Source organism: Danio rerio, chromosome 22 (genome assembly GCF_052040795.2).
Source record: "Danio rerio strain M-AB ecotype USA chromosome 22, GRCz13ab, whole genome shotgun sequence".
Classification (NCBI taxonomy): domain Eukaryota; kingdom Metazoa; phylum Chordata; class Actinopteri; order Cypriniformes; family Danionidae; genus Danio; species Danio rerio.
The window spans coordinates 37,017,243-37,089,331 of record NC_141042.1 but is presented as its reverse complement, the minus strand read 5'-3'; the positions used below and the strand labels follow the sequence as shown (position 1 = coordinate 37,089,331).

At 39.1% G+C, this 72,089-nt stretch overlaps 4 long non-coding RNA genes across 4 annotated transcripts; all 4 read right to left on the bottom strand.

Annotated features, from left to right (window-relative positions):
* Nucleotides 1–13,281: 13,281 nt before the first annotated feature.
* On the bottom strand, nt 13,282–16,081 carry LOC147838624 (uncharacterized). Its single transcript, XR_015522427.1, has 6 exons — nt 16,032–16,081; nt 15,602–15,714; nt 14,503–14,629; nt 14,241–14,326; nt 13,896–13,938; nt 13,282–13,799 (listed from the first exon to the last, which is right to left on the bottom strand). It is a non-coding gene; the product is annotated as an uncharacterized LOC147838624 (long non-coding RNA).
* A 5,924-nt stretch (nt 16,082–22,005) lies between these two features.
* On the bottom strand, nt 22,006–24,714 carry LOC147838623 (uncharacterized). The gene is made up of 2 exons (XR_015522492.1): nt 22,827–24,714; nt 22,006–22,356 (listed from the first exon to the last, which is right to left on the bottom strand). It is a non-coding gene; the product is annotated as an uncharacterized LOC147838623 (long non-coding RNA).
* A 19,835-nt stretch (nt 24,715–44,549) lies between these two features.
* Nucleotides 44,550–47,349, bottom strand: LOC147838622 (uncharacterized). Its single transcript, XR_015522430.1, has 2 exons — nt 47,226–47,349; nt 44,550–45,903 (listed from the first exon to the last, which is right to left on the bottom strand). It is a non-coding gene; the product is annotated as an uncharacterized LOC147838622 (long non-coding RNA).
* A 64-nt stretch (nt 47,350–47,413) lies between these two features.
* Nucleotides 47,414–52,495, bottom strand: LOC147838621 (uncharacterized). The gene is made up of 5 exons (XR_015522429.1): nt 50,687–52,495; nt 50,379–50,515; nt 49,074–49,107; nt 47,654–47,709; nt 47,414–47,560 (listed from the first exon to the last, which is right to left on the bottom strand). It is a non-coding gene; the product is annotated as an uncharacterized LOC147838621 (long non-coding RNA).
* Between the last annotated feature and the right edge of the window lie 19,594 nt (nt 52,496–72,089).

Below are 72,089 nucleotides of genomic sequence, written 5' to 3'. Positions count from 1 at the left end.
AAATGCCTAGAACTGTCTGAGTCCCCTGAACTTCCTGAGTTTTCTCAACCATCAGAGTCCCATGCAATGCCTAAATGCCCAGAACTACCTGAGTCCCCTGAACTGTCTGTGTCTCCTGAGCTGTCTGAGTCCCCTGAACTGTTTGTGTCTCCTCAACCATCAGTCTCATGCAATGCCTAAATGCCCAGAACTACCTGAGTCCCCTGAACTGTGTGTGTATATATATATATATATATATATATATATATATATATATATATATATATATATATGTATATATATATATATATATATATATATGTATATATATGTATATATATATATATATATATATATATGTGTGTGTGTGTGTGTATATATATATATATATATATATATATATATATATATATATATATATATATATATATATATATATATATATATATATATATATACACACATACATATATATATATATATATATATATATATATATATATATATATATATATATATATATATAGATGTATATATGTATGTATATATGTATGTATGTATATTTATATATATATATATATATATATATATATATATATATATATATATATATATATATATATATATATATATATATTGTATTAATTTAAATAAAATTAGGAACTATAATATAATAATAAAAAATTAATTGAAACAATATCATTAAGGAATTATTTATAAGACAGACTAGTTTTACAGTTACCTAATAGTTTTCCTACAGTTGCCCTGTCACAGAAAGAGTGCATCTCATGTGCTGGCAAGTTTCCTGCATCAGTGTCAAGAAACAGGCACCTCTGCTGCAAAACTAATTAGGCACAGCAACACATGACGGCCTCTGTAAGGAAGATAAGCCCTTAATTAAGTGAACTTGGCCCAGCCACTAAATCATCTAAAAAAGCTGTTAAACAGAGCAGCTGCTCCGCCTGCAATTGTTGCAGAGTTCATTGACTCAACTCCCTCCACTGATTTTGTGAACGCTAGCTTTTTCATGCAGGTTTATATTGTATTTGCATAATGAAATACCACTGGATATCTTACACTTCTGCTCTCAACTGGTAACAATCACAATATTCAGAGTTAAAAATAAACAAATATATCATGTTATGCAGTTCTTTTCAGCGTAATTGGAAAGTTCTGTTCATTCAGTGACCATTTTTGCATGAGTTTTTGAGCTATACGTCTTTGCCAGCGATGGATAAATAGAAGCAATATACTTGCCAAAATGGCAATGAAGCTCTCAAGCTACAGCCTGGCAACAATTCAGAGCACCCTAGCAACTGATCATATAGACTGTCATTACATTAAATCCATATCTTTGCATAGCAGTGTCAAAGAGACACAGAGAGGAACTTATTTGACTCATACAACCAAACACACTCATTGCATTCCTTTGATACCTTTTTAGCAGTGCCCGAGCAACAAACTCTTAACAATTCCAGCAAAAAAGACATATCTTCACATTAAAACATCATAGAGACATTGGCTTGTTTCAGTTCCCTGCTGAAAAATCCAGCTTAAACCAGCCTAGGCTGGTTGGCTGGTTTTAGCTGGTCAACCAGGCTGGTTTTAGAGGGGTTTTGGCTGCCATTTCCAGGCTGGTTTCCAGCTATTTCCAGCATGGTCTTAGCTGGTCAGGCTGGAAAATGACCAGCCAGATCCACCTAAAACCAGCCTGGCCAGCCTGGTTTAAGCTGGATATAGCTGATTTTGACTGGACTCCCTGCTTGGCTAGGCTGGTCAAGCTGGTTTTAGCTGGTCATCTCCCAGCCTGACCAGCTAAAACCAGCCTGGAAGTGGCCAAAACCCCTCTAAAACCAGCCTGGCCGACCAGCTAAAACCAGCTGACAAGCCTAGGCTGGTTTAAGTTGGATTTTTCAGCAGGGACAACTTTAGATTTTATTAGTAAATCAGTAAATTATTGAATTATGATTAGTAAATGCTGTTTAACCATAGTTTGACTTAGTAGCTAAACATAATACTTCATTCATGACATCAAGCATGCACAAAACCCACAAACATGAAGTACGCATGATGTTGTGTATCCAATAGCTGCTGCGCAACATCTGCAAGCAGTAATAATTAGCTTCATCTCATTAGAAACATGATTACATTTGCATACAAAAGAGCCGTGTGTAACTATCTTTGACAATTAGTGTAGCACAAGTGTTTTTCACACCCTCACATTAACAGCTCTGCATTAATATTACAGATCTGTTTCAGACAGGATGATATTCAGGCACTATGTTGTTTCTCTGGGACTCAAACTTTAGGAAATCCAAAATCCTCCGAGATGTGAAATCAGCTGTCGGCAGAAGAGGCATCAGGTGCTCCCATTCATTTCAGCATGCAAATTGATCCTTGAGTTTTTTTTTTTTTTACTAAGAGCTCTTCATGTTGAAGATCTCTCTGGCATCCGTTCATATATTTATTTTCTAATGTACATTCTGTGTCTTGAATATTCATCAACTAATTAAAAATTGAAAACCTTATTTCAGTACAGTGGCACAAAGTATGACAGTAAAGCTCCTGAATAACACTATACTGGTTGTTGTAGTAGTAGTAGTAGTAGTAGATGTTGCAACAGTAGTTGTACAAGTAATAGTAGCAGCAGTAGTTGTAGTAGCAGAAGTAGTTGTAGCAATTGTTGTTGTAGTAGTTGTTGTGGCAGTTGTAGTAGTAGTAGAAGCAGCAGTAGTTGTTGTAGTAGTATTAGTAGTAGTAGCAGCAGCAGCAGCAGCAGCAGCAGTTGTAGTATTTGAAGTAGTAGTAGTAGCAGCAGTAGTAGTAGTAGCAGCAGCAATAGTTGTAGTAGTAGTAGTAGTAGTAGTAGTAGCAGCAGTTGTAGTAGTAGTAGTTGTAGTAGCAATAGTAGTGGTGGTGGTAGTAGTAGTTGTTGTTGTTGTAGTAGCAGCAGTTGCTGTAGTTGTAGTAGTAGTAGTAGTAGCAGCAGTAGTTGTTAATTTAGTAGTTGTAGTAACAGCAGCAGTAGTATTAGTAATTAGTAGCAGCAGCAGTAGCTGTAGTTTTAGTAGTGGTTGTAGTTGTTGTAGTAGTAGTAGCAGCAGTAGTAGTAGTTGTAGTAGCAGCAGTTGTAGTAGTAGTAGCAGCAGCAGTAGTTGTAGTTGATGTAGTAGAGGTAGCAGCAGCAGTTGCAGTTGTTGTAGTAGCAGTAGTGGTTGCAGGAGTAGTCGCAGCAGTAGTTGTTAATTGAGTAGTTGTAGTAACAGCAGCAGTAGTAGTAGTAGTGGTTGTAGTTGTTGTAGTAGTAGCAGCAGTAGTAGTAGTTGTTGTAGTAGCAGCAGTTGTAGTAGTAGTAGTAGCAGCAGCAGCAGTAGTTGTAGTTGATGTAATAGTAGTAGCAGCAGCAGTTGTTGTAGTAGCAGTAGTGGTTGTAGTTGTAGAAATAGAAGCAGCAGTAGTTACAGTTGTTGTAGTAGTAGTGTTGGTTTTAGTAGTAGTAGTAGCAGCAGCAGCAGTAGTTGTAGTTGATGTAAGAGTAGTAGCAGCAGCAGTAGTAACAGTTGTTGTAGTAGTAGTGTTGGTTTTAGTAGTAGTAGCAGCAGCAGCGGTAGTTGTAGCAGTAGTAACAGCAGTAGTTGTTGTAGTAGTAGAAGTATTAGTAGGAGCAGTAGTTGTTGTTGTAGTATTAGCAGCAGGCCCGTGCAGAGACCTTCCAAGGGGCATGTGCAGGTTAAAAATTTTCGGTGTTGGAGTCCCGCGCGAACTGTAGAACGGGGCGTGGGGGGTGTAGGTGAGGGTTGTCGCGCTTGAACTGAAGAGCGGGGGGTGGTCGTGCGCGAACTGAAGGTGAGGGGGGGAGGGGGGGGGGGGGAGGTTAATGAGTGCAGGGTCGCTGGGCCACTTCAGATCATTAGGGAAGGGCACTTTCTATCCAAGACTAAAAAGGGCATGTGCACTACACAGGTTGAGCCCTATGTGGGCACGTGCCTGATTAGCAGGAGTAGCAGCAGCAGTAGTTGTTGTAGTTATTGTAGTTGTAGTAGTAGTAGCAGCAGTTGTAGTAGCAGCAGCAGCAGCAGTAGTTGTAGTAGCAGGAGTAGTTGTAGTAGTTATTGTAGTTGTAGTAGCAGCAGTAGTTGTAGTAGTTATTGTAGTTGTAGTAGCAGCAGTAGTTTTTGTAGTTATTGTAGTTGTAGTAGTAGCAGCAGCAGCAGCAGCAGTAGTTGTAGTAGCAGCAGTAGTTGTAGTAGTTATTGTAGTTGTAGTAGCAGCAGTAGTTGTTGTAGTTATTGTAGTTGTAGTAGTAGTAGTAGCAGCAGCAGCAGCAGCAGTAGTTGTAGTAGTTATTGTAGTTGTAGTAGCAGCAGTAGTTGTTGTAGTTATTGTAGTTGTAGTAGTAGTAGTAGCAGCAGCAGCAGCAGCAGCAGTAGTTGTAGTAGCAGCAGTAGTTGTAGTAGCAGCGCTAGTAGTAGTAGTAGTAGTAGCAGCAGTATCTGTAGTAGTAGTAGCAGCAGTAGTAGTGTGTGTGTGTGTGTGTGTGTGTGTGTGTGTGTGTGTGTTTGTGTGTTTGGACTATCCTGTCGCAAAATGCTGCGAGAAGTCCTACATGACGTTAATAATTTGAATAAAGTGTTTACATGTCTGTAATGCACTTTGTAATCCGACTAAAATCGGCATACTCCACGCGTCTTAATTCGATTTCTCTTTAGTTCGATTATGAGCTTAATCTGATTAAATTAATCAAAAATCGCTCTTTACATGGTTAACTTTTAATCAGAGTATTGTCTTAGTCACATTAAAATCCAATTATTGGTGTCCATGTAAACGTTGTCATTTACAAAATGCTGTGAACGTGAGTAGTTTGCTTTACATGTTAATATGTGATAACATTTTGTATTTAACACCTTTATCAAAAGCACATGTGATGAAATCAAAAACAAATATCTCCAGCTTGTCTTAAGACCAAAACCCAATTAGGAAAAAAACTTCTTGACTTTTAGAAAACGAGAGAATTTTGTAAACACTAAACCTGCATCACTCCAAAGTTGCTTTACTAGCACATTTCCAGCATACGAAAAAAAAAGATCTTTAATTACAACAGATGGACACAAAACTAAATGAAAGTCCTTTCTAAGGCATCATTTTATTGTCCATTGTCTTTTCTTATTTGTTTGGAAGCCATCTGGTGCAATATAATGTTATTTGTCTCTCCGCAGAATTTGACCGAACTAACAAGCTAAGATCAGCCGATGCAAATGCGAAGCTACATCGTCCTGTTTCATGCCCAATTATCCTTGTTTGCGATTGAAAGTGAAACTGTTTGTCCGCCGTTCGCGCCTTTTGTTCGAGCAGGCATTTATGTGCATTCACATTAGCCGGAGTTCATCGCTCACAGGCCTTTCAAGACTCTCTGCTGAGCTCAGATCTGTTTTGTTTGCAATGTGCCTGTGGTTCACTGCCTTCTCCGTTCCCAGTAGGAAGTCAGTGAAGCGCTGGGTTTTTGACGGTCGTTATATATCACTGTCAGCTCGGTCCGGGATTGAGCCAAAGAGGTGTTTTGTTCCAGTGATCAGAGGGATTCAGCGCTTGAGTTCAGTGCTAATGTGACAGCTTTCACGAGTCATTTCCTATTTTCATCTCCTACTTCCAGCCTTACAGAGACCTCAAGAGACTCAAAAATGTATAATTCTGTTATCATTTACTTATCCTTATGAGCAATAAGTGCACACCAATATGAGGCACACTAATAACCTGGTAACTAACTTCCAACAAATGAAGACCATCGATACAAGTAAACCACATTTGCAAGTCTTTTTTTAAAATAAATCTGTCATGTTTCAGGAAAGGGAAGAACAAGGACTCGGGTACAATACAAAAGATGGGTTTAATGATTGTAAAATAAAAGAAAAAGGCAACAAAACAACACTGAGGGGTAAACATTAACTAAAACAAGCTTGGCTGGGCCGGCAAGGATCAGAGCTGAGTCAGGCCCCGTTTACACTGTCAGGTCTTGATGTCCAATTCCGATTTGTTGCCTATACCTGATTTGTTTGCCTGTCTGGTTACACGTTGTTTTAATTGTGGCCCAAATCCAATTCATGCGTTTACACTTGCCATACAATTTACGATGTCGTGCATGCGTAAAGGCGGGTTCTAGCATCTGTGCCATGATGATATGTATAATCCATTTATAAATAATGTTGTTTTGTTTGCGTCTAAACATTGCGAACATCCACACAAAATATTCTTCCTATTTTGTTGCTGTCATACCATGGATATTTTCTCAAATTGCCATTAAACATGGAGCTAACAAATTACTAAATAAAATAAGAATTTAATCAGTTGTCATCAGTTAAACAAGCCGAGTCCTTGCCAGAAGCGGCCCGGACTCTACAAACAGACTCGGGTCTGATATGGTTAACAGGTATCGAGGCAGTGCTTTACAGCCATATCACAAACGCATGTGCACGAGTGAGCTGCGGGCCATACTCGGCCCAGATAACACTCGCCGATGCCGAGTCGGAGCCAGAAGACTGATTTATACTTCTGCGTCAAACGCCGGCGTATGCTACGGCGCTGACGCATAGCCCTTCGCCGTCGCACCTCTCAAAAAATGTAACTACACATCACAACGACATGTAACGTAAGCTCTGTGATTGGTCGGCTTGGTAGCGCTGACAAGTCTGGGCGGGACCGAGAGCCGCGTGAATGGTGCGAGCCTGATGGAGTGATGGTTTACAAGTGTGGAGTCCCGTGAAGGAGCTCCGGATGGAAAGTTTTGTTTTGCGTTTACCTCATAGTTAAAGTTGCTGCACGTCCGCCAGTTACTGCCTCAAAATGAGCGAGTTTGAGCCACTTGTACATCCCGGAAGTGTTCAGCAAAAGCAAAACAGCAGTGAAGAAACTCGACACAGAGGAACATTTACACCTCACTGCCAACTACCCTGCTGAAAAATCCAGCTTAAACCAGCCTAGGCTGGTTGGCTGGTTTTAGCTGGTTGACCAGCCTGGTTTTAGAGAGGTTTTGGCCACTTCCAGGCTTCCTGGTTTAAGCTGGATAAAGCTGGTTTTGGCTGGACTCCCAGCTTGGCTAGGCTAGTCAAGCTGGTTTTAGCTGGTCATCTCCCAGATGACAAACCTAAAGTGGATTTCGAAGGCTAAAGATGCCCAGGCCTGCAGGAGGATGACTCAGTGATAGCAGGATTCTCATTTTGAGTTGAATTATCTTGTAACGTCTATTTATTTTTTTCACCACTAGAATCGGTTGATTTGTTGAAAGCAATTTTATTGCAAATGGAGGTGAGATTGAAAGTATTTTCTTATTTGTTTGTTAGGTTGATTTATAACTTGTGTAATTCCCATCCTCTCAGTTACCCGTCCACTATTCATTTGTCTTCTCTCAGGCCTGGAGCGATCGTTGCTGTGTTGCCAGTGTTTTATTGGTCCCAATTATCGCTAAGGGTCATTGTTCTCTCTGGACTTGTGACCCTACAGGATCTTTACCGGCCTGTAGGCTTTAGTGAGAGGGTTGGGCTGATAGTCATGGGAGCAGGGGTCTCTGGGTGGATAATAGACAATGTGACGACCGTGAAAGATAAAGGAGGACCAGGCTTGGGACATTTAGGGAGGCAGATAAAAGTGTAAACATTTTATAGTGAAAATGATCAGACAAATGCAAGTTCAGTTGCTATCCTTTCTTAAAGTGCTTTGTTGTAATATATATGATCCAGGTCTTATAAGAAGAAGGCATGACAAAGCCCTCGGTGTGGACGAGGGATTTTCAAGAGATGGCGACAGAGGCAAATCTTAAAAAAAACTGTGGCTTTAAGTGCTCAAAGTTTGTCACAAGAGAATGTGCTTATTTCTGATTAAGTGGTCATGTATATAATCTATAGATACATGACCAAAACATAATCCATAATAACAAAAGACAGGTTTAACTTTACCTGATATAAAATGTTTGCTGCAAATGCTACATTTTTAACGATCATTTCTGTCCAGTCTACTCGTTTTATTGCGTTCATCCACAGCTGTTGTCATTTTTGCTTGTGTTGTCTGATGTGCAATGCAATTCAAATTTGAGCCTTTATCTTGTCAATTCTGGCACCCAAAAACACATCAAGAAGGTATTTTATGGAGCCGGCTGTGTGCTGGTTTGTATTGGCCACCTCCATATTTCTGTTTGTTCATCCACCAGCTAACTTCGACCAAGTAGTTGTGACATCAGCACTTAAGGGGTCATTTTGAAAAATTTTTGCTCCCCAGAATCTCCACCCTCTAACGATCTCATTTGGTCTCATCTCTTGCCTAGCCCCAAGTCCACTTCATTGACAGTTGTTCAATCTTTATGTAAGATCTCTCTTAGCTACCTTCTCCTCTACTCTGCAGGCTTACTTTTACCCCACCAACCTCTCCCCCTGTGGTTACTTGGTTTGGCATTGGGCTTCTGATCTCCAGCTTCACTCAGTGACTCTCTGTCCACATTGTGACCTGTCAGCCCTCAGGCTCCACTGGGCTCCCAATTGCTTCTGGCTCTACATCGCTCTAGCTTCACCTTGGACTTCTAGGTCTCCATCTTTGCCTTGACCCTCAACCCCTCTGGCTCCATTGGGCTTCTATTTCCTTTTGGCTTCACCTTGGACCTCACTCATTTTTGCTCTGCCGTAATCATGTCCTGTTCATTGTTTCATTGTCCATTGTACTGTTTCCTTTCTAAGGTCAGTTTCTGGTTGTCATTCCCTGATAGCACACATACTTCACAGGGACCTCTATTTGATGTTTTTATATCTAGAAGACATTTATTACAGCATTTGCACATTCGTAAAATACTAGAAGACACTTGATGTTTAATATATGTTTAGAACATGTCTTAAAAATGTTTTCAAATGTATTAATTCATTCACTTGACCTTTTAGAGACACCATGTCACCTGGTCTTTTAGCTCACCTGACCTTTGATAGACGTTTATTGCCTAGCATATTAAAGACCTAGCAGTTCTCACTGAAAATCTTTCAAATTAATCTTACAGATGGATGTGTGCTATTACAAAGTGGTCGAACCGCACAAGAGTTTCTGTTCACACTTTTCTTTTTTAGTGGGGTTCATTTGAGAAGGTGAATTTGTGGCAATTGAGCTCATGTGCAAATGTTGATCCATTTGTTGAATTAAGTTACATTGAGTCTAAATTCATTCATTCATTCATTTTCTTGTCGGCTTAGTCCCTTTATTAATCCGGGGTCGCCACAGCAGAATGAACCGACAACTTATCCAGCAAGTTTTTATGCAGCGGAAGCCCTTCCAGCCGCAACCCATCTCTGGGAAACATCCACACACACACTAAAGGCAAATTTGCCTACCCAATTCATCTGTACCGCATGTCTTTGGACTGTGGGGGAAACCGGAGCACCCGGAGGAAACCCACACGAAGGCAGGGAGAACAACTCCACACAGAAACGCCAACTGAGCCGAGGTTCGAACCAGTGACCCAGCGACCTTCTTGCTATGAGGCGACAGCACTACCTACTGCGCCACTGCCTCGCCCTACATTGAGTCTACATGCCTACATTATTATGTCTACATTATACTTTCAATCAGAGCGGAGTTGACTGTGACAACAAGGTTTGAGTCTGGTGAAGAATGATTCCAGAAACCAGGTAAGGAACATGTGATTCATAAAAAAGAGTTTACACAGCTGCCTCTGGTGGATTGCAAAAACAAAAATTGCGAGCAGACATACTTAGGTTTACAAATTTTGCTGCCCTCGGAAATGTAGACCTCGGTACATATCCACAATAAACCTGGGTTGCTAAAATCAGTGGCATGACTGCAACTTGCTTTAAATAGAAAGGGGGAACTCTGTTTGGTTTAATGCACATTATGCCAATACCCATAACTCCATACCATAAAGATATCCCTTTTAGACCATGAACCAGGTGTCCTTCCCTAAAATAGTGGATTTAGATCTGCTCTAAGTGTGCACATCCACCTTGCTCTTTAGACCATGTGCTTAGATCATTAAAATAAAGCCCCGGATGTGAAAGCACCATTAAACTGTAACACACAGCGGGATTAAGGGTGCTTTCCCATCTGTAGTTCGCTTCATTTGGTCCAGACTAAGCGCAATAAATGATACATTGTTGCATCTTCTGCCGTCTTTGGGTCGTTTTCACACCACACTGCTGGCTTTGGTCTGAACTAGTTGAAACGAACCAAAATGCAGTCATCTGACAAAATCCACATCTCTCATTGGCCAGATGTCGTTGAACATATTTCCTAAACTGCTTATTGATTGGTCAGAATTCACGTGCGGGTAAATGCCAGTGAACTCCCGCAGGTGAACAAAACCTTTTACTCTGGAGGGACGACTGCGCTGGCTGATTGTATCCCTGCTTTAGGCAAACTATACATTACGAAAATGAAGCACGGCCGCGGCTGGAAAACAGTGTTTAATGCATCGCTCGTCACTTCAGGAGGAGGCATGAATTAATTTAGCTAAACTGCAACATGGTCATCTTGCGGAAATATTACCAACGATCCATCAGGTAATGTTTTCCCCTCTCTCTCTCTCTGTTGGTAAAGCGCTGTCAACAAATATTTTTCCTCCATATCCCATAATGCACAGCGCATCGGCCTACGGCAGCTGTATTAGTCCAAAATGCGCAGTACTTTTTGCAGTTGGACCTGTTTTAGTACGGATCATATTCTCACCACAAACGAACCGCTCAAGGGTTCGTTTGAAAGCGTACCGAGACCACCTCTTCAAGCAGGTCTCGCTATGCTTATTTGGTCCGCTTTTGGTGCGCACTCGAGTACGATTGCTGCATTCTCACCAGTCCAAACAAACCGTACCAAAAGGGGAAACGAACTTTAGTGCGATTCAATCGTACTAAATAGGGCAGGTGAGAAAGCACCCTAAAATGTATTTAACAAAAATAACTTTGTGGTTGATATGTTGGGGCTGTAAGTTCATGTCAACTAACAAAACCTTATCATAAAGTGTCACTGGTTGTTCTTTATCGCTGACACCCCTAAATGTCATTGACCCAAATCACTATTGGATATGTACCATTCTCAATCCGCCAGGCTGCAGATTGTTGGCTGTGTGTTTCTATCTCTGGCACTCACAATCTCTGGCCAGACTCGCTTGACCTTGCAAAAGGTGGCGAAGCCTCTGAGACCCCAGCTGTCAGCACTGGCTCCGTCCGGCATTGTCCAGGCCTCCGTGCCCTTTAAAACGAAACCTTTGAAAGAACCGGGTCTCACTGTGGGCACTCAGCAGAAAATGAGGCCCGGTTATCACTCTGTGCTGACATAAGGCCACTTATGGTCTTTTTTTTATGGTCAATGGTTCCAGTTTAAAGATAAAACCCTCAGTTTCGTCTTTTATATTAGCCTAGTCATGTTCAGTAACTGTGTTAGAGAGTACGCCTCCCTTTCATCCAAAGTTCCAGTCGACGCCTTAGAAAACTTTTGGACCTGGGATTGTGAAAAATAGCTTGTTATTTACTTTAATAACCCTAGCTTTGCACAGAAAACTCTGGCGCTACTCACCATGAGGTTTGCCTTTGGGCACTTCTGAGGAACTCCAGAAGAAATGCTTTATTATTTGTAAGTAAGAGTCAGTTTGTGCCTCTGTTTTCAATGGCCTCGCACAATATGTTTGGAATATTAAGATGAAAAAACTGCTGACATGTCCGCTTGAAAATATATGTGGAATGACTCAGATGTGTTTTTTGTCTGGAATCTGCAGTGAGGAGAAGCCATTGAACCGGTTGAAGGGTTTTCTGAGGTTGAATGGAGCAGAAATCTCATGCGCGCAGGTGAATGCATCAATGGGTTATTGTAATTCACCAATTCATCAGCTGGCTAATCAGTGTTGCGGGCTAACAAGCATGTCATTAGCTGGCAAACATTGACATTTTTGGTTAGTGATTTCATCTTTTAAGCCAACAAATCATTATGATTTTTGGGCCATGTACTCATAAGGTCCTCCTATTAACTAATGCTTATGGCATGCTTCTCAGAGAAGTTGGATATCCAAAATATATATGGTAGAAAGTTCTGAAAAATTTGTAAATTCTTGTTTTTTGGATTGATTGGGTATGGGTTTGAGTAAAAGGTTAATATTTGTTAATATGTAACATCATACTAGCAAATTTGCAGTGAGTAAGCACACAGAATCTGCCAAAATCAACAGATTTTTAAAGCCCATTGAGTCTTTTTTTAACTTCCGCAAATGTGTGTCAGTATATATTTATATCCATTTCAGTAATATTATTGAATAATATGCAAATGTTTCTGCGATTTATTTACAATGCAGTTTGTAATGTAATATTCTCTGTCTTTTATATTTTAGATATATAAAATAAGAGACTTGCTTTCTTTACCAATGTTGATCTAATTGCATTTGCATTGTAAACCTTGAATGAAAGTTTAAAAAGTTATTATATTTTATGTTTTTAGCTAGTATTTTTAACTACTACTATCTGGACTATTTCCACAGATTCTATTCCGAGCTAGTGCTGTTCCCATACTGATAAACGTCCGGTTACCTGTTATTGTTAGTTTTTTCCATTTTAAACGATACCTTTTACAGCATCGATGTTGTAATGTAGTTAAAATACAATCAGTTAAATAGACTCTGGCATTCATTTAGTTTCTCAAGTGTAAAATGAGAAAAAAGGCCGTTTACTCGCATGCATACGCCTGTCATAATCGGCAGGCTAGCGCAGAAGCTCCATTGAATATGCTGGAGTAAAATAAATGCTCATATTTTAAAGACATGTTTGGGGTAAATGTAATGTATGATGCGTTTACTATAATGGTCACATTAAAAGTGTTCAAGAGTTTACACTTTGCTGATGATTGATTATAAAGCTTGTTTGGCATGTTGTCCCAGGAGAGAGCTCTGAGCCTATAAGATCCTCGAGCCCGGGGTTCACTACCGTTTGCAAGGCGAGAGGGGAGTTTGAGCTCGGGTAGATCTCAAAACTCTCCTGCTGTAGTAGCAGATGAACAGATAGAGATTGCTCTACTCACTACACAGCAAAATATGGGGACCCAAAACAACTCTATGGGTGTTAATTTCAACACTTTGAAAGTGTCTCATGGGGTCCACTCAAAACAGACTTAAATCAACACTTTCAAAAGGGTTGGCACATTGACACCGAAGTAAGGGTTAATTTTAACTCTGGGCAGAGTTAAAAAATGTAACTATATTTAACACCACCTGGTGTAATATATTGTTATTTTATTCAACTCTCTTGAGTGTAAATATGGTAAAAAGGTCAAATAGACTGTAAATTACAAAATAAAAAACATTTTATTTGAAAACATTCACAACTTCAACAATTCATTCAGTTTTTAAAATGCAACAATGTCAAATATGCTTTAAATGTTATATTAGTACAGACAGTATCAACAAAATATGATGTCCAAACTTGATGTTTCATCAGAGCAATTTGAAAGTTCAATATAGCGTCACGCATAGTTTTCTTCTGAACGCATAGTTTTCTTCTGAAATTACATTTTAAACAACTTGGCGTGCAAATCTTTCACTTCTGGTGTTTCCTTGGTCCTCCATATCAAACACAGCAGTTTAAATGAAGGTATAAATGCTGTAAACTTGTGTGAAAACAAACTGGAGCTAGGAAATCTCATCAAGCATGTCCTGTGAAAGATGTGCTTCCCAGCCACAGGATGACCTTTTTATCCATGACGATGTACAGTAGTAGCTGCTGATCGCTCGTCTGGTGGTTCCTGATGCACGGATATACTGTAGGGTGATGCTCATCTAAGAACTCTTCAAGACTCCAGCATGACTAAGAAAAATGTTTGAAAACAAATTGCAATCAAATTCTATGATATATTTAAAAGAACATTTAAGTAAATAAAACATTCAAGAAATCTAAACTCACCTTTTGAAAATCTTCATGATGATCCACAACTTGACTCTCCCAGCTGGTTGAGGTGACAGGATATGGAAAAGTAGAAAAAACACATATATCACTGTTGGATCTCCAAAAACAATTAGGTTAACCACTATGACTAGAACTGGAAAAACAGGCAGCTGTCTGTCCAGAATCCTCAATTTAACACAACACTTGGAGCAAAATTTAGAGGAGCTTAAAATCTTTTATATCATTTAGTGATGCTGACGTCCCCAAAATATTGGCCACAGTGTAAAAAATATTCATAAACTTACAGTTTTCTGTAAGCGTGTGCGTGCGTGTGTGTGTGTGTGTGTGTGCGTGTTTCTTTACCAGATTCAACTTGTTAGGCCCTTTCAGGTCCAGTATTGACGCCACCTTTCCTGGAGTCTAGCAGATGTTTCAGGTCCAAATATAATCTAAAATATTAGGATAAGCAGAAGAGGAAAAGTGCAAAGCAAAGAGCAAAACATTATTTAAGTAACAGTTCACCCACAATACAAAACTTATCACCTTCATGTCATTTGTTATTCTCTAATGCTCTAATACCCTCTCAGCTTATTGTGAAACAAATACAGAACTTTATCAAACATACCTTCATTATTATCACCACATATGACCAAGAAGGTGTGCTTGGTCATTTCACCAACTCTGGAAATACACCATCCGTCTCTAATCAGCCACCGTCACAGGGTCTTGTGTTTTTGTATAGAGAACTGTGGCTGTTAAAACAACAACACATTAGTATCTAACACATATGCATAACCTTCAGATAAAAAAAGAGAGATGAACATCACAAAGTATGCCTCACATTTTCACATATCTTTTGATTCAGATGTTGATTATTGATAATAAATCTACAAATCAAACCGGTATCATCATTAGGCTGCTCAAATATGAATCAGTTGATTAATTTTACAGACAGGTGGCTGTTTACAACGCACTAAATTGTCTTTAATAAAACGGTAATGTTGTGTACAGTACATGCTAAGTTTAGCCTATAGTTTTAAGCACAATATCATGCGGGAGAAAAAGCTTGACTAAGATGTTCCTGACAACAGAAATAGCCTAACTTACTAACGTCAGACATCCCGAGTTGGGAAAAGTAATTTTCGGGGGATACAGAGTTGATTTGCGGGAGGTAGCGGGAGAGATGAGTACCTAAAGAGCAATGGGAAGAGTTGCGCGCGACGTACCTAAAGAGCGGTGGGGGTGACTTGCGCGCGCGACGTACCTGAAGAGCTGGGAGGGATGCGGTGGAGAGGGGCGTGCAAAGTGTTTAATGACCGGGCGGGAGACGCGCGATTTCCGGGAGATTATCATTCATTTGCGGGCATCTACTTGGGCATCTGGGAGTCTCTGTGCATTTGCGGGATAACGTTAACGTTAGTCCCGCAACTTCCGGGAGACTTCTGTAACGTTAAATGTCTGATAAAGTGCAAACGCGGCCATTTAAAGACATTAATGTTAACATTCCGACTTTAATGGTTGTCAACACTTAATATAATTCAAGCGTACGTTATCACACGAGTCTAAGTTATGGACTAACGGTATATGGACGGCCACGAATGAACCAGTTTAAAAGGGCCGCGGTGTTTAAAATAACCAATTAACGTAACGTTACACGAATAACAAACAATCATTTGTTTCAGTCAGGAAGCCTTTTACAAGTAAGCATATGTTCATTTACTCACCAGATATGTTTTAGAAACTCTCCAGAGCTCATGGAAACCGTCCTGTGTTGCCGTTAGCATCCGGGCAGAGTAGGCTAACGTTAGGCGGCTCCAGGGATTCCCTCGCTAGTTTGCTCGGAATTAAAGAAGTGTCGATTTTATTTTACAAATGGGTAACAACGCACAAAATGGCATTGAGCGTGACAGAAATGTGTTGAACATGTACATTTGATGTTTTTATGCACCATGTATGCGTGAGCATATATAAAAACATTCTTGAAAAGAAGTCAATAGTAATGCAGTTAAGCTAGATACACAAACGACCATGAATGAACCGCAGAAGTTTAAAATTGTCACTCCATTCTAAAGTTATTAACTTAACAACATGTTTACAACTGTATTTCCTTAAAGAAAGTCAGTAAAATACCAACATTTAGGTGGTTTGACTCACCAGTTGCTGTTCTAAACCTCAGATGGAAAATGGCGTCTGGAAAATTCTTCAGTGACTGGGGCTGCATGAATTCCCGGATGTTGGAAATAACACCACCAAGTGTTAAAAAGATAACTCCTTGATTTCGCACTGAATAAAATCAATTCTAACTCTTATTATATTCATTTATCAAAATCTAACTCTTTAACGTCAACACTTTACTCTCAAATGCTTCAACACCGAGAATTTAACTCTGATGAATTTGCTGTGTAGGAGCATGTGCATGGTGCCGATGTGGATTACTCAGTTAACTTAAGTTGCATGTTTTTGGATGGTGGGAGGAAACTCGGGATCCCGGGGGAAACCTACGTGAGTACGGGAAGAATGTGTAAACTCCGCCAAGCCAGCATTGGCTGGCTTGGTAAGGACTAGATCCAGTGACGTTCTTGCTGTGAGGCAGTGCTAACCACTGGGCAACCGTCTAGGAAAGGAGGAGTTGGGGTGGAAGGGGGGGGGGGGGGGTTGATATGAAGATGGCTGTATATGGAACTTAAGGTATTTATAGTGGCCTAGAAATTGTCTGATTGGTGAATCATAAATTGGATAATGCTGGACCAGCTGCAAGCAATCATAAGCATGTGATCCTCTCGAAATTAGTTTCTAAATAAACTTCCCTTAAACTGTGTCAGTATAGTGTGCTATCAGATCATAAAAGCAGTCCATTTCAATTTAATTTCAAGTGAAAATCCTATCTAATTTCTTTACACAGCAATAAACTTCTTCGAAACACAATGCGTCATTTGGGACGTGCCGTTTATGCTTTTGTATGCTAACAAGTTTACATGATACTCTCCTATTGAGGCGATTGACTGAATTAATGGCCTCACAGAGTTTGTTCATAATTGCCTACTTCATTATTGTAGAACAAAGGTGAAAAACATGGCTTTGCAGGCTTGTTACTGCGCCTTTTTTCTCTTTTTTTTTCCCTGCACTGCGTCGTGGAGTCAGTGCATTTCTCAGCACACGCCTCATTAGATCCACTTAGAGCGGATTTCTCTCTCAGACCACTTATTTATCTGTGACGCATGGCTGAATCTCATCCTCAGGCCGCTGTTTGTAGTGAAAAATGCAGCGAGCAATGGCTGATTCATGGTGGAGTTTGCTGTAGTTTTGCTCAGATGTGGTTTTTTTGGGTTCCTCGGGGGGATTATCGAGGAATATTCTCTCAAATGAGACGATTGTTGTCTGTAAAATAAATGTGTGCTTAGATTGCTTGGGAGAAATTCTGAGGGTTTGTGTTCATAAATGTGAGTATCTTGGCAGATCTGGGCAGAGTTTGGGATGTTGAATAAAGTGTGTTTTGGGTACTTTGTTGATTTCAAGGAGAAATAAATGAGATGCTTAAAAGTGGTTTCTTTTCTGTTCGTGATGTTCGCAGGAAATACATTGGGAATGCTTATTTCGTTCTATATATATATAAAAAAGAGGTGCAATATAATATTTTCTTTTTTTTAATTAATAAGATGATTGTATTTTCTTGTAATAATTATTAGACTGAATGATTACCTGGGTGACACAGTGGTGCAGTGGTTAACATGAGCACCTTACAGCAAGAAGGTTGCTGGTTTAAGCCTCGGCTGGGTCAGTTGACATTTCTGTGTGAAGTTTGCATGTTGCAGGTTAATTGGGTAAGCTAAATTGTCCGTAGTGTATATATATATATATATATATATATATATATATATATATATATATATATATATATATATATATATATATATATATATATACTGTTTTGTATCATGTATTTGATAAAAATAATAATAATATTACTTATATTAAGAATATTAAAATGATTATTAGTTCAATTTCAAGTAATTTAAATGTAATTTATTTGTATTAATTCATTTTTTAATAAATTGTTTAATGTGGAATTTTTGATTTAATTCGATTTTATATTATTATTATTATTATTATTATTATTATTATTATTATTATTAAACATTTTTATTTAATTTAATTTTGGATTTATTCATAGTATTTATTTAGAATAAAACATTTTATTCAAATTAAGTTTAATTTATTTCACTTTGCTATTTAATAATAGTAAAACATTTATTAATCAGTCAATTGTAAAGACTAATAAATATAAACAATCATGTAATTGGTATTTTAATGTATATGTATTGTTTTATTTTTTATAAGTAAACATTAATTAGATAAAATGCATGTATTAGATGATAATAATAATAATAACAACAACAATAATAATAATAATAATAATAATAATAATAATAATAATAGTGATCCGGTTTCCCCCACCGTCCAAAGACATGTAGTACAGGTGAATTGGGTAGGGACTGTGTATGGATGTTTTCTAGAGATGGGTTGCACCTGGAAGGGCATCCGCTGCGTAAAACATATGCTGGAAAAGTTGGCGGTTCATTACGCTGTGGCAACCCAGGATTAATAAAGGGACAAAGCCGAAAAGAGAATGAATGAATGAATGAATGAATAATAATAATAATAATAATTTAATTGTTATTTCAATTTTAAGTAATTTAAATTTAATTAATTTTAATCATCCATTGATTCCTTCATTCATTTTTAATGTGGAATTTTAGATTTAATGGGTTTAATTATTATTAAAAATATTTATATTTATTTTGTTCAATTATTTGAAGCTATTGTATTTATTTAAAATAAAACATTTTATTTTAATTAAGCTTTATTTATTCACTTTATTATTTATTAATAATAATACACTTATTAAACTGTTAATTGTAAAGACTAATAAATATAATTAATCATGTAATTGAGATTTTAGTATATGTATTGTTTTAAGATTTATGCATTGTTTTATTATATATATATATATATATATATATATATATATATATATATATATATATATATATATATATATATATATATTTATTTATTTATGTGTGTGTATATATATATATATATATATATATATATATATATATATATATATATATAAATTTTTTATGATTTTTTGTTTAATTTCAGATCATTTAAATGTCATTTTTTGATTGTTCATTCATTTATTTTATCATTTATTTATTTTATCATTAATTTTTTAATATGCAATTAGTTTTTTTAAAATAAAACATTTTATTTTAATTAAGTATTTAATACAAATCTTATTATTAATAATAAACACCTGATAATCACTTTATCATTTAATAATTAATTATTTAGAAAATGTATTAAAGATAAGGAATACAATTCTATACCCAATAAAACAGAGAGGCTTTGCAGAGCAATTTTAAAATTAAACTAATTACATTTATTTATTAGAAATTAACACATTATTGCAATTATCAAATTGAATTTACAACGACATACTACAAAGCACTAAATCCCTCACCTCTGATGACCCCAGACTCAGTATGGAGTCGGGTTAACAGATATTTCAGTGCTGCAGCAGAGCCGTGTGCGGTAATCTCTCATGTTCATATCTTCATTCATATTTCAGCCTTTGCTTCTTCAGTGTGATGTTCACTGCGGGTGACTTTCACAATCAACCGTCTCCCCGGTCCATTCGGTTGCCATGGCGATCAGCAGCACTTTGATGTTTAAGTAATGCTATTATATTCAATATAGATTAATGCTATTATAATCAGCCAAAATACGCTCAGAATGGAGCCTATTTTTGGATGGCGGTTTCACATGAAATACTTTTTTTATGGCTGAGGCACAAATCACAGACTCTATCATTTATTCATTCGGCGTTACAATGGCTGAAGTTAAAAAAACAATATTGGATTGACTCCAGGTTAGGTTTTGGTCAATGACTGTGGTAGATTTTCACAGTGTTATCAATATTAAAAGCTTGTGGAACTGTTTATAGGATTTTAAATGTCCTTTCTTTTGTGAAACACAAATGGGGAAGTTTTGAAGACCCTCCAGGTGGATTGTTTCCATATACACAGTTTATCAGGCAAAGAAGTTTAATATCGGCAAATATCTAATCTGCTGAACATACGAAAGCATTTCAAAGTTTTTAGGCATGTCGATGTGGTTAAAAAGTTGTACTTGAAGGCAGAGCCGTGCACAGGGGGTGGCCCGGTGGCTAGAGCCACTGCTCCTCTGCCCTCATTGTTTCTCCTGTATATTACGGGGTGGTGTAGTCAGGTAATATTTTTAGTGAAGAAAAGTTTCCTCTTATTTTTTTGCCCTGACACACTGTCAATATGAAATATTTTTTGCTAGACCTTATAGTAAAGGTGCCCAATCCTGCTCCTGGAGATCTACCTTCCTACAGATTTCAGCTCCAACCCTAATCAAACACAACTAAACCAACTAAGTAGGATCTGGAGGAGCGCTTGGTAATTACCGACAGGTGTTTTTGATCAAGGTTTCAGCAGAACTTTGCAGGTAGATAGATCACCAGGAACAGGATTGGGCACCCCTGCCTTATAGCATGTTCTTTACATACATCGACTAATGGATGTCTTCAGTTTGCGCTCGTGCATGTTGCGATCAGTTTCACGTTGAGTCGGATGTACAAAGAGAATATGCGTGGGATTCTGTGTACGCAGTGTTTCATACATCTGAATTTTTACTGTGCACGCACATTTCCAGCTTTGTCCGTACACAATGATTTAGTATGAGTTCAACACAAGTCTTCGTACATGAGGCCCCAGATGTGCTCCAACATTAGACACATTCAAATCAAGACTGAAAACACTTCAGTTTAGCTGTGCCTTTACTAAATAAGCACTGTGTTACTTGCACTATTATGGGCCCTATCATACACCCGGCGCAATGTGGAGCAAGGCACAACGCAATACTTGTTTGCTAGTTTCAGCTTGGCGCAAGAGTCGTTTTCAGGCGTTGCGCCACGCTCTTTAAATAGCAAATGCATTAGCGCTTATATGTGCGCCCATAGGCGTTCTGGTCTAAAAAGGAAAGCGTTCTGATGCGCACTGCTGGCATTTTGCTATTTTGAGAAACTAAAATAGATTTTTCATTGTTGCGCCTCGCTTACACACTGCTTAATAGCCTACACACAAAATGTAGACCAATAAGCAAATATTTTTACATATGAAAAATTTAAATATTAAGGATAGGCCTATATATAGGATATAATAAGAATATATACAGGATATAAATATAAAGGATTAAAATATTACAAAACATATTATTTTCTAGCCTACAAAAATATGAAAAATCACTGCTTTTATGTCTTCATCTCGGGAGGCTTTTGCAGTTCATTCATAACAATTTGCTTTTGTATAATGTTATTATTATTAGCAGTATTATTTATTATATCCATATTTATATCTGTTTTATTAAAAACAAGCTTAGATTTGTCCACCTTTCAGATTTTAGACCATATGGGGCACAGCATGTGTTTTAGGATACAACTCATTTATTCGTTTGCTGGAAATTAGAACTGAATTTAGAAACAGTTTTGAAACAAATCTTTGCGTTTAACAAACTAAATTAATTATTTATAGGCTAATTGATGTCTGTGCGTACAAGGTTTCCCTATCCAAGAGTAAAAGTGAAAGTAAATAGATTATCTCTCATTCTTGTGCGGTAGATGCTCTGTTTAACTGTTTTCTGTAATAAAAAAACCCTGTTAACTGTTACCTTGTGAAATGCTCAGTTTTTCTACTTCCACTTATTTTACGTCCTGTAAATAGCAAATGCGCTTATGGCGCGACGCAGCTGGCTCTTAAAGGGAATGGGAGATGAGACTCTAATTGGTTTATTCTCAAAACACACCTATAACCCATTAAGAAAATAAGCTCAACCCTTTTAGACCATGCGCCACGGCGCAAAGCGGATTTTCCCGTCCTTAAATTAACAAATATGGATTCTGACACGCCCTAAAAGCGGTTTTTTTTTTTTCATTTTGCGCATGGACCGTCAAAATAGAGCCCTATATCTTTCTTTTCTTTTTCTTTCTTTTATAACATGTTTAACACATTTTAATCTGCTTTTAATCACTTTTATCTTCTTGTTTCTTTTTTTTTGTTTGTTTATGGAGCACATTTGGAATTACCATTGTGTATGAAATGTGCAACCCAGGCTCATACTGAAAACGTAGTCCAGTGGACGTTTCTGTAGGCCGTGAAATGCGTCCCGGAAGGTACGTATTTGTGCAGTTTTTGTTTTCGCGAATACGCGAAATCTCGCGAGCGCCGTTCACGCCTGCGCCGTTCTCGCGTAAACCCACAAGATGCCGTTGTCGAACGCCGTCCATCCGACTGGCTGAATGATTGACTGGGCGACCAGCCAATTGGCTGACCCACCCTCCTACTCCTTTCCTAAACTCAAGCAGTTTTACCGATTGACCCGCCTCTGCTTACTAAGATTTACATTTACATTTAGTCATTTAGCAGACGCTTTTATCCAAAGCGACTTACAAATGAGGACAAGGAAGCAATTTACACAACTAAGAGCAACAATGAATAAGTGCTATAGGCAAGTTTCAGGTCTGTAAAGTCTAAGAAGGTAAGTATTAGTAGTATTAGTATTTATTTTATTTTTTTTTGGTACAGTTAGTGTGATATTCAGCGAGGCAATTGCAGATTAGGAAGTGTAGTGGAGAGTAAATAGTTGAGTTTTTAGTCGTTTCTTGAAAGTAGCGAGTGACTCTGCTGTTCTGATGCAGTTAGGGAGTTCATTCCACCAACTGGGCAGATTGAGCGTGAGCGAAAGTGATTTCTTCCCTCTTTGGGATGGAACCACGAGGCGACGTTCAATCACAGAACGCAAGTTTCTGGAGGGCACATAAGCCCTATATCTGGCCCTATATCTGGAGGGCACCCTAAGTACTTCCCTAAACCCAACCAACAATTTACAAAAAAAAAAAATCTGTCCAGAAAAAAAATAAAACCTTCATCTGATTTTTACCACGGTTTTGGATTTGACAACATTCTCAGCCTGTTATTCACTTGTTCACTTTATTTTTTGGAATCTGTTTTTGTCATACCTGATTTTTGGAACAGCTCTTCCCCGGACTCAAACAAGGTCGTCGTCGCGGTCAGCTCCTCTCTGCGTCTCAAAACCGCTGACGTAAACGACGAGCTAACCGGACAAACTGGTTGCAGTGGGAAAGCCCTCAACACGGAGGTAAGCGGTCAGCCGGCAAGCGCGAAAGGAAACGCCGTCACACCGCCTCATAGCGTTCGCTTAAAAAAATGTACCTCCGGCTACATATTTCACGATCTCCAGAAACGTCTGCAGGACTACGGTTTCAGAATATGCCTGGGTTGGAAATATAAATGCCATATAAATAATCTTCCCTTGCCTTCCCTAAGTAAGGCAATCACAATGGAACAGCTGATTGGTCAAGACTTCGCTACTTCGAAGTTTATTCAGCAAATTCCTTTCCATCTTCCATTATTTGCATTAACTTCAAAAGTTTCTTATGCCCTACTTCAAAATAAGCATTAACAGAGAGTGATGGAAACCCAGCTACAGCCAGTGAAAATATCCCATCCTCTTTGTTCTTCAGGCATTCCTATCTTTTGTGTGTGCTGTAAACACTTGTTGTGTGTTAAATCTGTCTCCGGGAAGCGAAAGCAGCGAGCCGTGTAATAGTAGCTGAGTGATCACGATCCCTCTGTGAGTTTTGAACTTTCATCTTACATAAGACTCGCGTTTGAGACCTTCTCAGCCGTCGTGTTCTTAACCCTAAAGAAGAATTTAGTGGGCTGGGATAAAAGCAGTTTTAGCCAGTTGAGTTAAATCCCCAGTGACAATAGCAGTGCCAATCTCAGCCCTCGGCAGCAGAGATAAGTCCCGTCTTCCACAAAAGGACTCCGTTCCCATCTCAGTATTAGGCACCTTGTCTTTCCTCGGACACACACTTGATTGACCATCCTTCTTCCAGGGCTTTATATCAAAGGAGCTTGGTGGGTTTGTGCTGCCGCTCTGAAGCGTGTAATAAGAGATGGAGAAATTCAATGGTTCGATACTTTCTCTGCTGGTCTCATTCCTGTTTTTTTCTCTCTTTTACTTTTTTTTCAGTGTGGTTTTGGAGGGCAGAACCCATGATGCAATAGATGATGATTAAATTACACCTAAATTCCCTGAAATTCTACTTCTGAAGTCTGAAAAAATGCAAGTATGCAGTTTATGTTAATATGTAGTTACCAATAAGAATGCTGCATGCTTGGAGTTGTTTATTTCCATGCCTAATTTGAAAATGTAAGTGAATGATGCTTCTAAAATAGATGTGTTGCACCCACCGGCCACTTCATTAGGTACACCTTACTAGTATCGGGTTGGACCACTTTAATCTTCAGAACTGCCTTAATTCTTCGTGGCATAGATTCAACAGGGTACTGGAAATATTCCTCAGAGATTTTGCTCCATATTGACACGATTGAATCCCACAGTCATCCATTATGCCAATCTCCTGTTCCACCACATCCAAAAGGTGCTCTATTGGTTTGAGCTCTGGTGACTGCGGAGGCCATTTGAGTACAGTAAACTCATTTTCATGTTCAAGAAACCAGTCTGAGATGATTCGTGTTTTATGACTTGGTGTGCTGTCCTGCTGGAAGTAGCCATCAAAAGATGGGTGCACTGTGGTCATAAAGGGATGGACTTGGTCAGCAACAATACTCAGGTAGCCTGTGGCATTGACATGATGCTCAATTGTTACTAATGGATGCAAAATGTGCCAAGAAAATATCCCCCACACCAATACACCACCACCCCCAGCCTGAACGGTTTATACAAGGCAGGATGGATCCATGGTTTTTTATGTCGTTGATGCCAAATTTTGACCCGATCATTCGAATGGCAGCAGAACTGGAGACTCATCAGACCAGGCAACGTTTCTCCAATCTTCTATTGTTCAGTTTTGGTGAGCGTGTGTGAATTGTAGCCTCAGTTTCCTGTTCTTAGCTGACAGGAGTGGCACCCGGTGTGGTCTCCTGTAGCCAAGGTTGGATGTGTTGTGTGTTCAACGATGCTCTTCTGCAGACCTCGGTTGTAAAGAGTGCTTATTTGAGTTACTGTTGCCTTTCTATCAGCTGGAACCAGTCTGGCCATTCTCCTCTGACCTTAAGCATCAACAAGGCAGTTGTGCCCACAGAAATGCCGCTTACTGGATATATAAATTAATATATTCATTCATTCATTTCTTGTCGGCTTAGTCCCTTTATTAATCTGGGGTCGCCACAGCGGAATGAACCGCCAACTTATCCAGCACATTTTTACGCAGCGGATGCCCTTCCAGCCGCAACCTATCTCTGGGAAACATCCACACACACACACACATACACTCATACACTACGGACAATTTAGCCCACCCAATTCACCTGTACCGCAGGTCTTTGGACTGTGGGGGAAACCGGAGCACCCGGAGGAAACCCACATGAACGCAGGGAGAACATGCGAAATCCACACAGACACGCCAACTGAACCGAGGTTCGACCCAGCGACCTTCTTGCTTTGAGGCGACAGGGCTACCTACTGCACCACTGCATCGCCCCCCAAATTAATATATGTATATATAAATTATATATATATATATATATATATATATATATATATATATATATATATATATATATATATATATATATATATATATATATACACACACACACACACACACACACACACACAGACACACACACACACACACACACACACACACTTAAATGTTTATTCATGTATTTTGACTTTTATTATAAAGCAAGAACACATTATCTTGTTAATTCTGATTTTAGTTTAGTTAAATTATGTTCTTACATATGCTTTGAGCATTAGATCTGCAAAGTATTTTTCAGCCCCCACTGTCCTTTTAAGCATAGCATACATAAAAACTAATAAATCTGCTCATACTTTATTAAATAGATGTAATTTAAGGTTCTCGTTGCTTTTGAGATTCCAGCCAGTGTTTGTCTTTTCATTACATTTTCCTGCGGCACACGGCGGCCTTGACTAGGCTCCGCTTGCACTCATTTGTAGAGTTGGTTATTATCTCTTTAAATAAATTTAGTTTGTGCACATTTTGCAAATAAACAAAATTCAGTAAAACAGTATGAAGAGATGATTCTATATAGAGCAGAAAAAGCTGTTAAATGAAGGTTATATTTTGCAACCAGGCTAAAAATATGTTACTCTGCCTGCATTTCTGCTGAACTACTGACTGTACCTACTGTATTCATCCATTTCACTGTGATTTCTAGATAAATCGAACACTGGCTCATGAAACAACATCGATGTCTGATATATTTAAGGAGCAGATCACTGATAAAGACATTTAGCTCATCCAATTCCCCTATAGCCCAAGTCTTTGGACTGTGGGGTAAACCAGAGGACCCAAAGGAAACCCACGCCAACAAGGGGAGAACATGCAAACTCCACACAGAAATGCCAACAGACCCAACTGGGAACCAGCAACTTTTTTGCCTGTGAGGCGACAGTGAGAGAATGTAACTAATAAAAAGCTAGCATCTACCTCACATCTCTGCTCTATTGCCTTCTTCATCAAGAGTCCCCACAGTAGAATGATGCTTCAATTATTTCCTGCGTTCACTCACTGTAGTCAATTTTGCTTTTTACCTATAAAAATGTTAACAGTCTAGCTCCAGTTTCTCTAACCAACCTTCTGTCTCGCTACAATCCAACCCACTTTTTAAGATCTCAAAACTCAGGGCTTCTGGTTGTAGCCTACTAAAGGAGGTCAAGCCTTCTCTTATATGGCACCTAAATTTTGGAATAACCTTTCTGATAATGTCACTGGCTCAGACACACTCTTTCAGTTCATCCAGTCATGTACGCCTGATGAAGAAGATAAAGGAGGAGGCGTTGAAGATGAACACAAAGAGTCTTGATGAACTCTGGGAGTCCTGCAAGAATGCTTTCTTTGCCATTACAGATGACTTTATTAATAAGTGATATGAGTGACTGCAGAGATGTATGGATGCAGTCCTCCAAGCTCATGATGGAGTCAGACACAATATTCATTCTGTTTCCACTGCAGCATGACTTTATATTCAATACTGGACATTATTTCTGTTCAGTGACAAGACTTTTGTCTAAGCAAAGTCAGACCTTACTGTCCTAATGAAATCATTAAAAATCAAGCCATGATCATATCCTATTATGGTCAAATAAGCGTAATCTATAGGCCTTTACCTTTCATATAAGCCACTTTTAATACCAAGTGATCAACTAGAAGTTAAGTTATTATTTGTTGCTCCTAAAACTTGGATAAGCGACGACTTTTGTCAGGTAGTGGACATTCACAACCACCTCAAGCGAGTGTAAAAACGTTTTCTTTTGCCAATTAAGGGTTTTTTATTTGAAATCTGCCATTTCTATCACTCGCTTCCCATGCGATACTTCAAGGTACTTTGAATTAACACAGACTGACAGAAACCCAGCTAGTGTAATCTGATATATTGATGTCTTTTCTTGTTGTCTTCACCAAAATGAGCTCCGCTTCCAGAAGCCCTTGATGGTTTCGGAGCTGTTAATCGCTGTGTTTGGGGGAAGTGAACGGCAGCGGTGTGTGGACGATACTCTGGGGTTTGGATAAAGAGCTAAAAGCAGTCATTAGTGTGTTTTATGTCTTCAAAGTGCATCATCCTGATATCCGCTGGTCGAGGCGCTTTAAATGAGCTCCTGGTCAGTAACGGACAGCCTGTGCTTTTGATGTGCTGGAGCTCGTTAAAAATTAAGAAAACAATAGTGCATTAGAGCATACAGACGGATAGTAAACACAGATACGGGAAAATGGACTCGCAGAATTAAGTTTTCGATTTTGCCGCAAAGCACATTTGCTGAAATTAAACAGGGAGTGTAGAGCAGATTCTACACTGATTACTAATAATAATATTAATAACCATATGCAAAGGCTTGCACGACTACTGGTTTTTGCTAATTGATTTCTTTTCAAAACATTACTCGAGTTACTCGACTACCGTTGGTTTGAGCTACTAGCTAAAAACACACAAAGAAATCCTTCGCAATACACGTTTTATTAGTTCATAGCTGATTGCATCAATTTTATAGGCCTGCCATAAATTGTCGAAACATAATTTTACTTTTTTTAAGTTACAGAGTAACATAAAAATAAAACATCGTCATTAAACATCTGCATCATATGCAAACTGAACTCCTGTTCATCCTGTAATACTTCAAGGTAGAGATCTGCTGGGACTAAATTTTGAATTCCGCTCCCGCCAGGTTTTAGCCCGAACTCGACCGCTCCCACTTATATTCAGCATTTATTGTGCTGCTGTCGGACCCGCCCCGTTTTCTACCCGCCGCGTCCGATCCCGCTAAAGAGCGGGGGGAGAACAAAACTGAAAACCACCCAGCTATTGACCTTATTCTCCGCTGCCATTTGAATCTTTTTGGCACGAGACTTCCGGTCTCATTCACTTCCATTCATTTTTAGACATTAAAAACTGCTCGATTCGCTGTTTGATATTGTAAACTGATATTTCCTTGTTATATTATTCTACTTGGTCTGTGTAGTCATGCAAACATTTGTTTGTAGAGCAAGTAGTTTGACCGTTTTTTGCCGTTTATTATTCCTTGTCATTTCTCCCATAGGCGACTGAAACGGAAGTTCTAAGACAATCGCGAAAACAGGCGCACTTCCGCATCTTAGAATAAGGTCAATACAAAGTCCAAACAGCTGAGACTAAGCTCTCTCTCATTCGCACGCACGCGCACACACACACACACACAGCAAAAAACAAACTAAACGGCATCACGCTGTCTCATTCACAAACATACATACGCGTGCTCACTCGCTCGGGAGTTGGGAGCGATATTGCTGGACGGGCCCACTCCCGTCCAAAATTAAACCAGTTACCGACTGCTCCCGCGCTTTATTCTGAAATTTATTCCCGCGCCGCAGACCTCTACTTCAAGGGTGCTTTCACACTTTTGGTCCACACCCGGGTTTGTTTCCAGCCAACAATCCCAGGCTGGTTTAAGCTGGATTTTTCAGCAGAGATTACTTCTACAATGTCAGTAAAAGTCACTTTGTTAAACTGTAGAGTTGAATTCAGCATCCCATAATTCAAGATCAACATCCTATAATTCAATTCACAACCGTAAATAATTCACAAAATACAGAAAAGTTTAATTAACATATATAGATATATTTTTACATTGTAGATGCAGTGGATTCCTCAAAAACCTGTACCAAATGCATGGCTGTAAACTAAAATCCAGAATCCAGAACGTAGCCTCAATAGATCAATACCCTTTAATAAGAGCAACAGAATATCCCTCTTCATTATTAATGCGACTATACAGTGCGTCCCGCATTTATAAAGATGAAACGCACATCCATAATATGAAGCAGTTCTGGCTGTGGCGAAGATTTGTTATGCCCCGACTGTAAACATGTCAATACCATGGGGTTAATGGACTCCGAACAGCCACTTCAGCCAAAGCGTATTTGTTTGTTCACAGATTGACTGTCCCCTTAAATTTACGACCTTCGCTCGACCATAAATCTTCCGCAAATGCGCCGAGGTGTTTTCAGATAGTTTAGCTGTATTTTCTTCTGTCTGCTCGGGGTCTCCATAACCTCTCGATCCATGTTAAAAATAAATAAATAAATGGAGAAATCTTGCTCACTTTCATAGTAATTTTTCATTATGATCAATGACTCCATCATAAAGGCTGCGGGTCTCCATCAAGCCTCGAATAGACTTCTGATGCATTTCTGGCTTGTTTTGATGGCCTATTATACTCACATTAGTTAAATCTACTAAATTCTAAAAGTTTGGAGCTTGAAAAACTGACTTTTTACCCATAATCATGCTTATCCAAGAATAGCATTCCAGTGTTTGTGTTAACATTATTAGCATAAAAGTTTAGAACCTTTTTTAAAAGAAAACATCATTTTTTCTGTATAAATGTTAAATTCTCTCAAGCTTCTGATGCGTCTCTGACTTGTTTTGATGACCTATTAAACTCACATTAGTTAAAACTGTTAAATTATAAAAGTTTGGAGCTTGAAAAACTGACTTTATTTTGCCCAGAATTGTATTTATCTAAGAATAGTGTTGCAGTGTTTGTGTAACATTATTAGCATAAAGCAGGGGTTTTCAAAGTGTGAGGCGCGCCTCCCCTGGGGGGCGCCAGAGCATGTCAGGGGAGGTGCGGGAAAAAATATTATATAATAAAAATACAATTTTTAAGTTTAATTATTATATGTATTTTTTATTATATTAAAACGTTTTAATTAAACAAAGCTAAAAAAAATAATACGTCAAAAATAAGAAAACCCTTTTTACCCAGAAGGCCATAGCTGTGAATTCGCTTCTGTTTACAGGTACATACAAGTATATGCCTGCTAATACAATGGATCGGTTTCTGACACCCCCCGATTCAAAGCCTTCAAGTTAAGGGCTTAAACCCAAAAGACGACGATATGATGATCAGTATTTAAGTTTAGGATTTACGTGGACAGGACCAGCTGATGAACCTTGACCTTTATGTGTGGTTTGTCAAGATATATGACAGCATGAGACCTGCTAAACTTCGACTGTTTTGACTGGGATGGACAGTTCTTGGATCTGTTCTATTCATATTGAACCATCATCCTAGTTTTAAAAACGTTATATTAAAATACTTGTTATTACTCTGTAAATAATTGCACTTTCATGCAAATGATGATAAAAGTGAGTTAACAGTCTGACATCTGTCTGTGTGTGTGTGTGTGTGTGTGCGTGCGTGCGTGTTTGGGAGGAGGGGGGCGCCAATGGATAAGTTGTGTCAAAAGGGAGGCCCACTGTCTTAGACTTTGAAAAACCCTGGCATAAAGGTTTAGCACCTTTGTTTTAAAACAAAACATCTTTTTATTACTGTGTAAATGATAATTATAACCTATTAAACTCACATTAGTTAAAACTAAATTGAGAACGTTTGAAGCTTTACAGCAGACTTTATATCACCAAGAATCGTGTTCATCCTAGCGTTCCAGTGTTTATGTTAGCATTTTAGCATAAAAGTTTAGCATTTTCAAAAAACGAAACAACTTTTTCTGTAGGCCTACTTTTTTTGTGTAAATGATTAAATTTCATTTACACAATTAGCATTCCAGTGTTTGTGTAAGCATTATAAGCATACACGTTTAGCACCATAATTAAAAAATATATATATATTTTGTCCTCAATCGTGTTGATCAAAGAATAGCGTTCCAGTGTTTGTGTTATGTTTAGCACCTTATTTTAAAGAGAAAACATATTTTTTTTGGCCTTTTTTTTCTGTGTAAATGATAAATTCTATCAAGCTTTAGATGCGCCTCTGAATTGTTTTTGATGACCTATTAAACTCAAATTAGTTAAAACTACTAAATTGTGAAAGTTTGGAGCTTTAAAACGGATTTTATATTACTAAGAATCGTGTTCATCCTAGCGTTCCAGTGTCTATGTTAGCATTTTAGCATAAAAGTTTAGCATCTTCAAAAAACAAAACAACTTTTTCTGTACTTTTTCTGTGTAAATGATTACATTTCATTTACACAATTAGCATTCCAGTGTTTGTGTAAGCATTATAAGCATACACGTTTAGCAACGTAATTAAAAAAAAATTATATTTTGCCCATAATCGTGTTGATCAAAGAATAGCGTTCCAGTGTTTGTGTTAGCATTATTAGCATACATGTTTAGCACATTATTTTAAAAGAAAACATCTTTTTTTTTTACTTTTTTCTGTGTAAATGATAAATTCTATCAAGATACAGATGCGTCTCTGACTTGTTTTTGATGACCTGTTAAACTAATAGTGTAAACTATTAAACTATTAATATATATATATATATATATATATATATATATATATATATATATATAAAATAAATAAATAAATAAATATATATATACATATATATATATATATATATATATATATATATATATATATATATATATATATATATAATTAAGTTGAAAAGAAAATTAATGAATAAATGAATGAACAATAATAATGAAGTGTGGTCACTCAACTTAATTCCTATTCCTCTGACCTTTTTTAGTGACGCATACGTCTCCAAAACCCCACAGGTGGACAAATCCTAACTTGTTTTAATTAAAACAAACAAAAATATGCACATGATAAATAATACTGATAATAATAACAGCTATACAAGAATGCAATTGTCATGAATACAATGAAAACAGCAATATGAAGAAGGCATGGAGGCAGTGGGTTTATAGTCATGTTGAAATGAAAAGTTATGTAACATTATAATCCTTTAATTGTTTTCATCTGTAAAGAGATTTATGCATGTGTGAGTTCAGTATTGTGTAAGATCATAACTAAGGCACTCTGTGCTGGACTTTAGACTTGCTTTTAGTTGGTCAATGGTGCGGCCTATTTCAGTTCCTCAAAATAACAAAGCGCCAACATTGAGCCTTAACACATCACCATTTTAGATCAGAACACCCATGAGTCCACAAATGGACTTGCTAATGAAACAATGTGGGACAAAACATGAAAAATACAGTTGCACTGATCTGAAAACAGCAACAAATCGCACAAAACACGTCTTGCTCCTTATTGCGCCGGGTGTATGATAGGGGCCTAAATAAGTAATTGTTATTCTTTTATTCAACACCCAATCTTTTTTTCAAGCACTGTATTATACGAAATTTCGGGCTCTATCAGGGCGTGTCAGAAAGCGTTTTTGCTAATTTAAGGACGGGAAAACCTGCTTTGCGCCGTGGCGCATGGTCTAAAAGTGTTGAGTTTATTTTCTTAATGAGTTATAGTTGTGTTTTGAGAATAAACCAATTAGAGTCTCATCTCCCATTCCCTTTAAGAGCCAGCTGCGTCGCGCCAAGAGCGCATTCGCTATTTACAGGACGCAAAGTAAGTTTAAGTGGAAAACATGAGCATTTCACTAGCAACAAGTTAACAGTAACAGTTTTTTAACAGAAAACTGTTAAACAGAGCATCTACTGCGCGAGAATGAGAGATAATGGATCACTTTCACTTTCGCTCTTGGATAGGGAAACCTTTACGCACAGACATCAATTAGCCTATAAATAATTAATTTTGTTTTTTTAAGCGCAAATATTTGTTTCAAAACTATTTCTAAATTCAGTTCTAATTTCCAGCAAACGAATAAATGAACAATATTAACAAAGTGAGCTCAAAAACCTGTGTTATATTCTAAAACACATGCTGTGCCCCATATGGTCTAAAACCTGACAGGTGGACAAATCTAAGCTTGTTTTTAATAAAACAAATATAAATATGGATATAATAAATAATACTGCTAATAATAATAACATTATACAAAAGCAAATTGTTATGAATGAACTGAAAAAGCCTCCCGAGATGAAGAAGACATAAAAGCAGTGGTTCCCCTTCGGGGGGAACTTCAGCACTATAAGTGGATTTGATTTGTAAAATCCACGCATTGGGAGGTTCGGTTCAGAAGCTACTCGTCTGAAAGAGTATTGAACGGGCCAATTAAGAATGAATTGGCAGCGCAAGCCTGCGCAGGTGAGCGGCATAAGCAATCAACTGAGTATATAAGCTCACCTGGCGCCAGCAGACGCTATCCTTTTCGCTTCAGAGACTTTCTGATCGAGTCGATGAGGGTTCCTCCTGCTGTGACCAGCGATTCTGAGCGAACGAGAGCATTCTCCCGGTCCAGAGTGTGTACACGCAGTGGCAGACGGTCGAGCTGGGTTTCTCCCTTGCCTGGCGTTCTTTGGGTCCGGTCCTCCAGAGCGGTGCGTATAAAGTTGCAAACTTCACAGAAAGAGCAACACAGTCGTGCAGCACGTCCTTATCAGGACGGCGCTCCGACTGTGCGTTTCTGGATGCGGTGGTTTCCTGTCCTCGGATGATGGGCGCGGGCACTGCGTTACATGTCTGGGGGTCCAGCATGTTAATGCGCTGCTCGCGGGCAGTTCATGTCGTCATTGCGATGCCATGACTGTTGCGCAAGATCGCGGTTAGCCTTTGCAAAAGGGTGAACCACCCCAGTTGTCCCCTGCTCTGCAGCGGGCACTCGGGCAGATCTGAGGGTTTCAGCGAGAGATAATCCGTCGCCCACGGGCCCGCGGACCTCCCGCTCCTCTAAGCGCTCCATCCAAGCTTCGGGCGGGGGAATCGATCCGTCTAACAGATGGTAGCCCTTACGCCCGATGACACCGGAGACCAGATGTCCACCGCGGCATCGGAGGGTGGGCTTTCATTGTCCGATGATGATCCAGACCCGCTCGCCCCCTTCGGGCTGGTGAGCGCTGTCACTACGGATCCTGAAACGGACATGTTAGCCGTGCTTTCCCGGGCTGCTTCGGCCGTGGGTTGGAGATGGTTTATCCCCCAGCTCCGCGGCCGGACCGACTAGAGGGGCGTTCCCTTCTTCCCGGAGGTGCACAGTAGGCTCACGCGGTCTTGTAAAGCACTTTTTTCTGCTCGTGCTGCGTGTTCCTCCACCCTAACCACTCTTGACGGTGAAACAGCCAGGGGGTATGTGGCGATTCCTCAGGTTGAGTGCGCGATGGCGGTAAATCCGCGCGGCGCCTCTTCTTGGCGGGATCCGCCTCGTCTCCCATCCAAAGCCTGTAAGTTATCTACCTCCCTTGGAGCTAGAGCTTACATAGCTGCGGGCCAGGCTGCTTCCGCCTTGCATGCGATAGCCACCTACTAGCGCTACCAAGCGCAGGCGCTGGCCGAGCTGCACGAGGGTGGGTCCAACCCAGGCTTACGAGCTTCGCACCGCCGCCGACTTAGCTCTTCGGACTACTGAGTCCGCTGCGTGTGCGTTGGGGAGGACGATGTCCACATTAGTGGTCCAGGAGCGCCACCCCTGGCTGATATGCGCAAAGTCGACAAAGTCCGCTTTCTTGACTTCCCCATATCCCCAGCCAGGTTCGGCGACACTGTCTGTGAATTCACCCAGGAATTCAAGGCGGTGAGAGAGCAGTTGGTGGGTGATGTCTTATCGGCGGTCCGTAGCCCGCTCCGCCCGCCGTGCCATTCATACCTGCTCCTCGCCGAAGGCGCCCGCCTACGAGAGCTGCTCCGCCCCCGCACACGCCTCAGGCGAAGCGAGCGCGTCGGGCACCTCGGAAGCAGGCAGCCCCCCTGCCCAGAACGCCGCTAAGTCCGGCAACGGACCGCGAAGCGCCCCTGGGACAGGCCATCTGGAGAAGAGGGAACTTGCTCTTTCCCCGCTGGAGGGCGGGGCCCCATTTCCAACGGCACTTTTTACTGCCATGAAAACATTATGAAAGGGCACTTTTCACTTCCCCAGATGTGACAGCCCGAAATCTGCCAGTCTGGGACGCTATGCTTTCTAGCTTGCAGATTCGGTGCGTTTCGCCAGTGGCTCACGAGCGCTGGGAGGACGGTCTCCTTTCTCCCACCCCTCGAGCCTCCCCTCCGGAGCTCGGGTTTGGAGTGAGAGCAAATATCTCACCTCCAGCTTTTCCGTGGGACCCGCGAGCTTCCCGGATCAGCACACCCACTCCGCGCTGCCCCACTGCTGGTACGTCAGCGATTGTAGCGATGAGTCCATTAGCGAGAGCTCTGCCTGCCTGGTTAGCGCGGGCCAGCTCTTCGCGGTGGCTCATACGCACAATCAGACTCGGCTATGCGATTCAGTTCGCGAAACGGCCCCCCAAGTCACGGGTGTGTATTCACCAGGGTCAGCCCCCTGTCCGCCCCTGTCTTGCGAGAGGAGATTGCTGTCCTCCTGGCGAAGGATGCAATCGAGCCGCTCCCTCCAGCCGAGATGGAGAGTGGGTTTTACAGCCCACGCTTCATCGTGCCCAAAAGAGCGGTGGGTCACGGCCAATCCTAGATCTGCGCGTTTTGAACCGATGCCTGCACAAGCTGCCGTTCAGAATGCTCACGCAGAAGCGCATCCTCCGGTGCGTTCGTCCTCTGGGTTGGTCTGCAGCATTAGACCTGATGGACGCGTATTTCCATGTCTCCACTCTTCCTCGCCACCGACAGTTTCTGCGGTTTGCGTTTGAAGGTCGAGCTTGGCAATACAAAGCCCTCCCCTTCGGGCTCTCTCTGTCTCCGCGGGTCCTCACCAAGCCCGCGGAGGGTGCCTCATCGCCCCTTCGGCTCGCGGGCATCTGCATACTCAATTTCTTTACGACTGGCTGATTTTTGCCCTCTCTCAGAGCAGTTGATTATGCACAGAGACAAAGTGCTCTGGCACTTCCACCTGTGGGGGTTTCAGGTCAACCGAGAAAAGAGCAAACTCGCCCCCGTGCAGAGGATCTCTTCTCTCGGGCTGGAGCTGGACTCGGTCACCATGGCAGCGCGCCTCTCCGGAGAGCGCGCTCAGCTGATGCTGTACTGTCTGAGAGAGCTCGACAGTAAAATAGTGGTCCCACTGAAACTATTTCAGAGGCTCCTGGGGCATATGGCATCCGCAGCCGCTTCATGCCGCTCGGATTATTCTATATGAGACCACTTCAGCACTGGCTTCACGATCGAGTCCCCAGACGCGCATGGCACGCGCGCGCACACCGAGTCTCTGTTACTGCGCTGTGTCGCCGCGCCCTCAGCCCTTGGAGCGACCCCTCGTTCCTACAGACCTGGGTGTCTCTAGAACAGGCGTCCAGTCTTGTTGTCGTTTCAGCAGACACTTCCAACACGGGCTGGGGGGCTGTGCGTTGCGGGCATGCGGCTGCGGACCTGTGGAAAGGTACCCAGTTGCATTGGCATATCGCCTGGAGCTGTTGGCAGTGTTCCTCGCTCTCCACCGTTTTTTTTCCGGTGCTGGAGCGGCAACACGTGCTGGTCAGGACGGACAGTACGGCGGCGGTGGCGTATATCAGCCGTATAAGGGGTATGCGCTCTCGCCGCATGTCTCAGCTCGCCCGCCGTCTGCTCCTCTGGAGTCATCCGCGGCTGAAATCGCTGCACACCATTCATATTAAGGTAAGCTCAACCGTGCAGCCGATGCGCTCTCACGGCAGCCTTGCGTCCTGGAGAATGGAGACTCCACCCCGAGTCTGTTCAGCTGATATGGGCGCGATTCGGGGAAGCCCAGATCGATCTGTTGCTTCCCCCGAGATCGCTCATTGCTAGTTGTTCTTTCCCTGACCGAGTGCTCTCGGCACGGATGCACTGGCTTACAGCTGGCCTCGGTGCACGCGCAAATACGCGTTTCCCCCAGTGAGCCTGCTCGCGCAGTTACTGTGCAAGGTCAGGAAGAGGACGAGGAACAGGTTGCTGGTTGCGCCCCTCTGGCTCAACCGGACCTGGATGTCAGAGCTCTCCCTCGCGATAGCCCTCCCCTGGCAGTCCCTTCGAGAGAGCACCTACTCTCTCAGGGACAGGGCACCACCTGGCACCCTCGCCGATCTTTGAAGAGATTTTAGACGCGAGGAAGACTTAGGTAACCTCCGATTGCGGTGGCTAATACCGTCACTCGGGCTAGAGCCCCCTCCCCGAGCGCGCCTATGCCCTGACGTGGAGTCTATTCACTGAATGGTGTGTCTCTCGCTGAGAAGACCCCCGTAATTTGCCAGATCAGCGTTGTGCTTTCTTTACGCCGAGAGAAGCTGGAGAGCAGGCTGTCGCCCTCCACACTCAAGGTTACGTGGCTGCCATCTCCGCTCTCATAACGCGGTGGCTGGCAGCACCGTGGGAACGCATAACCTCATCATCCGGTTCCTCAGGGGCGTTAAGCGAATTAATCCACCCCGCCCCCCCTCATGCCCTCTTAGGATCTCGCCCTCGCTACACAAGCCGCGTCAGATCCCTTCGATCCTCGACTCAGTATCTTTCTGTCCCTGAAGACAGCTCTGCTGGTCGCGTTGATATCGATTAGAGGGTCGGGGACCCGGAGGCATTTTTCGGTCAGTGACTCGTGCCTGTAATTGGGCTGGCTTCTCTCACGTCCTGAGACCCCGCCCGCGATATGTGCCCAAGGTTCCTACCACTCCGTTTTAATACGAGGTAGTGAGCCTGCAAGCGCTGCCCTCGGAGGAGGCAGACCCAGCCCTTCTTTATTGTCCAGTTCGCGTTTTGCGTATTATCCGGACCGCACTCAGAGTTTAGATAATCTGAGCAGCTCTTCGTCTGTTATAGCGGTCGGCAGCAGGGAAGTGCCGTACCGAAATAAGTTCCCACTAGATTGTGGATGCCTTCTTTCACTATCAGAGCCGAGATGAGCCGCGTCCCCCGAGAGCGCGTGCGCACTCCACTCGGAGTTTCGTATCCTCTCCAGCGCGCGCACGCGGCGCCCCTCTAACAGACTTCTGTAGAGCTGCGGGCTGGGTGACACCCAACACATTTGCAAGGTTTTACAATCTGCGAGTGGAGCCGGTTTCCTCAAGGGTATTAGGTAACCCTTGGTGATTGAGGAAACAATTCGGTAGGGTGTTGAAACACGCTTGCTGCGCCATTTTCCCTAACACGGAGATACGTGCGCCTTTTTATCTGTCAGTAAAGTTCCCCGTCAGGTGAGCCCTGCAGATTCCTCCGTGGCCCCCAGCACTGACTCAGCGGAGGAGTCACTTGCTGGCCCACTACGTTGTAGGTCTGCCCGCTGGTCAGCCCGCGTTTTGGGTATAGGTGCCTGCTATGCGTGATCCCCACTAGGCGATCCCATATGCTTATTCCGCCACGGTTAAGTCCCCCCCCTGGGCGGACCCGTGTCTTCCCTCCCCGCTAACCACTCTTTTGCTATGCGTACTCCCCCTTTTTAGGGCTAGTCCATATGTAAATTCTGCCATCTATCCCCCCTCGGGTAACGGATGGCCTCCGCAGCGTCCTCCCTATCGGGATTGCACGCTTCCCAACGTACTGTCGTATTTCCTAGAATTATCTAGATGCTCACGACTTCCCAAAAAATATATCTAAATCCGTAAAACTTCTGTTGAAGTAGGATAAATTAGGGCCAGGGACACGTTGGAGGACCGCGCCCCCCATGATGCGGGTGCGTCACGCTTGCTTGACTATCTCCTCATCGGGGGTGTTGGTAAGGTGCAGTCATTATGGCGCTTTCAATGGGCTCCCAATGCGTGGATTTTACAAATCAAATCCACTTATAGTGCTGAAGTTCCCCCCGAAGGGGAACGTTCGAGGTTACTAAAGTAACCCTTCGTTCCCCGAGGAGGGGAACGGAAGCACTATACTCCGTCGCCATAATGACTGTCCCTTAGCTGTTGAAAGTCTCTTCAGCTTAAAAAGGATAGCGTCTGCTGGCGCCAGGTGAGCTTATATACTCAGTTGATTGCTTATGCCGCTCACCTGCGCAGGCTTGCGCTGCCAATTCATTCTTAATTGGCCCGTTCAATACTCTTTCAGACGAGTAGCTTCTGAACCGAACCTCCCAATGCGTGGATTTTACAAATCAAATCCACTTATAGTGCTTCCGTTCCCCTCCTCGGGGAACGAAGGGTTACTTTAGTAACCTCGAACGTTTTTCATATTTATGTAGGCTAGAAAAAAAAAAATGTTTTGTAATATTTTAATCATTTAAATTTATATCCTATATCTATTCTTATTATATTCTATATATATCCTTAATATTTAAATATTTTCATATGTAAAGATATTTGCATATTGCTCTCTTGTGCGTATTAAGCAGTGCGTAAGCGAGGCGCAACTCTGCGCCGGAGTTTAGACCGGGTTAGTTTTGGTCTAATGAAAAATCTATTATAGTTTCTCAAAATAGCAACGCGCCAGCGGTCCGCCTCAGAACGCCTCCCTTTTTAGACCAGAACGCCTATGGGCGAACAAATAAGCGCTAATGCATTTGCTATTTAAACAGTGTAGCGCAACGCCTCAAAACGACTCTTGCGCCAAGCTGAAACTACCAAAAGACTAATGCGCCGCGCCTTGCGCCACACTGCGCCGGGTGTATGATAGGGCCCTACATCTTAGATGAACCTGATGTTGATCTTATGTTATTAAACCGTTGCCAAAATATATCAGCAATATACGGCTGCTAATGCTGCTAATACACTGTAAAAAGCAGTTACTTAAGAAGTGAGTAAACCCATTGCCTTAAAAACAACTAGTAGATGTTACTGAAAAAAATGTGAAGTATTTCTGTTGTAACTTAGAGCTATTAGGTTTACTTTAATTAAATGTTTATAATTATGCACATACTTGATTTACTTAGTCATTTTAAAGCAATGTTTATTCCAATTTTTAAAGTAAAGTCAGCTAAATGCTTTTTACAGTGTAATGAGAAGTCTGATCATGGCGCGGCTTGATGGATGAAGCTCTCCGAAACCCTGATTGATTTTGATGTGAATGTGAGAGCTCCAGCCCGGTGCGATCAGAGCAGCTATTCACTGATAACTGTCTGCAAATATCACATCACTCACACTTTCACCCGCTGACATCGAGTCCCTAAGATGCGGCATAACGGGATTTGCTGATCTATTAGAGAATCGAATAACATCGGGCCGCGTCTTTTACGCCTGCGCTGCGTGGCGCTTATCGAAAGCTGATTCAATCAAGCCTGATTTGCAGCTCTTGGGTTTCAGACGCGCCGCAGGAGGAAGAGCGCGCTGTGTGACACGGAAACAATCGCATGATACTGTAGTGTTTCCTCGGGGAGAGGGGGTTTCAGAGAGGTCTTGTTAGGACAGATATAATTAGCACACTTTTTTATAGGGAACTTTACCAAAAGTGTTTGATTGTTTCAATCAATCAATCAATCAATCAATCAATCAATAAATCACAATCAGGATGTAAAATAAAAATGATAAAACTTGTCTGCAATAAAAAAAAATGTGGTCATTCATTTTGGGTAACACTTTAGAATAACTATCCGTTATAACTAGTTAATAGAGCATTAATAAACTGTTTGTTAACAAGTTATAAATGACTTGTTAAATAAAAATTAATAGTTTGTTATTTATAACTGTGCCTTGTAGATGACCAATGGATAACTTACAAGCTGTTAGTTAAGTTGTAAATGACTTCTTAACTTTATTTTAATGATTTATAACTATACCTAATAAATTATTAAGAGATCATGAACAAGCTGTTAGTAAATTACTTGATAAAGACTTGTTAAGTATCAGTTAATGTTGTATATATGTTACTGGGACGTTATTCTAAAGTTGCAGCTATTCTTCATTTATTAACTGTTAGTACATGAGGAATAGTTGCAACTTTAGAATAACGTCCCAATAACATGCTTAAGCTAATAACTAACACGTAACTATTATATTTACTCACACTTTACAGATCAGTTGTTCACCATCTAATAACACCAGTGAAACTTTGTAGAACTTTAATAAAATACATTTTTATTTATTTTGTTTTCATGTTTAGCACTTGGGTTTGTATTCTTGTATACTGCTGTACTGCCATGTGATGGCTCAGTGTGTGTTTCTATACATTAAACACAACGTTCAACATTTCATCTGTGGAGTTTCTTTGGTAAAACACAGCACACAGAAAAGCCTATAATCGGAAAAAGGTTAAGATACAAACATTTTTTATTTTAAATATCACATTAAATTTCTGTAGCTTGAACTTGTTCCATCCATTTGCTGTTCTACAAAGTTTCACTGGTGTTATTAGATGGTGAACAACTGATCTGTAAATATAATAGTTAAAGGGCACCTATGGTAAAAAATCTACTTTTCAAGCTGTTTGGACAGATCTGTGTGTTGGTATAGTGTATAGACCGTCATACTGGGGTGATATGAACACACCCAGTTCTTTTCTTTCAATTTAACTACAAAAAAAAGGGTCGGCCAATTGGAGGTGTTTTCAAATCGATCGCACCATTACGTAGGTGTGCGATCTCCCCGCCCACCGAATTGATTGACAGCTGCGCGCATTAACATGTTCCGGTAGTCGCGTGTATATGTCAACAAGACCAGACAGACATACGCAAAGCAACCGGGAATAAAAGCTCTGTTCTGTTCGCTAGGATCAGCAATCATCATCACATGTGATTAAGAGTAAGTTTCACATGTTTAAAGTGTTTTAAAACAGAGTATGTGTGTAATTAATTACAGCGTTTTACTTCAGCTTTACTTCATCAGCACAGCCGCGTGTCAGAACAATTATAAAAGAAGACGCTTCAATCCCGGTTTGTGGAGGTTAAATCAGGTTTATTTTGTACATTAGCATAACAGATATCCACACAGTACTTGAGGTTAGCCTTAACTAAGCTAAACGTGCTCTGTCTGTCTGTCTGCCTGCCTGTGTGTGTGTGTGTTATCTGCGGTGTGTGTGTGTGTGTGTGTGTGTGTGTGTGCGCTCGCGATATTGTGTGTGACTCATCAATGCAACTTCACAATACTGATTAGTAAAGGTTAGTTCTTACTGTAGTATCTTACAAACGCTACGTGAGACCTTCTTCCTTTAAGTCTGTCTGTTGTCTGACGCAGCTGAGGGAGGAGGCATGTAGAAATAGTGGGCGGGAAAAACTCGTCTTAAAGGCGCAGTACGACAAAACCACCCCCTGCTGGAAATCAGTATAAAACAGCATCTTGTAAAAGGTATAATGAAAAATCTGATGGGTATTTTGATCTGAAACTTTATATACACATTCTAGAGACGCAAAAGACTTATATTAAATCTGAAAAAAGGGGTAACCTAGGTGCCCTTTAAGTGTTAGTTATTAGCTTAAGCATGTTATTAGGACGTTACTCTGGTTGCAACTATTCCTCATTTACTAACAGTTAATGAATGAAGAATAGCAGCAACTTTAGAATAACCATTAACTGATACTTAACAAGTCTTTATCAAGTAATTTACTAACAGCTTGTTCATGATCTCTTTATAATTTATTAGGTATAGTTATAAATCATTAGGCGAGGCAGTGGCGCAGTAGGTGGTGCTGTCGCCTCACAGCAAGAAGGTCGCTGGGTCGTTGGTTCGAACCTCGGCTCAGTTGGCGTTTCTGTGTGGAGTTTGCATGTTCTCCCTGCCTTCGCGTGGGTTTCCTCGGGGTGCTCCGGTTTCCCCCACAGTCCAAAGACATGCGGTACAGGTGAATTGGGTAGGCTAAATTGTCTGTAGTGTATGAGTGTATGTGTGAATGTGTGTGTGGATGTTTCCCAGAGATAGGTTGCGGCTTGAAGGGCATCCGCTGCGTGAAAAATCTTGCTGGATAAGTTGGCGGTTCATTCCGCTGTGGCGACCCCGGATTAATAAAGGGATTAAGCCGACAAGAAAATGAATGAATGACTATAAATCATTAAAATACAGTTAAGAAGTCACTTACAACGTGTGAACTAACAGCTTGTGAGTTATCCATTGCTCATCTATTTGACACCGTTATTAATAATTAACAAACTATTACCTTTTATTTAACAAGTCATTTATAACTCATTAACTAACAGTTATTAATGTTCTATTAACTAGTAATAATGGATAGTTATTCTAAAGTGTTACCTAATTTGGTATTATACACTTTTTTGCATATTTATTTATTGTATATTTTTGCTGAAAGGCCCCTTTGCTCACCAACACTGCATTTGTTTGACCAAAGAAACCACATCGTAAAAAATGCTGTGTTCCACACAATTCCTTCATGTTGTCCCAAGACGAATAAATTAACTTAATCGTTTTTACAAACTTAAGTGGATTGAACATGAAACAATTTTTAAAAAAGTATAGAGTCGTGTTGATTCAGCTCTTTTTAAATAATAGTTTGAACAAGCAGCAGTGCGGTAATAAATATTCACATGGTGTACACTACCTGACAAAGGTCTTGCCTCTTCTCCAAGTTTTAGGAACAACAAGTAATAACTTGACTTCTGGTTTAAGAAAAGCGCATTCACACATCCATTCCAAAATACCAATAATTCTGACATCATTAACCAGAAACGAGCTCTAAACGGCTGCACTTGTGTTTGTAAACATTTGACCACATTACAAACTCTATGGATGGATAAGTATTGTGAACAACTTTGATGAAAACTGTGGAGAGGTAAGCGCGATCGAACACCCAATAGGGGGGGAGAGCATGCTAGGAGCCTGGCGGCTAATCAGCAGGTCAATCAGAAATGATAAATAACACCTGTCTTTCTAGTGATTGGGCCGGAGAGACTCCCTTCTTAAGGAGAGCGGGAGGAGCAGTCGAGAGAGGAGAGAGCACACACACACGCACAGACACAACCTGCAAGTGGTGTGCATTAATAAAATTAAATACACTGTAAATTCTAACATGTTCAGTTTACTTAAAAAAAGTTTGGAAACCGATTGCCTTATTTTTGCAATATAAACTTACAAGGAAATCTTAAGTTAAGTTTAATTATTGCCTTGAAGTAAGAAAACTAAAACTTATAAAGTAAACTAACTGTTAAAAATTAAGTAAGTTTAATAGAAAATTCTAGTTAACATACTTGTCATTATTTAGTAATCTTACTTAGGGTTTTATAGTAAGATTACTTTAATAACTCTATTTAACTAATACTGTTCTACCATGTTCAGTTAACATCTTGAATGCTAGTAGTCTTAACATTGTTTTAATCCACCATTTTAAGTAATGTCAACTAAAGAAACTACGTGCAATCGGTTTCCACATTTTCTTCAATTAAACTGAACATAAAATATGTAGTTCAACCTACAAGTAATGACATTATACAGGTCTTAAATGTAAACATTTTATTTGACAAAATTAGCAGAATTTCACAATACACTTGTGATATTTTAGTATCACAATACACTTGTACACAATACAGTTTTGTAAAAACCTGTTGTAAAGTGCTGTAATATACTGTAAACAGCAATACAGACAAAAAATATAATAAACATGTTCAACCCTAAAACACAAGTTTTCGAAAAGGTTTGAAAATCTATCAAAAAAACTTTAAATACTTGACACTTGGAAAAAAGATACTTGAATTAGTGTAATTAAACATGCCATTGCACCAGCACCTTAAACATGGCAGCATATAGACACTCACAGAGGAACAGATATTAAGCTTTAAAGCTAATTTGTTAGACTGTGTAGTTTAGATTTTCCTACAGAAAATATCACATTAGTGTGGTCGAAAGTATTGAGTTTGGTATCAATCAATACTGAAATATTAAAAATATCCATTTTCCACCAGTATTTGAGTGCTACTGAGCTCGTTCTTAAACACCATTGATTGGCCACTGTGTTCACATGCTCAACAGAAATGACTGTGATTGGCTGTGACTGTCATAGGTTTACCATTTTTCACTGAGTCCAAAAAAAGTTACACAGACACTGAAGTGTTTCAAACCCATGTCGATAGCTGATTTGTTTAGAAGCTAACATATAAGCTATCTGGTGATGAATCGACTGATCGACAGTGCTTTGAAGTTATCCAGTGTCTTTGTATCTTTGCACCTGGTGAACAGTGGTGAAGTGTGGTAAAAATAATGACCTTCAAAGCCAATCAGTCATATCTACTGAGCATGTGAACACAATGGCCAATCAGTTCTTGCAATGTTAGTGGGAAATGGATGGACTTTTTTTTTATTTATTTCAGTACCGATTGGTACCAAACTCAATACTTTTGACAACCCTATAAATCACAATACACTTTTTTGGTAAAAAAAAAAAAGTGTTTTAAACACCAAAATGCTGCAGTCCTAAATGTAACACTGCAAACAGCAACATGTTAAAAAGCAACACTTTGTAATTAAACATGCCATTATACCTGAACCTTTAAACATAAAGCACAGCAGTATATAGGCACTCGCCGAATAAAACACATTACGCTTCCCTCCCAGCAAAAGCAACACACGTTGAACAAATTCAAATGCATTGCTCAAAGTCTTTGGGTAGTCCGAATTCAGTGTGTAAATCAAAGCAAAAAAAGAGACATACTGCATGTGGCAAAGTCCATAACCACTTTTCCTTCCAGTATAAAGGCCCACATTGCATCCATAATGAGGTTCTTTAGACATCTTCACACACGACAGTCAGCAGGCCAACATCTTCTGCACTGAAGTCCGACTCTACAATTACATCCTATGAATAGAGAAAGAAAAATAAGTAAAGTTTGATATTCTAAATGGCACTAATAAAGCCTGTAGTGGCCAGGAGACTAAAAGCAGAGGTGAAAAAAATACAATTCCTTGTGCTTAATTTAGTAACACTTTAGTAGGAACCAATTACCCTATTAACTAGTTGCTTATTAGCATGACTATTTGTGTTTATAGTACATTTTACATTCAAATGCTTCTTATAAGAAGGCCTTGCTATGGTGCTCCTTCTTCAATGTAGACCAACACGATGGATTTGCCTGTACTGCTTCTACTAGGCTTGTCATGATAGTGGAATTTATTACCAATCCATATAGTAATTTTAAAAACATCCATTTCCTGCTAACATTTAAGCATTGTTGAGTGTTATTTCTGTTAAGCATGTGAACAGAATGGCAAAACAGTGCTGTTTAAAAATGTGCTCAAAAGTGCTTAAAATGTTAGCAGGAAATTTGCTGCTTAAAATTGCAGCAGAGATTGGTACTAAATTCCAGTATCTTGAACATGATACTATTCTAAAGGAACAATAATTTTTTTTAATTAAAGAAACACTGTAATGTAATAAAACAAACTGCAGTAAAAGTACTTTTAAAACATTTTCAAGAAATTAAATGCAAATGTGTGAGAGACCAATTGGTGCTACATAATCAATATAAATATTTTGTAGGGAAAACTTAATAAATTGGGAACCGATTCATGAATGCATTTGGTTTTGCTAGATTAAAGCAGTGAGTCAAGTTTGCATTATTTAGCACACTTTTTAAAAATGTATTAATAACTATTTTTTAATAAGAAAATTGATGTTTTAGTATGGCTTTTAGAACAAGGGTGAAGCCATCTACAATCCCACAGCAGGTGACTTCACAGGGTTGGTTATAATACGGAGCATCTTTGACTTTGTGGCTTTTAACACTATCTTTTTACATCTTAATCCAGCAGGTTCTTTCAACTGAAATTATATTTCTCTCTACATATTACATAGGTATTACACTTATTAAGATTTTTTTTTTCAAGCTAATCTTCCTCCTTTTCAAAACAAGTGTGTTTAAAAATTAAAGAAATGCATTCATTACTTCACTGGCCTATGAAGCTAACTGACCCTGTGACGGCACAAGCTGCTGTATTTGCAACATAGCAATGCTCTTGCTCCAAAGGCCATAATATAACATCCCTCTTACTTTCAAATACTTACATTAAATGCATTTGTTTTATTTTTATAAAATTGAAAATTTTTATTAATAAGTGAAGTAAACTGGAATGACTGCTTCATTTCCAGTCTAAGAAAGCAGAAACAATAATACTACTTACAAAACACATCCTGAAAATTTCTTTAGACTCATCCCTCTAAAGGACTGAAAGACCCCGGAGAACTGCTGCCAGATGACCTTGAAAAAGTAAAGACAGGTAGACATGCATTATAGCCCAATGAAAACATCAAATGCAATTTATTGCAATCAAATGCAAATTATGATTCAAAGATGATGTCACAAAAATACCTTTGAATTAACTATTGAAAATTTCTTCTAGTTTTCTTCTGCAATTTTCTCCTGTTTTTTTTTTTTAATTTCAATCAAACGAGCAGTGTGTGTCCAATGCAGCGTAGAACTTGGATCTCACATTTCTTCCTGATATTCGATTGAATTCTGCAAAGATCCAATCAAAACATTATTAGTCATTAATAACATTCAAAAACACAAATTCACAAAATCACACAAAGTTTTGAAAAGAAAACAAACCTTCTGCAGCACTTGCATCAGCTGGTGTTTCCTCTATGACTTCCTTCTGGATGTCACTGTTGTGCACAAAAACGTAAAGTGTTATTGACATGGCTAAGCGAAATTCTAAAACAAAAAACAGAAATCAGAAACACATGCAATGATACAATGCAATGCCATTTAGCAACAGATGTTACACTTTAACATGACATAGTTAAATGCTCTTGAATAATAAAAGCTGCCAAATACTCCCGGCGCCTGTCATCAAAAGCATGAGCTATACTTGTCACCAAACAGTAATAAACACAACCCCCGATTAAATATAATCATGGCATTGTTGCTGGTGTGCCTTACTTTTATGCGCATTAAAAGTGGAATAAATATTTGTCTCAATTGATGTCTTTAAAAGGACACTGAACTTTCTGACTAGGGTTGCACGGTTTACTGGTACTATGTTAGTATCGTGATACTATGGCTCCAAGATACTGGCGGTGCCACTGTAGTTTGTAAACGGTAGTATTGTCATTAACAGTCTGCCTAAAATACATAATGCTGCATGTGAAAAAGTCACTAAAATACTTACACGATTCAGCAACAATAGATCATTGTATTTTAATAGTCTATGGAGCCTTCTAAGGTTGTAAAACTGTAGAATTTGCGCCTTTTATAGTAGCCTATTGCATATTTTGTGATGGTTCATTTTGAATCGGAATTCGTTTATTTCTGTTCCTGTCAATATGATATAATAGCTACAACAACCGTGACAATCTATTAAAAAGAATGACTCATAAAGTGAAATTTTGAATTACTTTGGATTCTTATCCGATAATAAGTGTGAAAAAAGTATGATAGATGAAAAACCCAAAATAGCAACAGGAAACAATTTTTGACCACTTCATATAGCCTAGGTTTGTTGGAAAAATGCTCTTTTCTTTATGTATCTTTATTTTAATGTATTTTTTTTGCTGGAATGAATACATTTTAGGTGAAGAGATGTGCAAATACTTTTTTCAACAATAAGGGAATTATTTAAATTCAAGTAGGCCTCTAATAACATATACAATATATTATTTCTGACATTTTTCTTTATTTCATGGATTTAAGTTATGAATTACAGTATTGCAATACGACTTGGTATCACCATACTTCAGCTGGTATAGTATTGTAACATAAATTAATGGTATCACAACACAACAACCCTATTTCTAACTAGTCCTCAGATGATTATTCAAATGGACAAAATATTCGGACTATTCTTGATCATGCAGTTCTTTGCTGAGAATTTTGTTAAATGTACTTTTAATCCATTAAACGATTTAAAATTACCCTGACACTCAGTATGGAGACGAGGTAACGTTAATAGAACAATTCATGAATATGTTCTATGGCTTGTGCGGTATTGTTCAAAAAGTTTTCTTTGATGCGTAAGTGCAAAACTTACATTTCCACTGCATATCAGCTCACAAACTGGTAGTCTGAAATAAAAAATAAATAAAGGGTATAATGATATTACAAACCAAATATGCCACTCACAATACTCTAATGGTGTGCTACATTTTAAACAACCTTGTAATTGTTCAAATTTATTTGCCCTAAATTGTTAAAAAATAGTGAAACCTTCTTTAAAAATGCAAACTAACAGGTTTGGCAAAGCCTGTTTCTTTACAGAAAGTTTGCTTATAACAAAGGCTTGTTGATGCCTTTGTGTGATATTGAGCAAACAAAGGGATGTTTCTGTGCTTGGTTGTACGAGTTATACCATTTCATCATTAACGTTATCCATCACACATATTCAGTCGCGTCTGGTCAGATTTATTTGTCATTACAGCAATACAAAACACTCAATAACGTAACGGCAACACTGGAATAAACCTTCAAAACGGCATAAGACAAATAGCATATAAAACAAATAAATGAGTTAATTAAATATCTCTCGCATTTTCATAAGTTTAACTTTAAGTTTCATAGGGATTGTTAGCATGAGCACACTTTAGCATCATGTGTAAATATGTATCTGCCTCATACAGTGAAACGAATCGTAATCGCATCGAAATCCTAAATTACCTACGACACTCACGGGTCCATTTTGAGCTGAAACTGCTTTATAATGTTCTAAAAGCCTCGGCGGGTTAAAACTGCTGCTGCCCCGGCGATCATGGAGAAAAAACGACTGGTCTATTCATGAGCCGCTCGCTGACGCCGGACCGAATCACAGCTGATCTCCTCACCTGCTTCCTGCAGGTGATCTCATAAAAGTAAATCTTAAAAAAAAAACACGCATATTTTCGTCACAACAAGCGCAACTAAAGCTCAGCGATAACTAACGTTACTGTATTTGTAATGCGGATAAATAGGTTTCGTTTTCTTTTTTAAAAATGTAGACCTACAGCTATGTGTTAACTTTACATCTATTTGAACGGATCATTGCGTGCGCTCTTGCTCTCTCAGTGCATCATTTAAAATGGCGCGGCCCGCTCTTTTAGAGCATAACGCCCACTTTACAAATTACTACTAACTTTACAAATTATTAATAGTTATTAAAAAGGACTAAGCAGCTAAAAATAGCTTATCTAGTAAAGTAGACAGTATTGCAAATAACGTGCAGTGGTCAAAACGTTTAGTCACAACATCATGGGCTATTAATTAGTTCACAAAACAGCAAACAATTTCACAAAGTGCAGGAAATGAACAGATTACTGATACTATACAAATAAAATCAAAGTAGTAATTAAAACGAAAAGTTTACCTTGATTTACAGCAGTACATCTTCTCAATATGAAATCCTGTCCTTCAATGGCGGTGCTGGGTGGCGGTTGGTTGTGACTCGGGATGGGGGATGGGAAATCACCACCCAGTACGCATGCGTAACAGCATGGCTTAGCCCTTATAAGCAATTTTACTCAAATTACATTAGTTATGGGAACTTTATACCTTACTATGTCAGCAACACTAATGCATTTCTAGTAAACTCAACAATTAGCTTAAAATTAAGTAAACACACTAGAATTTTGATAGTAAGGAATACTATTCGCATTTACAGTGTATATTGCTTACCTGATATCGCCGACACTGTCTTCTTCTTGCCACACAACAACGAACTTTACTACAAAAACATATAGAGAACATTGTCGAGATGTTCGTAATATGTGTGTGTGCTGGCGCTCACGAGCTGCTTCACGGGCACAAGCAACGCGTCAAGCAACTGTTCTGATTGGCTAAAGTAGACGTCTCATGTTAGCACGTTCTAGATGTACACGCGCTCTTTCCGGCAATCTTTCTTTTGCGTTCACACAGCGCAACACTCTGGAAAAATACGGGTAATGTTACAACTTTTCTTTCTGGAAAATAGCTGGAACGAATATAGAGGTATTTTCAAAAAGGGCTGGTTCACACACACAGACCTTTCCGGAAAATTGCCGGCATTTCTGTATGTGTGAAAATGGCTATTATTTAGATTCTGATTCCATAATTTAGATGACATAATCAGTTTCTACACCTAGTAGATAACTTTTGCACTATATTTTACTGAACAATCTTAAACGATTTAAAAACTGCTTCTTGGTCTTCTGTTGTCACAGACAGTAGAGTGTAAACTTAGCTCTCACACTCATTCATACACTTCTGCTTCGGTTTAAGATAACAATATTTGATCCCAGTGCGCAGTTCTCTCCTCTGTCTCAGTAAATTTGCTGGGCACACACCGTCAGGTCAATAGGCCTATTTACATTTCTTGCTTGATTGCTTCACACTGATTCCTATAGAGGAGAGAGCCATAGTGCTGCATATAAGCCCTCTGTCAACGTTACTCCATTTTCACACCGCTAAATCTGTTTATGTGTTCTTCTCTGTCCTGAATTGATGAATTTGTATTCATAATACACCATCGCTTTCTCCATTCATCATAATGTCCAGCACTTCAGCCAGGGACTTGATATTTCAGCAGGGAGCAAACTTGTGTATAAATCCTACTATATACATTTATGTTACAAACATTTTAGTTTATTTTCTTGGCCAGAGGAATATCAATCAATTTAAGATATATGTGAATTAAGAGTACATTTGAAGTGCACCACTACAGTTTAAAAGCTGTTGAAGAGATTTACTAGCTTTACGTATTGGAAGTTGCTATATAATTCAAGAGTTCACACTTAGCTGATGATTTAATATAAGCTTGTTGGGCATGCTGTCCCTGGAGAGAGCCTTGAACTCAAGGGATCCTCGAGCTCAGGGCTCCCTTCTAATTGTAGAGGGGAGTTTGAGCCTAGGTAGATCTCAAACTCCTTGGCTGCGGTAGCTAAGGAAACACTTGAGGAGGAAGGGATGAGACTAGTGCCTGAATTGCTTAATCTGTCATGGATCATGTATATCTTTGAATGGTGGGAGGAAACCGGAGGACACGAGGGAAACCCACACGAACACGGGGAGAACAAAAACACTCCGCACAGAATCTCCCACCAGCCGGGCGAGGACAGGGCAACAGTGCTAATCACTGGGCCGCCGTGCCGCTCGATCTATGGAAAGGAGGAGGAGGGAGAGGAAAGGGGGGTTTCTTCCATACGAAGATAACTGTGGACTGAAACTGTGGTTATTTATAGTAAGTGGGGAATCATATGATTGGGAGGTCGTGATTAATAAAAACTTCACTTAGAGCCTGATCACTTCTTTTCTTGAGTGAATCATATTTTTGAGGGTCTTAACATACTTGAAAACTCACAACACTACATCAGAAGTGGCAAAAATGTAGGTTTGTTATGAGTTTCGGAAGTGGTTGATGCAAAATGGCTCGCCAGCGCCACCTATGGACATTTAATGAATTGGCCCCCGAGCTACATTTCATGCACATGTACAAAAATTGGCACAAACATCAAACATGCCAAAACCTACAAAAAAGTATCTTGCCATGAAATCCAAAACCAAATAGGAAGTTAGATATTTTTAACTTTAGTTTTTGTCATTTCCAGGCGTTGTATTTTAACGAACTCCTCCAAGAGATTTTATTCGATCGACAACAAAAATGGGTTTTGTCATCTTTACTGTTCGGTCGGAATGGGTCACCTTTATTAGGCTTGCGTTTCCACTACCAAGGGTACTCCTTTGGTGGGCGTCGTGTATGACAAAAAGTTTCAGTCGACGTCATTTTCGTTTGAGAATATGTCTACAGTAAAGCTGTACGGGTCACTTACATATCATATTAGAAGCACTTCTCACAAAACAGACGCTTTCAACATATAAATACTTCTGTATAAATGTTAATTACTAACTTTTCTATGATCATGATTTTATTATAACTGCAGATCAAATAGCCTACTGTAACGTCTGCAGTTATATTAAATACATAAGTAAATGCAACATATATGAACGCATACAGACCCTTACCGTACGTTCACACCGAAAGCGACGAGAGGGTCAAAGTAGCCGAAGTCATTAATTTTCAATGAGAGCCAGCGGGGATAAGCAGCGAGGAGCAGCGCAGCGTGTATTCGCCAGCATGGGCATCGAGGAGAGTTGAAATCAAGTCAACTTTATGGTAATGAGCTATGACGCGGTTCGGCGGTAATCGATTAGAATGAAGACGTCCACTGCTTTATAGCAGTTCAGAGAACACAGACCTGTGAACTTTGGTTCCGACCACAGTTGTTCCCAAGGGTTTGATGATTGCGGTTGCCGGATTTCCAATTATTTACAATGTTTTCTTACACGAACATGCATTAAATAAGTTACTGGCGAGTTACTGATGTGCATTAATGTTATATATATTTATCTTAAAAAAGCGGGAATCTCACGCAACGTGACAGTACAAAACAGTATTGCTGCTTCAGGATATTTCAGACATATGGACACATATTGGATAAATAGAGCAAAGCCACACCACACGCAACTTGATCTTCCATTGTTGTATGAATTTGATAATAAGTGCGCAACATTTTCACGCTAGAAACATGTTTTATGCAGGAATGTAGCTGATATGCTGCAACGGCTTCTTTAAATACGAGATCAATTTAGCGAGTGTTGACGCTCTCGCCGCCGGATCTGAAGGCAGACAGCATTGTCGCTTTCGGTGTGAATGTACGGTTACAGTCTCCGATATGTTATCAACTACAGACGAACTACACACAGCAGACATTTAGTCATTATTTGAAAACTACAGGAAATATAGCCCACAGTCAGAGCAAACCTCTTATCTGTGTCTGTAATCTTCAGCAGCACATGTAGCCTCTGTTAGAGAGTCATTCCATTATTCGGAGTTCATAATAGTCCAAAAGATGATGATAATAATTAAACATGACAATTTGTTCTCGTCTGCCAAAAAAAAAGTGCTCCTTTTTTTTCCGCTTTACTCTCGCATTTCTCAGTTAATAATCAATATGCTCGTTATTATTATAAGCTCAAGAAGTTTGTTATTTCAGATATAGACGAGCGGCGAGTGCAAGCATGAAAGCGAAACCGCTTGCGCTTTAGACTGGCTTATAAAAACAAAGGGGCACAGGGTAAATCTGCTCTTCCTTTTGGCTTTATGGCTGTTTATCAAGACGACGATAAGGTTTGTTTGACCCCGGGTTGACCATGGCTCATTATGATGTGTTTATATTTACGCTGTAAAAGATCTCTCGGCTGTGTATTTTAAACATGGTGGCTCTTTTGTTTTCATTCAGGCGTGTTGCGTAAGCGAATTACGTATCTCTGTAAACCAATGGCTTCAACTGATTGTCTTGCTCTGCCTTTTGGTACTCTTTTGAGAGGGTGCTGAAAAAGAAGTATGGTAGCTTGGTATGCCTTTTGACAGTAGAAACGGCCATTAAAGTGTACCAAACCGAACCGTACCACTCAGTGGAAAGGGCCATAAAGGTCTTGGCGATGTTAAATTGCGAAGATCTAGAGTTTTCATCAAAGGCATGTCCATGGCGGCCTCGTAAACTTTGATGTTTCGCCACAAAAAATGAAGTTGTTGTAACTCAGGCGTGCATTATCTAATCTGCTACAAAATTCACACATGTGATAACATTTCTGACCTGAACATGTTTACATGCCAATATTCAGTTACAGTTACAGCGACAGTTGCTTGCATTGGTTTAACAAACTCCTTTTAGAAATTACATCCGATTGAATCCATGTTCTGTTAGTTTAACCCAAAGGCCTCTGTGATATGAATTGTGAAGATCTAGAGTTATTATTAAAAGGCGTGTCCATGGCGGACTGACAAAGTTTGGTATTTTGCAATGTGGGAGAAAGTACTTATAAATCAGCCCACATGGTCTAATCTGCCTGAAAACTCCTGCCTGAAAAGGTTTAATGAAATTTCTCTCCTGAAGACATCTACATGCCAATAATAAGTTAGCGCCACCTTCTGACAGAAGGAAGTTTAAAAGAAAAATTGTGATTTTGTTAGGTTTTTTATATTTATTAGCTTAAATTACTGTTGTTCATTGTTCTCTGTCATCTGAAGGCCACAGAGTGGGAGGAAGCTAGGGTACGAGGTCTCTTTTGTCTCATTTTCTCAATGTTGTTTTTTTTTTTGTTTTGGCGAGCTGCGTCAAAACCTTCTTCACCAATCAGATTGGCTGTTTTGTTCACAAAGCTGCTGAAGTTACAGTAAACAGCACTTGGAGGCGCTCAAGCGCAAACCTGTCAATGCGAGCGCACATTGAAGAAGAGGCCCAGAGAGGCGATATGAACGAGGAGCTGCGTATTGCATTGGTGAACAATGATAATTTCTTCATGCCTAGAGCTGGAGATGCTACTTAAACCATCCATGCATGTTTACATCGCCAGTAACTTTAACAACAAGTGTGTCAACTTTCTTCTTCGCCTGTGTTACAAGCGGGTGTCAGAAGCGTAAAGTTATGTAGCGCCATCTAACGTCAAGGAGTGATTTTGCATCCTCTTATGCTCGACGCCAGTAAAAAATCGCTTGCGTTTGAATCCGGAAAAAACATCTTGAAAAACGTTGACGATAAACACAAATGAAAAGTGTCCTGTGTGTATGAGCCTTAAGGCTGTAACATAAAAAAGTGTGGGAAAAGTGAAGCGCTATGAATACTTTCTAGATGCACTTTATATAATAATATTAATTCAATTAAATGCGGTGTATTAGATGCTTTAGTTGACATAACCTAGTTAAATACGCATATAAGCTTTTAAAGATCGGAACTACATCGGTTTAGATGGTTGAGACACATTCATGTGGTCAAATGTAAATGCAAGCATTTTCCCACATCAGCTTTCCAATCAGAAAACAAAAACTTTCACAACGTTGTCAACAATCAGGAGTTGGAACGCCACCGTTCTGTATCATTCTGACTGCAAATCAGAGCCAATGTGGTGTTTGTTGGTCGACTGAAAGGGAGGTTTGATTTTTCCCACCCCTCAGATGTTCTGCACCAATCATCAGAACTCTAATTGGCGTCCTGATCGCCAACACCTTTGAAGTTCAGGTAGGAAAGAGACATTCCCTGCGAAATGACATCTTGAATCCATTGTGTGTCCATTTGTGTGGGAGAACGGCACCTTTGTACCCGATGCCCGCTGTGAAAATATCTGGAGGGTAGTGGATTTTCTGAAAGCAAAAGCACATGAAAGAGTTGCAGGAGAGAGAGAGCGAGAGAAAAAGGAAATTTGGTTGTAAACTGTGAAGCAGAGTGACATTATCATTATCATTTTTGTAATTAGACTGAGGGCGGTCGAGCGCACTTTTCATTGCTCTCTCAATGTTTTTTTTTTTTTTGGTCTCGAAAAAAGGGAAGGGAAATGAGAAAGATGTTCAGAGAAGTGTTACGCCAAAAGGAGCTACCTTTGTATCTTGCTGAGCTAAAGACTTTGAACAGATGTTGATTAAAAGTGGCTGGCTTAGCTCTACTGGACTGCGCTATTAAAATGTTGTGTTCTTCGACGTTAGCTCTTTCCTAAATGTTACATTTTTTTATGGTGTTTAAAAAAAATGTGATGCGTGTATGTATTAGGTAACGCAATTTAAAAAATAACTTTAAAATATTAAAACTTTTGTAGAGCACTCCTTCAAATAATCATTGGGGAAACCATGGAGTGCCACAAGGGGTTATTACAAGACCATTACACTTTATGACATAATAACAATAATAATTACAGCTGCAAGCAGCAATGAAAGGGACCTCGTACCTCGGCTCCCCAAAGCCCAGTGGCCTTAAGATGACAAAAATCAGTGAACAATAATAATTTATCATCATAAAAATAATACAATTACTGACTTAAGCCAAACTTCCTTCTGTCAGCAGGTGGCGCTATGACCATAACTCAACATTGGCATGTAAATGTCTTACGAGAGGAATCTAGTTGTGAACTTGAATTTTCAGGCAGAATGGAGATTGTTTGAGTTATAAATAGTTCCTCTTCCATGGCAATACACTTCTGTCAGTCCGTCGCGAACATACACTTCGACGAAAATTTTAGATTTTCACATATGAACATCACAATGGCTTTTGGATTAAACTAACATGGATTTGATAAAATTTCAAGTGGGTTGTTACGGTGTAAAACATGCTATTTCCTGTTGCCAGCAGGTGGCGCATGGTCTTACAGGGTTGAGCTTATTCTCTTAATGAGTAATAGGTGGGTTTTGAGTATATACTAATCAGACTCTCATCTCCCGTTCCCTTTAAGAGTCATTTGTGCCACGCAATAGCGTACTTGCTACTTACATGGCGGACTTTGTAAGTGGAAAAACTGAACGCTTCAATAACAGTAAAACAGTTAAACAGAGCATCTGCAGCGCGAGAATGAGAGATGATTAATTTTGTTCATCAAGCGCAAAGATTTGTTTCAAAACTATTTTAAAATTCAGTTAATTTTAAATTCAGTTAATTGCTAATTTCAAGCAAACAAAAAAATTAACAATAATAATGTAGTGTTTTCAAAAATCTTTATTTCATGAGTTATTTCCATATACACATGCTGTGCCCCATATGGTCTAAAACCTGACAGGTGGACAAATCTAAACTTATTTTTAATATACAAGATACACACATAATTACCACCTGTCAATCACTTTTTCTGCGGGACTCGTGAATAGGCAGTGATCTGTGTCGTTATAATGGCGTCGGTAAAAAAGACGCACAACCAACAGAAACCAGCCAACAGTATCTGAGGTGTTCGCTAAAATGACTAAGTACAAGTGAGTGAAAGATTGAAGCAGTCCTCTGACTGCCTGGACCTGCTGTCTCGAGCGCATGGCTGTGTGTGTGTCTGTGTCTGTGTGGTCACATGATGTGCATTTTCTGAGGTAGAGAGGAAGGAGGGCTGCTCAGAAATGCTACACGCCACTGTGGATGTCAAATCGTTGTCGTTCTAAAATGCCATTTAAAAACAAAGACAGTGTAAACAGGGCCTGAGTGTGTACTTTTCGCGAGCGGATTTGCAACGGGGGCGGGCGGAGGATCGCGATGCCGGTGTTGTCTATCGGAGGAACCGTCCGCAATACGTACATAGCAGAGCTTGCAAAACTGTTTTTTTTGTCGACAACACGAACATTGTCAACATAACTCCCTGTAAATCCAAATTGCTTAAACACCGGCGACTTCATTGAAAGAGGAGAGGGTTCAAGTTCTCTCGACGGGACTCCTGCTTCTGCAGTTTAACAAGCCTGTTTTTTCCCGCTTGGCAAGCCAAGCTGACATGGGGGCGTGGCAGCATCCACGATTCTATTTTTTGATTCGATAATCGAAATTGAGCATAAATTTCGATCAATTTCGATTAAAAATCGAAATCGTGACACCCCTAGAAATAGATAAGTTTTGTAATATTTTAATCCTTTAATTCTTTTTCATTTGTAAAGATATTTGAGTATTGCTGTACATCCTGTGTGTATTAAGCAGTGTGTAAGCGAGGTGCACAACTAACACGCTCTGCGCTGGACAATAGACCGGCTTTGATCTGATCTATTGAATTGTCTATTTAAGTTCCTCCAAATAGCAACGCGCCAGCAGTGCGCCTCAACACGCCTGCTTTGTTAGACCAGAACGCCTATGGGCGCACATATGAGCGCAAATGCATTTGCTATTTAAACAGCGTGGCGCAAAATGTTAAAACGACTCTTGCGCCGAGCTGAAACTAGCAAACAACTATTGCGTCGCGCCTTGCGTCGCATTGCGCAGGGTGTATGATAGGGCCCGAAATCTTTAACCTAACCGTCAGTTGTACATAAAACGAAACGAAATGATAAAGTTTAGCAAAATGTAAAATAGTTATGACTTGCCAAATGTAGAATTGTAGTCCAATAGCGAATTTTGTTATGTTGGCGTCATTGACTTTCGCTTTCAGATTTAAAGGGCTAGCGTTGCACCAGACCCCCATAAGTGGTTTCGTTTGAAAGTGTAGAATCTATATTTTATGCACATATGCATCACTTTGGTTTTTATTCTACTGTATAAAAGTTATTTACACTTAAATACACAGTATTTTGGATACCAGAGATAAGTATTTTACATTGGTTAATTTTCATATTTTTCATATGACACATGTACAAGTTATAGCTAAAATGAAAGCTCTTGCCGGTGCTCATACAGTTCTAGCATTCTTTTTATTGAATTATATTCATATGGCAAACAGTTGATGAATGAATTGTGGTGTTTCCATGGCGCAGAAATGTAAACAATACATTCATGATCAATAGGCAGCCCCAGATAGCACAGACAGCTGTCATCTCTTACCTTATGCTGTGCCCTTCAAGGCCATTCCCCTCTGTTTTTGAGGTGATGTGCGTAAGTAATCCTTTCATATGTCTGATTTGGTCCAAACACAGTGAAATATGTTTGATCAAACAAAAGAAGAGTGAAATATAAAAACAAGGATCGGTCTCTGTGGCTTGTACGGCACCTCTCATCAGTTGGAATACAATAACTTTTGCATAGATTATGGTAGAGACATTTTTCTTTTTTCCTATGATTACAGACATGTGCAGGAACCACCAAAATTAATTACAGCACGCTAGACCACACAGAACCTAAAAGGTACACTTTGAAATTTGAGTTTATAAAAAAAAAATACAAAAAGCGCCTCTTTTTTTAGGTGTTTATTATAACACAGATGACATATACAGTTATTTTAAACACTTTCAATAGTGTTTTATGAAAATTCAAAGGGTTTTCTTTAAAATGATACCAAATTTTTGCATTTACACCACTGCATGTGGATTTGGGAAGCTTTTAAATTTGGGTAGGCAAAATCCAGGCGGAAATCCCCAAATAGCAGCAGAGTTTAAGTGGTTAATTTTTTGTATTTAAGTGAATTCAGTCTTGAACCTAACTATCAGTTGTACATAAAAAGCTATGACTTGTCATGGGAAAAGTGTAGTCCAAATACACATTTGTACAAAATCACTGTTGTCAGATGCTGAACTCCGCTGAGGGTGTGAAACTCATCCGCTGTACTGTACAACTTCAGACCGAAGCTCTTCACACAAACTCACTGTGACGTCTATATTACCAGAGAGATGGATAGGGCAACAAGACGGCAAGAGAAAGAAGGTTCCGAGGGATGCCGACAAAAACAGATCCGTTTTATATAGGCAGGGCAGCTCTTGTACGAGTCTACCGAGGGGGAAACTACTTTACATCTGCATCTGTCTTCTGATGCCAGACCACAGAGAGTTCAGAATGACGCAGGGAGAAGTATTTTTAGAGTGCGTATGAATTTCAAATAGATCCATCTGGAGGTTGATCAGACTCATAAGTCAATTGATGTTTCGGCGAGCTGGAGGAGCGGATCAGAAACAAGCCTGCCTGAAGACATACAGTGGCCTCATAAAATATTTAGACGTGTAAGCCACACTTAAAAATGCATGGACGTCTTCATATTATATAAGACAATATCAAACCGTGATATAGAACACACTCTTCAAGGTACATTTTTCGCATTAAGAGCTTATAAAATGTGAAGAATAATAGCATTACTGTTCAAACTGATGGCTAAAAGTTAACTTTCTGGTTGTTAAAAGTAAGTGGAACATGTATTAAAAGATGCAGAGTTATCTATAGCGGCGAGGCAGTGGCGCAGTAGGTAGTGCTGTCGCCTCACAGCAAGAAGGTCGCTAGTTCGAATCTTGGCTCAGTTGGCGTTTCTGTGTGGAGTTTGCATGTTCTCCCTGCCTTCGCGTGGGTTTCCTCTGGGTGCTCCGGTTTCCCCCATAGTCCAAAGACATGCTAAATTATCCGTAAATTGTCCGTAGTGTGTGTGAATGTGTGTGTGGATGTTTCCCAGAGATGGGTTGTGGCTGTAAGGGCATCCGCTGCGTAAAAACTTGCTGGATAAGTTGGCGGTTCATTCCGCTGTGGCGACCCTGGAATAATAAAGGGACTAAGCCGACAAGAAAATGAATGAGAGTTATCTATACACACATTTTAAAGGGTTAGTTCATCCAAAAATCTCAATTCTGTTATTGATTGCTCACCCTCATGTCATTCAAATCCTCTGAAACCCTCTTTTAAACATGACTCTGTTTACCTATAACTTCTCTCCTGCATCAGGGCCCGGTTTGTCAAAAGGTTTAATCCGGATAAAATTGATCCGGATTTAGTAATCCTGTTTTTGCGATCCGTGATCACTTAATCCAGCTTACTTTTTGAGCCAGTTTTTCAAAGCAACATCGGATTGGCTCAATTTGATCCGGATAGGAACTTTTTGTTTGTGGAAGCAGCTGCCACCGGATATTACGAGTGGTTCTTCTCTCTCTATTTTTAAGTCTAGACTTAAGACACATTTTTATTCCATTGCATTCCCAGGCTTTTAATCTTTATTGTGGTTGTTGCTGTAATACTTTTATTCTTATTATTACTTTTATTGTTATTTCTACTGTTTTAGAGTGTGTGCTTTGCTTTTGTTCAGTTTGGCACTGACCAAAGTGCTGAAGTAAATGTGCTTTATAAATAAACTTTACTTTATTACTTACTAATATAATTTTATTTTTAATTTAAAAATGAAAACATAAACATAAAAAAAAAAATAACTAAAAACAAGAAAAACCTCACCCATCCTCCTGCAGTCTGCTCTTCTGAGACCTACAACACAAACACTGTACATTGAGGATATTTATAACAAGTTTCAAAGACGTATTGGATTAAAAAAAAGACTTAAGGTCAAAAAACTCCACAATAATTTCAGACTTCCTCATCTCATGTGGAGAGTTGTGATGGGAAGTTCGGATAATTTTTCTGACTCTGATCTTTGAGTCTCGTTCATCGAGATGAACGAATCTTTTTTCGAGTCATTTCATTCATTTGGTTCAATTTGCCAAAATATTATTAAAATGTTACAAATTGCTTCCAATCACACCTAACGCTAGCCTAAAAGGTTGATCACACGACAAATAAGTCATCAATAGGATACTATAAGAAGGAAAAAAATAATAATTCAATGTTTACCTGCTCTTTTGTCTATGAAGGTATTGTTGTCTCTTTGCTCAGTTCACCTCTTCATGTCTTCAGATGTCAGTGGTTCATTCACGTTACACTGACAGTCACATATAATCTTAACCAAAGTACACAGTCTGAGCCAATAGGAGCCATGATAATTAGTTCACCTTTCCAGTCTTCTGGGTCTTGAGTCGTTCGTTCATCACATGACAGAATGACTCAAACTCGAGGGGTCGAAAGTTGAACGGATCAATTCTTTTTCCGGCTCTAAACGCATATGACTGGCCTGTTATGAACGAATGACTCAAACCCGATAGAGGACTCGAGAGATGAACGGATCAATTCTTTTTCTGGCTCTAAACGCAAATGATTGGCTTCTGCCTTTCTGCGATGAACGACTCAAAAGACTTAAAATGAACAATACCAGCTGCACAAATGTGCGCACGTGCGGACGAACGAATCACTCCCTGAGAGGACTCGTAGTTCCGGAGTCATTTTGAAGATTTGTTCAAAATGAACGAATCGTTCAAGAACGACCCATCACTAGTGGAGAGTCCAGCTTGTCTGAGTGTAGCCTTTAGAAGGCAGATATTAAGTGTTTGCTGCAGAGTCAGTTTTTTTTTGCCCGACGAAGAGGTGCTTCAGCCATTTCAGTCTCTTTTTGCAATTGTTGAAAGTGATTTAAAAAATCAGCGTTTTGCTTTTTTTTTTTTTGGTTATTCTGTAATCATAATCACTAATAAATATTCTAAAAAGAAAAATATTTTCCATTGTGATGAATATATTTATATCAATTAGTGACAGAATAAACTGTGTTGATTTTGGTCAAATTTGACAGCTGTTTGGGGGACTGTTATATGAGGCCAAACTCTTTCTACTTTGCTGTAGGGCTATACTGAAAGGCTGAATAAGTTAAAGCAGGGTTGGGGAACGTCCAGCCTATGCGGCCCGTGAGACCATTTGGTCCGTGCACTTGATTATTGATGTGCTTTTGAAACCCGATTCTGTCAGAAACTGACAAACGCTAGAGTGAAGCACGAAAAAACAAAGGAGAAGCTGGAAAAAGGAGCACATTATTATTTCAGCAAATGTGAACAAACTGCCATGTTTAACTATTATCACTTTTTGGACTATTATGAACTCAGAATGATAGAGTGACTCTCTAACAGAGGCTACATGTGCTGCTGAAGATTACAGACACAGATAAGAGGTTTGCACTGACTGTAGGCTTTATTCTGTGTTCTTTTTGAACCTAAATAAGGACTAAATGTCTGCTGTGTGTAGTTCTTCTGTAGTTGGTAACATATCGGAGACTGTAAGGGTCTGTATGTGCTCATTTATGATGTATTTATTTATTTAATATAATTGTAGACGTTACAGTAGGCTATTTCACACTGTCATTGATCTGCAGTTATAATCATCTCATGTTCATGGAAAAGTTAGTAATAAACATTTATACACAAGTATGTATGTGTATAAAGCATTTGTTTTGTGAGAAGTGCTTCTCATTTGATATGTAAGCGACCTGTAAAGCTTTACTGTAGACATTTTCTCGAGCGAAAATGACGTTGACTGAATTCTGTCATACACCAAGCCCACCAAAAGGGTACCCTTAGTAGTGGAAACACAAGCCTGAAAAAGGTGACCTGATTGCGATGAGTGATGCGACATTAGGTATTCCGATAACACTTTATAATAACTATACACTATAAATCTTTTATTAAGCATTAGCAAATAAGGAATTCATTATCCGTTAAGCATTAACTCTACATTAATAAACGTTAATAAGCAGTTTATAACTGCAGCTACAAATGCTCTATTCTTGACTTATAACCACATTTAAAATGTGCTTAATAAGTGTATTTTCATACTTAGTAAATGATTTATTTTTCATAACTAAATTAAGTATTGCATTATTTACAAACCAGTTGTGTTAAGGAGTAGTTGAGGATTTTTAGGATCATTCAAAATGAGTTAGTAAATCATTAATAAACTATTGAAATTAAGGTTTATTTGTCTTATTATTCAGGCATATATTAATGGTTACTATGTATATTAATAAATGTTTTATTTACTCAACTTCACCTAGTTTTGTGACCTAATCTAAAGTGAGGACTATTCATGCTTTATAAATCCCTTATAAATGACAAATAAAGGCTCAGTTAAATTCTAAACAGGAAAAATGACATTATTCATTCCTATTCAATTAAAGATACACAAATGAAACTGTACTTCAAATGAAAAATAAATATTTGCAACCTTATCTAAAATAAAATTACGTTAGAGTTTAAACATTACATTTTATTACATTGTTTAATTATTATATTGTTGTTTTATCCGGTATTGTTGTATTTTGACACAACTGTTATTCAGCAATGTTTAAATTTTACAGGAATTTTACATTTTAGAAAAGATTGCAAAGATTATAGTTCATTTGATTCTGAGCCTTTATTTGTCATTTATAAAGGATTTATAAAGCATGAATAGTCCTCACTTTAGATTAGGTCACAAAACTGCATGAAGTTAAGTTAATAAAGCATTTATTAACATATTAGTTGACTATTAGTATATGCCTGAATAATTAGACATATAAACGTTGATTTCAATAGTTTATTAATCATTTACTAACTTATTCTGAATGATCATAAAAACCCTCAACTACTCTTAAATACAACTGGTTTGTAAATAATGTGATACTTAATTTAGTAATGAAAAATTAATCATTTAATTAGTATGAAAATACAATTATTAAGCACATTTTAAATGTGGTTACAAGTCAAGAATAGAGCATTTGTAGCTGCAGTTATAAACGGCTTACTAACGCTTATTAATGTAGAGTTAATGCTTAACGGATAATGAATTCACTATTTGCTAATGCTTCATAAATGATTTATAGTGTGTAGTTATTATAAAGTGTTACCGGTATTCCTTGTGTCTCGTGGCTATTGGTTGGAACTGATTGTGATGAGTAGCGTGGCATTAGATATTCCTTGTGTCTCGTGGCTATTGGTTGGAACTGATTGCGATGAGTGACGTGACATCTTCCTGGTAGAACTATCGCTACAAGCTACATTTCTGCAAATTTGCAAGTGGTCAAGATGTCACTTCAATTTAGGTAGTCAAAAGATTGTTTTAAGATTTGTCATATTTTTCATATCTTGCAAGAAAATGTATTCTTTTGCTGTGGTCCTCTCCTAACATTCCTTCTGTCAATATGTGGATAAATCAGGTTGCCATTTTCTAACCCTTGGAAAAACTGACTTATGACTTGCGTCAGAAATCTGATGATTTCTAGCATATCTGGAATCCTCTATGGGAGTTTTTGGAGAATGTATCTTGATTTTTATCAAATTTTTATTTTAATTTATTAATTTTTTGTTAATTTTACCCTTCACAAAAGACTTGAATTATTAGCAGACGGACAATTGTATAATAGATTGCTATATTATTGTATATGATGACATGAGGCACCTATACCACTGTTCTGTCATTGTAAATCTTTAAATAAAATAAAAAAATTATAAAAAAAAAAAAGATTTGTCATATTTTTAGCTTTTCATTTGATCTTTTACATGTTAAAATGGGACTTTCGTTTCTTCAATGATGTCAAAAGTAAAGATTTGAGGTTTGATATCGGTAGATTGTTGACTTTTGTGATCATAAGCTGCTATTTTGACTAAGAAAAGCATTCACAATGACACTGCCAGGGTTTGATCCCATCACCATTTCAAACGTCTTTGAAGACAGTCATTTTGTAACCTTGAAATGTTGCGTTCGACTCCGCATGCCCAATTTTTGACTGAAGCTGTCAACTGGAGCAGTGTTTTAAAACACCTCACTTCAGTTGCCTTGTAGATTGTCATTTATAATGGACATATAGCGTGATTACCCTCTAATTTATGTCATGTTTGTTGGTCTGAGTACCCAGAAGTCCTTCTAAATGTATTGATTTACTCATTGTGAATACACTACACCATTAGCATGACAGCTAAAAATTGCTGTAAGTCTTTTTTCCCCCCCGAGTAGTCCTTATAAACATGCAGTCTGTTTTACCTCTTGAAGATTCACATCCATCCATCTTGTCTTTAAATTTCAGTTTTTCTGTGAGAAATGGGAACAGAATTGCAAAGAGAAGATGAGATATGCGAACTGAAAGGAAATAAAAAGCATTTTGTCATCTCTTTTTCAAGCTGTTCCTCATATAAACACATCCCACACCATCTTATTACCGCCTCCCCAATTTATTCAGTTCATTTCCAATGCAAGCTTTGCTGAGCAAACACACAGTAATTGAGAAAGGGCGAACAAATGCAGCGGGGAAATGTATGAATTTGGAAAAAAGTGACAATAAAAGTGGAGACTGCAACTTGTAGCAACTTGCCGAGCTAAATCCCATTTTAATTTCCTTTTTACACCCGAGTTTTGGTGTTATCATCGCTTCCTTTTTGTCTGTTTGCTCATGGCTGGGATGTTTACGCTGTATCCCTTTCTTCCTCGTGGCTGTCTTTGCTGTCTTTTGATATACAGATCTCTCTGAAGAAAAAAAAAAAGCTGTTTCTGTGCCACTGCTGACTTACAACAAAGAGTTGGAGCCATCTAGAAAGAGGGTCGAAAAGTAGAGTGTGTGTGGACGGCAAAACCAACTATTTATTTGCGCTTCAATGCATATCCTTACATAGTAAAAATGTTCTTAGTAGAAGTTTTGGTGCATTTAAGTGCTTTAAGTTTTGGTCGGTAATTAAAAGCTAATAAAGTCTTGTTAAAGCATATGCTGATGTGCGTCAGGTACTGGATTAGCATATGTGTTTGTTTTTAACTGCTTGGTTTGAAATCCTGCAGATGCATTACCGAAAATGCTGTTCCTAAAGGTAGGATCTTAATTATACGATCTTCTAATGTTTAGCTTCTAAAACATCTTGTTTTGGAGAGGACAAATTCAACTCAAGATGGCAAATGAGGTGTGTGTGGGAATAATCGACGACGGGACGTTGAGTAGATAGAAAAATTATGCTTAATTATGATCATTATTTTCGAATACACTCAAAACTAAGTGAAGTTTATTTATAAACTAATTTCGAGAGGATCACATGATTATGATTGAACGCGGCTGGTTCTGCATTAGCTATGATCTACCATTTCACCTAGTGGTTAAGGCTATTCCAGCTGGTTTAATACAACTAATTAATAATCACCTTTCTTATGGATGCGTTAAAAAGATACTCGCAGGATTAAAAATTGACACTGTTGACACTTTCTCCACATTTCATTATAAAAAAATTAGACATTTCTTTCAATCTAAACACATAATATCCCATAGAGGGAAATATTATTGGAATGAAAAAAATTATTAATATTAATTGGAAAGCTACCTGGTCAATAACATTTAAATTTTGCCTTTTTTTTTTATAATTATTTTTTTGGGGTTTTCACCTTTATTTTTGATAGGACAGTAGAGAGAATTGACAGAAAAGCATGGGGAGCAGAGAGAGGGGAAGGATCGGCATAGGACCGCGAGGCGGAATCAAACCCGGGTCGCCACGAGCACCAGAGTGCATGTGTCGACGCACTAACCACTACACCACTGGCGCCGACTAAATTTTGCCTTTTAAATAAGGTTAAATAAGTGGACTTTAAAATACTACACAAAATTTACCCTTGCAAAGCAGCTTTATCTAAATTCATGGATATTGAGAATACTTGCACATTTTTGTAATGTAGATGAGGAAGACTTATCTCATCTTTTCTATAACTGTGATGTCTCTTAAATTTTGAAATGATGTTAGTGACGTGTTTTGGGCAAAGATATGTTAATTACGGGCTATCTTTAAAGGATGTTATTTGCACTTTTTCACACACAAAAAGAACATTCAAGTATGTTAATAACTTCTACATTTTACAAGGTAAATATTTTATACATAAACAAAAAATTTTAGAAATGTATACCAAAATTCAATATTTTTTTTATTGGAAATGGAAAATTTGATAAATGTCTCTAATGCAAATTAAAAACAAAAAAAAAATGATTTAATGTTAGATTTCATGAAGGAATTTTTCTCTAGTTCTGATCCCCCTCTGTAGTCGATGATTGTATCCTAAGTTATTATTTTTGTTTATATGTATAAAAGTATTTTGTAATACTTTTACATTTTTTATTATTATTATTTTTTATTATTTTGTAATTTGTTTTCTCCTTTTATGTTTTTTGATTCATTATCATTTCTGGTTGTTGTTGTTGTAACAATAGTAATGTTTTTGGATATAGCATATATCTGAATTGTTGCATTATTACTTTATGTAATGTTTCAAAGCTATAATAAAAAATAAAAAAAGTATGATCCACCAAGTTGTCGGGGAGTTGTCGAGATCTACCTGAGCTCAAAGCTCCCCTCTCGCCCTGCAAACGGGAGGGAGCTCAGAGCTCTCTCCTGGGACAGCATGACAAACTTGCTTATAATCAATCATTAGCTAAGTGTGAAGTCTTGAAAAGTCTTGTTCAAACTACTTATTCAATTTGAAACAACCATAGACTAAAAAAATGGACGTAGCATCTGTGATGTCACACATAGGTTTCTGAAGGAAGCTACAAGTGGGTGTGGCCAACCATCGCCAATTTGTTCGCATTTCACCTCGCTGACTGGGGGCAACCGAAAAAGGGGGAAGAGGTGGAGCTACTAGCTGCTAGCATTTTGCTTAGACTGGCTTGTTTTTGGGAGAACCGGTTAATACTTCATAATCTGTGGCTCAGTTGTGTTCTGACCAAATGTGCTTGGCTGTACACTGTATTAACAAAGTGTTTAGTCTTTTAAATACACTATTGTAACACATTAAGCCACTAAACATTGTTCTTACACTGAAAAAGGAGGATTCCTTGGATTTACAATTTTTTAATTTAGGTTAAAGAGCAGCTTTTATGCTTTAAAACGAGTCCGATTTTGGTTTTAATGGTCTCCAACAACAGGCTGATATGCATGCAAGGTAAAAAAAACACTTTCATTGTCTTATAATCAGCATTTATTTTTACCTAATTATCCCAGCAATTCCCATATGGTTCGTTTAGTGATTCAATGGTTCCCAAACCCCTCCTTAGCACGATGCTAATCTGCGCTAATTGGTTCGATGACGCAGTCTGTTGAGATTTATTGACTGCATTTAGTGCGAGACAGAGAGAAATGCCCACCACGACTTATCAACAATTTTGAAGTAGTCAGAGTGCAGAGTGTATGTGCGAGTATACCTACCAATACTCCCGTTATTCCTGGGAGTCTCCCGTATTTCAGACCCATCTTCTGCCACCCTCCAGTTTTGTTATGTCTCCTGGAAATCTCCTGTAATTTCAATTGACCATAGCAAAGAAAAACAGACGTGGCTTTAGAGGTGATGTATTAATATAAAGTGTTAATCAGATACAGAACAAGCTGCGTGGAGCGATTACAAGTAACAAAACACAATTAAAAACATAATTTGCAAGCCAGAGAAAACACGGAGGCAGCCATTTTAATCTCACTTAAGTTACTTGTAGGAGGAAGGAACTGATCCATGAACTGTGTACTGTAAAGTTCCTGTCAAGCTCTGCAAAATTCCATGTAGTCGTTTCTGATCCTTCCTTGAAATGGCCGACAAATCCCCCATTGTAAGTGTGTAGATTGCTAAAGCACTCATCAGGAAAATGATAGGAACACAGCACAAGGCTGGGGCTATAATGCTGTGGTATTTATGCAGAAATAATTTTCAACCATTGACTCTTCCCAGCCTCATCTTTGAGTAGGGTAAATAACACTAACTTTCCCCACACTTCAGAGCACAGCGTCTTCACGACAGGATTCAACCGGGATCTGCTACAGGGTTTGTCTTTTTCTTGCGACAATGTTTAAAGGCAGGGCTGAGGAGTTTCAACTTTCTGAGGTTTGCACATGTAACAAATGGGCGGGGCTTCAGTTAAGTATCGACGTCCCGCCAGCATGACTAAAGACTCGTTATCCAGACGATTCATTTGAAGCACTATGAGTCGATTATTTCATCAATGAATCAGTAGTTTTAAACAGGGCACACTTTCAGATTTAAGCCTCAGAATAAAAACCCATAATAGGGGCTCTTTAGGTGGTTGTAAACTATTTATTTGGGCTGAATTTAAATGAGAAATTAAGTTGAACGTTACTACATTTTATTTGTTTGTTTAAATTTAACTCATAATAATCGTTTACAACAATTTTGCAGAAATCTTTTTCAGTGTATGACTTTTTTTCTACAGGAGATAATGCTAATTGCTTCAAAATACTTCAAATATAGTCACTTTATGTTACGACCCTGGTCTAGGGTCAAGGCCACAACATAAAAGAACACCCGACAAATAAAATGTACTTTTATGACGCTTTTGTATCGGGTCTCTTTATTTGTCTTTTTTTCTTGTTTTGTTTTTTTGTTTTGTTTTTTCATCACCCAAAAATGTGAAGCTAACTACCTCAGAGCGGACCCACAGAAAAATAATAAACAAAAAGTACACACTAACTAAACACCAAAATGAAACTAACTACAGCTAAAAAAATTACAGAAATAAAAATACAAAATCTACACCAACCTCCCTGACTAAGAACAAAAACAGGAGAACATATTTACAAAAAGAAAAGTGTGGCGTCCAACCCCTACTGCCTCTTACCATGTACAATATTAACAAACAAACAAACCATGAACAAAAAATAGGAGGACAAAACACAGATGGATATACAACAGTCAACACGGGAAACGCAATCAATGATAATACTTAGCAACAGGAATACTTTTATCACACCAAACTTAAATACAACATGCCAACAAAACTCGCTCTGTACTATCTTATGAAATTCAGGCATAACACTACACTGAACTACAATGGAGATGGTTATATAGCCAACAGCTAAGAAATCTGTCAGATTCTGGAGTACAATACAGTTCTAAAAAAATTGTAAGTGATACATCAATTATCTTAAATGAGATAAATCTATTTGTAATTAAAAGTATATACGAATTTCACTCACCTGGCAAATAAAGGCCACTTGAATGGTCTGTGATTTCATTAGGACAGTAAGGTCTGACTTTGCTTAAATAAAAATCTTGTCACTGAACAGAAATAGTGTCCAGTATAGAAAATAAAGTCATGCTGCAGTGGAGACAAAATGAATATTGTGTCTGACTTCATCATGAGTTTGGAGGACTGCATCCATACATCTCTGCAATCATTCAAATCACTCATTATAAAGTCATCTGGAATAACAAAGAAAGCGTTCGTGCAGGACTCCCAGAGTTCATCAAGACTCTTTGTGTTCATCTTCAACGCCTCCTCCTTCATCTTACCCCAGACATGCTCAATAATGTCAATGTCTGGTGACTGGGCTGGCCAATCCTGCAGCACCTTGACCTGCTTTTAGGAGCTTTGATGTGGAGACTTAAGTATGATGCTGCGTTCACACCAGACGCGGAACGCACGTCAAGCGCAAGTGATTTACATGGTAAGTCAATGCAAACGCACGAATAGACATCCTTCGGTGTGATACGCGCGAATGGTGCGGTGCGAATTGAACATTTTGCGCGTTTGACGCAAATCACTCGAGTTCGAAAATCTGAACTTCAGCGGACATTCACGCTGCGTTAACCAATCAGAAGCTTGCTCTTGTGGGGACGTGATTGTGAGGTAGACCCTGTTGATGGTGTCCCGGCGGAAATTCTCCAGCTGACACCGACAACAAGTCATCAAACTGGGCTCGGCTCAGTCAGAAGCACCGCTGAAAGCCTCCGTCATCCAGGTTCAATTTCTGGAAGAGTTTATGAGCTCACAGAGCTCGATTCACCTCTGAAAGAATCTAGTGGACTCAAACACGGCCCTAAATGTATCAACTCTGTTTTTCAGCCTTCATAAAACACGTAAACACTGTTATTTTTTTCATAAAATCTATTTTAGCTATTTAGCAATGAAGCTAGAGTCACCGGGCAGACAGAAGCCCTGCACATCACGCGAATCCACGTCTGTTCTGAAGTGAATTTGACACTCAAATGAAGGGGATTTGACTCGCGAATGAACTCAAATGTTCACGTGGCTATTTACTCAC